General features: G+C 40.4%; 1 protein-coding gene across 1 annotated transcript; it reads left to right on the top strand.

Moving 5' to 3' along the window:
* Window positions 1-31781: 31781 nt before the first annotated feature.
* ITM2B (integral membrane protein 2B) lies at window positions 31782-56745 on the top strand. The gene is made up of 6 exons (XM_005908142.3): window positions 31782-32089; window positions 51748-51876; window positions 53372-53578; window positions 54411-54521; window positions 55230-55380; window positions 56489-56745. Exons 1-6 carry the CDS (start codon window positions 31973-31975, stop codon window positions 56572-56574), a joined length of 801 nt encoding a protein of 266 aa, XP_005908204.1. The 5' UTR covers window positions 31782-31972; the 3' UTR covers window positions 56575-56745.
* The last annotated feature ends 4203 nt before the right edge of the window (window positions 56746-60948 follow it).

Consider the following 60948-nt stretch of genomic DNA (forward strand, 5'->3'; position numbering starts at 1 on the left):
TGTGCCTATTTCTTGGGCTTCCCTGGTGGCTCAGATGGTAAAAATGTCTGCCTACAATGAGGGAGATCCGGGTTCGGTCCCTGGGTCAGGAAGATCCCCTGAAGAAGGAAATGGCAACCCCTTCCAGTACTCTTGCCTATTTCTTGGCTGCATTTATTAAATTTGGGACACAGAGGAAATTAAAAATACATACATTCTTCAACTGCTTCATTCGAAAATTCACATCCATGGTAAAACATAATCTTGCGCCTTGAAGAAATCTTAGAGGTCTTCTCATCAAATACCTTTCATCAAGGAAAACTTCAACAAAGAAGGTTTTAAGGTGGTGATTAGTGATAGAGTTGGGTTTTAGAGAGAGTAATAGACTAGAACAGTTGGAATTTGGAGGGATATTGGTAATACCAAACAGACTAGGGGAAGCCCCATTGAGCGGAGTGAAATAAATACCATGCAGGGACCTTCCTGGTGGTCCAGTGGCTAAGACTTCATGCTCCCAATACAGGGGCCTGGGTTCGATCCCTGGTCCGGGAACTAGATCCTGCATGATGTAACTAAACAGCTCGAATGCCGCAATGAAGATAGAAGATCCCAGGTGCTGCAACTGAAGACCTGGTGCAGCCCAAAAAAATAGATCAATATTTTTTAAAAACTGGGTTATTTAAAAAACAAAACCATGACCGTGCAACTTGGAATCCTTCACTCTGCTTCTCTTCCAAGTCCTCACTGGCTAATCCTTGCCCATCCTTGCCCTCCGTCCCACAGTCACAGCAGGAGAAGTGTCCTATGCTTTCCCCCCGCTGTTCCCCCCTTCATCCTCTCCCTTCACACCTCCGGATGTCACCTGTCTCTTCCCCTCTGTGTTGTCATCCTTCCCTGTCCATCTGTTCCTTAAACTAAAAATATATTCAACTTTCTTTTTCCTAAAAAAAAAGAAAAGTTTCATTCTAAGCTTTGTTAGCTAACATTACCTGGTGTGTCCCCTGTCCAAAGCCCCTGGAAATGTTCCCTGTGTTTCTCTTTTCCTGCAACTTTCTTCCCCCACACACATATATTAAGGTAGTTGCTGCTCAGACACTACCCCCACTTCCAATTAGGTGTGCATGTTCTTGAACTTCGTATAAATGGACTCATACAGCGTGTACTCTTTTGTGTCTGGCTTCTTTTATGCCTTTATTCTTTTTTGTGTGGTAAAATATATGTAACATTAAATGTACTATTCTGTTTTGAGTATACAGCTCAGTGGCACTAAGTCCATTCACATTGTCGTGCAGTCATCACTACCATCCATACACAGACCTTTTTCATCTTTCCCAACTGAAACTGTATACCCAGTAAACAATAACTCCTCAGTCTCCCCTCCCCTCTAGCCCCAGGTAACTTCTATTCTACTTTCTGTCTCTATGAATTTGCCTATTGTAAGTACCTTATATAAGTGGAATCGAGCACTATTTACCCTTTTGTGTCTGGTTTATTTCACTTAGTGCAATGTACAAAAGGCTTTCCTGGTGGCTCAGTTGGTAAAGAGTTTGCCCACAATGCAGGAGACCTGGGTTTGATCCCTGGGTCAGGAAGAGCCCCTGGAGAAGGAAATAGCAACCCACTCCAGTTTTCTTGCTGGAGAATTCCATGGACAGAGGAGCCTGGTGGGCTACAGTCCATGGGGTCACAAAGAGTCGGACACTAAGTTTCACTTTCACTTTCAATGTATTCAAGATTCATCCACACTGTAACAGAACTTCATTCCCTTTTATAATGATAATAGTCCATTGTGTGCGTATACCAAATTTTGATTACTGACTTTGTTTATCCAAAAGTGGACATTTAGCTTGTTTCCATTTTTTGGCTATTGTGAACAGTGGTGTACAAATAGCCATTTGAGTCCCTGCTTTCAATCCTTTTGAGTAGTGGCATTCGTGGTCATGTTGTTATGGAGTACACCCTCATACCACTTGCCCCACAACAGGCCAATAAATTGAGAGATGAGTTGGGGTAAGGAATAACGATCTTATTTGGAAAACTGGTAGGCCAAGAAGATGGTAGACTTGTGTCCCAAAGAACCATCTTCCCTGAGTTAGGATTCAGGTTTCTTTTATATCAAAAGAGAACAGAGAAAAGTCCTGGTTCCAGCCAGACAAGAGAAGATGTGTTAATTTCTTCCTCCCTGGAGTCATTCATATGTGGGCCTGGTCAGGGTGTTTCCTGGGAGCTAAACAAAGTATTTTAGCTTAATGCTTATTACCTGGGATACAGGGTTCCCAGAGATGGGCCATTATGTATAATTTAAGCTTATAGGGCAACATCCCTTTAGTGATCAACTTGTAATAGAATGCAAAGGTCTTTGCTTTTACAATATGGTAATTCTATGTTTAACTTCCTGAAGAATTTCCAAACTGTTTTCCACACAGCTGCAACATTTTGCATCCCTACCAGCAGTGAATTTTCTCCACATTCTCACCAAGACTTATTTTTCTTTCTGTCTTTTTAAAAATAATAGCCATCCTATTGAGTGTGAACTGGTATCTCACTGTGGTTTTAATGTATGCATTTGTTCTTAAAATGCTCTCTGTCTTTGGTTCCTGCTTTCACATTGGTTCTTTGTTTACTTTTCATGCTTCCTGGCTGACTTCTCCATCTTTCTCTGCCTCTTTAATTTGGTTTTCCTGGGTTCCTCCTCAGCCTCTCCTACCTGCTTTGCACACAGTCCCTGGAGATTTCCTTCAGTCCATGATAGAAGGATCACACCCATGCTGGTAACTAACAAATCTATACTTCTGTAGTCAGGACCTCTCTCTGAGCATAAGATTGCTTTTAAATCATTATCTTAGAAAATAAAAGAGTGTGAAGTTTAAAACTTGTTTAAAAATATGGACACTTTAATGGTCTTTGTTGCTGCTGAGAGGAGGGAGTGAGGAGGAAAAGACTCTCACTTTCTGAAAAAGTGTGATTAAAAAACACAGAACATAAATGTACTATTATAACCAATTTTTTAAAATAGGCTTTATTGGACTTCTCTGGTAGACCAGTAGTTAAGAATCCGCCTGCCAACGCAGGGGACACAGATTCAATCCCTGGCCCAGGATGATTCCACATGCTGCGGAGCAACTAAGCCCGCGAGCCACAGCTACTGAGCCTGTGCTCTAGAGCCCACGAGCCACAGCCACTGAGGCCCACGCGCCTGGGGCCCGTGCTCCACAACAGGAGAAGCCACGGCAGTGAGAAGCCCGCGTACCACCACGAAGAGGAGCCCGGCTCGCTGCAGCTAGAGAAACCCCGCAGGCATCAGTGAAGACCCATCGCAGCCAAAACTAAATAAATAAAACTATAGAAAATGGACTCTATTTTTTAGAGCAGTACTAGGTTCACGGCAAAACTGAAGTGAAGGTATAGAGATTTCCCAAATACCTCTTTCTCCCATGTACACATAGCCTCTCCCATATCAAAATCGCCCACCAGACTGCTGCATGTGTTACAGCTGATGACTCTACACTGACGCAACATCATCACCCAGAATCCATAGTTTACATTCGGAATCACTCTTGGTGTTGCTCATCCCATGAGTTTGGACAAATGTATAATGATCTGACCATGACATCATAATGATCATGTCAAGTAGTTTTACTGCACTAAAAATCCGCTGTGTTCCACCTATTCATCCCCCTCTTCCCCCCAACCTCTGACAACCACTGATCTTTTGACTGTCTTCATGTTTTGCTTTTCCCAGAATATCATATAGCTGGAATCCTATAGTAGGTAGTCCTTTCAGGATAGTTTCTTTCACTTAGTAATATGCATTTAAGTTCCTCCATGTGTGTTCATAGCTTGATCGCTCATTTCTTTTTAGCACTAATATTATGAATACATTGTCTGGATATACCACAGTTTATTTATCCATTCATCTGCTGAAGAACATCTTGGCTGCTTCCAAGTTTTGGCAATTATGAATAAAGCTGCTATAATCATCTGTGTGCAGATTTTTGTGTGAATGTGAGTCTTCAACTCATTTGGGTAAAATGAAGGATCATGACTGCTAAATCATATGGTAAGAGAATGTTTCATTTTGCAAGAAACTGTCAGACTGTCTTCCAAAGTGGCTATATCATTTTGTATCTGACTAGCAACGAATAAGAATTGCTATTGCTCTACATCTTCACTACTATTTGGTATTGTTAGTGAAAGACGAATGGATATGGTGCACCTTATTAAAATTTAAAACTTCTGCTCTGCAAAAGACACTTGCAAGAGAATGAGAAGACAAGCCACAGACTGAGAACATGTTCGTGAAAGATATATGTGATAAGACTGTTGTCCAAAGTATACAAACAACCGTTAAAACTCAACAATAACAGAACAAACAATCCAACTAAAAATAGGCAAGGAACTTGAACAGACACTTTACTAAAGAAGATGTAAAAAGATGGCAGATGTGCACATGAAAAAATGTTCAGCTTCATGTTATGAGTTGAAAATTAAAACGATGAGATACCCTGCATGCTTATTAAAATGGCCACCATCCATCATAACCATTTTAAGTGCACACCTTCAGCAGTACTTATTCACACTGTTGTGTGACAAATCTGCAGACGTCTTTTGATCTTGCAGAACTGAAACTATATACCCACTGGGCAATGACGCTGCATTTTCCCATCCCCCAGCCTCTGGCAAGCAGCAGTCTACTTTCTGTTTCTATGTACCTGACTACTTTCGTTAACTCACACAGGAGAATCAGAATCGTGTGTGTCCTTTGGGGACTGATCTATTACACTTAGCATAATGTCCTCAAGGGTCATCCACATTGTAGGGTCATCCATGCACATCCTTGCACAGGCAGGATTTCCCATGGTTTTTTTAATCATAAAAAATGACTGATGTTTTCAGTTAGGTAATGTATGTTGTGCTAGCTGTTTGTTCCACCTGCCCCCAATCAGACATTCTCTAGCCTCCTTGCCCTGCTGAGTCCCAGGAGGCTGACTTCTACAGACTGCCTTCCCCCTCACCCTCTGGTTTCTGGTTGCAGTTGGGTTGGCACATGGGAAGCACCATCAGGAGCCTGAAGGGCATGAGGGCATTCGTTTATCCCCTGCACAAACACTCTCTTCCTGCTCAGCACAGTTCAGGGAGTGGCTGCTCTTCATCCCACTTCCTCAGCACCAGCTCATTCCAGGCTCCCTTAACACCATTCCCCACTCTGACTGCACCCCTGCCCATAGGCCTGGGGTTAAGAACAACTTCCTGCTGTTGCTAGTCCCTGCACGCTTTCCCATCCCTTGTATTCTTCCTTTAACCTCACCCATACATGTGTAAATCATCTCTTTATTAAAGTCTCTTCATCAACCCCTTTTGAATATGTCATCTGTTCATAGGATTCCTGCTCTGATCCTGAGTCAGACACATGTAGCTATGTTTAAAAAAAAAAAAAAATTAATGGTGTAGAAGGCTAAGAAGTGAAAAAAGAAATCTGTTTCTTCCCCATAGCCTTTAATTCCATTCCATTCTATGCCTAGTTGCCATTTGCTTGGGGATTTGTGGGGGAAGGGTGGGAGATGGAGGTAGGATGACCTTGACCTCACCTCTTGGGTGAACTCTAATTGGTCTCAGATAAGCATGCTAAACCCTCCCTTGTGTGCTGTTTTTGCTTAGTCGCTCAGTCGTGTCTGACTCTTTGCAACCCCATGGACTAGAGCGCGCCACGCACCTCTGTCCACAGGGATTCTCCAGGCAAGAATAGTGAAGTGGGTGGCCAACCCTTCCTCCAGGGGATCTTCTAAACGCAGAGATCAAACCTAGGTCTCCCACATTGCAGGCAGATCCTTTACTGTCTGAGCCACCAGGGAAGTCCAAGAATTCTGGAGTGGGTAGCCTATCCCTTCTCCAGGGATCTTTCTGACTCAGGAATTGAACCGGGGTCTCCTGCATTGCAGGTGGATTCTTTACCAGCTGAGCTATGAGGGAAGCCCAAATCATCCCTTACTGGTACCTGGTTCAGAATGCTAGGCCCAAGCTATCCTTGTAGGGATTTTCCTGTCCCAGGGATTCAGCTGAGAATGGGCTCATGAGTCACGGCCATGATTCAGTTCAGGCCAATAAGACCCAAGAAGAAATTTGCTGGGGGCGGGAGGGGCGGGGTTCCTCTCATGAGAACTATAATTGGAGAAGTCCCAGAACTGCTAGAACTAGTCTGAGAAGTCAACAGAGGAGGTTGGGCCAGGAGAATCAGAGAAACAGAGTTGGGCCAGCAGATTAAGCCATTGAAGCTAAACCCTATATCCAGCAAGCCCCTACACTACAAACCATGAGATCTGATCAGTTTCATGATTATCTGTTTACTTACAACAAAAGCATCCTAACCAATACATGCTTATACTGTAAAACACACATACCCAAATGGGATCATATCATAGATTTTGTACGGCAAATTGCTTTTTTCACTAAGTCATACATTCTAAACATCTTTCCAAGTGAAAACATTTAGCCCTGCTTCACTATTTTAAATGCTGGACGGTCTTTTCTCAAAGGGAAAAGTCAGAGTTTTTCCTTTCTTCAGTGGAAGAACAGTTAGGTTGTTTGCAGATTTTCCTTATTACAGACGGTGGCACAATGACACATATTTTGGAGTGTCTATATTAATATGTACATAAGATAAATTCCTCATAGAATTGTTTGGTCAATAAGTCTGAGAATTTTAAATGTTCATAAATACTGCTAAGTTGTCTTCATTAGTTTACTTCATTAATAAAAAGGTTCTATTAGTTTACACTCTTATTATGGATATGTGAGTGTACTTATTTCTTCACACCTCTGCCGATACTGGGTATTATAAAAAGTCTAAACCATTGGTAATCAGATGAACATTACATCTCATTAGTGAGTTAATATTTTATTCATGGGTTAGGTCAAAGGAGAAAAGGAAAGATATACCCATCTGAATGCAGAGTTCCAAAGAATAGCAAGGAGAGATTAGAAAGCCTTCCTCAGTGATCAATGCAAAGAAATAGAGGAAAACAATAGAATGGGAAGACTAGAGATCTCCTCAAGAAAATTAGAGATACCAAGGGAACATTTCATGCAAAGATGGGCTCGATAAAGGACTGAAATGGCATGGGCCTAATAGAAGCAGAAAATATTAAGAAGAGATGGCAAGAATACACAAAAGAACTATACAAAAAAGATCTTAATGACCCAGATAACCACGACGGTGTGATCACTCAACTAGAGCCAGACATCCTGGAGTCCGAAGTCAAGTGGGCCTTAGGAAGCATCACTGTGAACAAAGCTAGTGGAAGTGATGGAATTCCAGTTGTGCCATTTCAAATCCTCAAAGATGATGCTGTGGAAGTGCTGCACTTGATATGCCAGCAAATTTGGAAAACTCAGCAGTGGCCACAGGACTGGAAAAGGTCAGTTTTCGTTCCAATCCCAAAGAAAGGCAATGCCAAACTACCACACAATTGCACATATCTCACACACTAGCAAAGTAATGCTTAAAATTCTCCAAGCCAGGCTTCAATAGTACATGAACTGTGAACTTTCAGATGTTCAAGCTGGATTTAGAAAGGCAGAGGAACCAGAAATCAAATTGCCAACATCTGCTGGATCATCAAAAAGCAAGAGAGTTCCAGAAAAACATCTACTTTATTGACTATGCCAAAGCCTTTGACTGTGTGGATCACAACAAACTGTGGAAAATTCTGAAAGAGATGGGCATACCAGACCACCTGACCTGCCTCTTGAGAAACCTGTATGCAGGTCAGGAAGCAACAGTTAGAACTGGACATGGAACAACATACTGGTTCCAAATCAGGAAAGGAGTATGTCAAGGCTGTATATTGTCACCCTGCTTATTTAACTTATATGCAGAGTTCATCATGAAAACTCCCGGGCTGGATGAAGCATAAGCTGGAATCAAGATTGCTGGGAGAAATATCAATAACCTCAGATATGCAGATGACACCACTCATGGCAGAAAGCGAAGAGGAACTAAAGAGCCTCTTGATGAAAGTGAAAGAGGAGAGTGAAAAAGCTGGCTTAAAACTCAACATTCAGAAAACTAAGATCATGGCAACTGGTCCCATCACTTCATGGCAAATAATTGGGGAAGCAGTGGAAACAGTGACAGACTTTATTTTGGGGGCTCCAAAATCATTGCAGATGGTGACTGCAGCCATAAAGTTAAAAGATACTTGCTCCTTGGAAGAAAAGCTATGACCAGCCTAGACAGCATATTAAAAAGCAGAGACATTACTTTGCCAACAAAGATCCGTTTTGTCAAAGCTATGGTTTTTCCAGTAGTCACATGTGGATGTGAGAGTTGGACCATAAAGAAAGCTGAGCGCCGAAGAATTGATGCTTTTGAATTGTGGTGTTGGAGAAGACTCTTGAGAGTCTCTTGGACAGCAAGGAGATCCCACCAATCCATCCTAAAGGAAATCAGTCCTGAATATTCATTGGAAGGACTGTTGCTGAAACTCCATTACTTTGGCCACCTGATGCAAAGACCTGACTCATTTGAAAAGACCCTGATGCTGAGAAAGATTGAAGGTGGCAGGAGAAGGGGATGACAGAGATGAGATGGTTGGATGGCATCACCGACTCAATGGACATGAGTCTGAGCAAGTTCTGGGAGTTGTTGATGGACAGGGAAGCCTGGAGTGCTGCAGTCCATGGGGTTGCAAAGAGTCGGACAAGACTGAGTGATTACACTGAACTAGGTCAAAATATTTTTATGGTTGCTGTGTTTTGTAAACTGTTGATATGTTTTGCCTATTTTTCTATTTAATTGTATTTTTCTTATTGATTTGAGATATCTCTTTGCATATATTTTTCAAATAGCTATTTTTGATAGGTGTTAAATTTTGTCTTCCTGCTTTTTGTTAATCATTTTTATTTGTTTGTGATACATTTTTTCACAAGAAAGCTTCATTCAATGTAATGTGTCGATGTTTTCCTTCATCATTTCAGGGTATTGTTTACACTTAGAGTTCCTCCTTCACTTCAATATTATTATTTAAATTCACCAAATTTTTTTCCACTTATTTTATGGGCTCATTTTTACATTTGAGTCTCTGATCCAAGTTAAAAGTTTTTGTTCTACACAAATCTGAACTCTTTGATTTTTTTTTTTTTACGATGAGTATATATAAGTATCACAGTTTTTAAAAATATAGTCACCAGTTAGTACAGTACAGCTATATCTTTCTATGAAAATCTTGACAAAAACAAAACCAATAACAGATGTAATTTTAAAAACAATATGGCAAATGAATGAAGCTAGGCTTCCCATATTTTGCTTTGAAAGATCACCATATGTGAGCCTCCCTCTGCTTCCCCGTGTGTACACACTGTTCTGCACATGAGGACGGCTGGCTTCGTATCAGTGGCCACCCCTCCTGAAGCTTGATACGAATCCACAGGAGAAAAGGAAGAAAAGATGTCAAGGGAAAGAGTAATCGAGTAAGATAAAAGCCTGTTGGAAGCAGAATCAGCATTTACTGCCAGGCATCAATAGCTCTGCTGAATAGTACGCTTCATTTCTCAACTCCCACCTCATTAAAACTCTTCAAAGCCCTCCACCCTTTCGGTCCACAGCCCCAAAGCGTCTCCCCAAAGCATAAAGTCAAGAGCGTGGGCTCTGGAGCCAAACTGCCCAGTTCACACTGGACTCTACTACCTAACTAGCTGTGAGTCCTTAGCAAGTTGCTCAAACATCTTTGGATGTCAGTTTTCTCTCTTAAAAAGTGGGAGTAATTGTAGTAATACTTACCTCATATAGATGTCCAGTGGATGGATTTGGTGAGGTAATACACAACAAACACTTATCATAGTATCTGGAATATAATAGTTCTCAGTAGGTATTAGCTCTTTTCATTATCTAAGTCTAATTAAGTCTATCTGAGCCTCAAGTCCCTTGTAGAAGTCTAAGGGAATATCAGAAAGTTAGGAATTATGAGATATTCCAATTGTATTGCTGTTTCACAGGTTTTGGAAAGTCATGCAAGTTCTGCCTTTCTACTTTGCTAAGCTGTAATATGTAGGCAATTAGTTTCTTACTACAATTAACTGCTCATTGTAAATTACTGTAAATATGCAGTTTGAAGGCTACTATTATTAAAGTGGTTCTTATTCACCTGACTTAAAATATGCTGTTTTTTTTTTCCCAACTGACTCAGGGTTCTACTCACTACCATTGTCCAATAAAATTAGAGAAAGTTGTTGAATCATTTCAAACCTGCTTATTGATGCTAAGATCCCATTGTGAAATGGGGCAAAAAAAACTTAGTCATGGTTAGGCAATAGCACCATATCAGAAGGGAAAGGAAAGGAAACGTGTGGTAATTGATAAACTGTGCAACTGAGGTCTATTTTGTAATACTAATTCTCCCACCAATCTTATGAAGTTAGCACTTTATAATGTTGGCCTATCAAGTTCCCTTCTTATAGAAAAGTAGATTAAAACTTTACAAGATCACATTACTGGCAGGGATCATTAAGATTCATTTTAGAAAACTGCTTACCACATTTATATGTAGATACAAGTTGCTTTCTTTTTTTCCCCCAGAAAAATACAGTAACGTGATTAAAATGCACTAATTTATTTTCTTTAAATTCCCTTTTATGTGTATTACACTTCATCTTTGGTACACTCTATTGTGGCTGAATTTTTTGGTTCATTTCTTAAAATTCACTAGTTTATATACTTTGATGTGTTTATGTTGCTATTTGGTTTATCTATTGTTGTTGTTTAGTCACTGAGTTGTGTCTGACTCTTTTAGGACCCCATGGACTGTAGCCTGCCAGGCTCCTCTGTCCATGGGATACTCACTCCAGGCAAGAATCCTGGAGCGGGTTGCCATTTCCTTCTCCAGGGCATCTTCCAACCCAGGGATCAAACCTGCATTGACAGGTGGATTCTTTACCACTGATCTACCTGGGAAGCCCTTATTTGGTTTACTTACTAGGACTTTTATTTCAATGATCATATTTTTGTTTGTTTGTTTGTTTTCAAGAGCAACAGGTGATTCTTTAATTAAAACTGCCTGCTCTTACAGGTGTAGTATCCTGTCATATCTCTGCAGTTATTGATCACAGTTAACTTGAAATATTGTTTGTTCTAGAAACTGTTTCCTTGGGCATTCATGCTTATACTTATTGCCTTTGGTGCCTGTCTTCCACGGTGTTGGTTTTCCTTAAAAGCCTGCTGATTCTTGGTGTACTGCTTGTCTTCGTGTTTGAGCAGCCCTGTCTGTAGGAGCTGCTTCTGCTCCTGGGAGCTGTCACAGTCACTGTGGATCTCTCCAGCCCTCTTCTTCTCCTTCCTCCTCCTAGACACTCCCCCCAAATTCACTACCCTCTGGAACATGTTTCTCAACCCCTTTTTCATTGTTGTTCTTCTAAGAAGCTGTTTTAGGACACTTCCCCCCAGTCACTGCCTAAGCTCAATGAATTTTAGTACCGCAGATGTGCTGTACATCTGTTTATTTATTGTTGTCCTTTGCTGTCGTTCAGTCTCTAAGCTGTGTCCAACTCTTGGCAGCCTCATGGACTGCAGCACACCAGGCTTCCTGTCCTTCACCATCTCCCAGAATTTGCTCAAACTCATGGCAACTGAGTCAGTGATGCCATCCAACTATCTCATCCTCTGTCGTCCCCTCCTCCTCCTGCCCTCAATCTTCCCCAGCATCAGGGTCTTTTCCAATGAGTTGGCTCCTCACATCAGGTGTTCTTTGGAGGGCTGCAAACTATTGCAATATTTAAGGTGTTTTTTGTTTTTCTTCTCTCCCCACCCCCAAATCGATTTTTGCCACACCAGGAGCAATAGTGTACACACCCCCAGCTGATGCCGTGTGCTCTGAAGAACATTCCTGCCTTTCTGCACCAAGTGTCCTGGAGGTAAATGCTCTTACTGCCTTCTGCTTAGAAAGTGAACGTGAAACTGTTAGTTGCTCAGTCGTGTCCGACTCTTTGCGACCCCATGGACTGGGGCTTCCCAGGCCCCTATGTCATGGGATTCTCCAGGCAAGAATACTGGAGTGGGTTGCCATGCCCTTCTCCAAGAGATCTTCCCGACCCAGGGATCAAACCTGGGTCTCTCACATTGCAGGCAGATACTTTACCATCTGAGCCACCAGGGAAGCCTCTCTGCTTGGAAAATTGTAGCCCAAAAAACTCTCCATTCATTCAGTGCCTCTGAGCTTAGAACATCCCAACATTCCCCGAGTCATTCCTACCTCTAGAGTCTCTGATGCACTAGGATGTCTAGTTGCTGTTGTTCTTTTAAAAAACTTTATTCTTTAGAGCAGTTTTAGGTTCACAGCAAAATCAAGCAGGAAGTACAGGCTGTTCTCATACACTCCCTCCCCACCCCACACACAGCCTCCCCCACCATCAACATCCGCCTCAGTGTGGTGCATTGGTTACAACTGGCATTTGGTTTTCAGCTGATGTTTGCTCTGCTAATCCAATGATACAAGCTTTCAATATTTCTAGAATTCTTCAAACACAAGGACCTAATCATAGCATATTTTGTTATTTTCAAGCAATAGTATGAATTCTGCTTTGTCTTTATAATTTTTGTAATTTTGAGGGACTAGAACAGGTGGGTAGGGAGAGCTTTCCTTATAGTCCTCCATCTGAAATCAATCTTCTAGACGGACAGTTCTACCATAATTTTTAAAAAAGGAGGTTGAGGTGATAATTAACTTCCATAGACTGTTATTTTAACTTGTATCAGCAATCCTCCAATTTACCAAGAATCTTCTAAATTCTAAAAGACTAAGTTATTCTTCACTAAATATTCTACATTCGTAACAAATCTTATGTGTTAGCTTACATATGATGAAGTAGCAGGGCTCTATTTTCATGGGTTCTTTCTTTAATGTTCTGTACTTATCATTGTTGGAGTTTATGATATATTTAATTTATATAGTATATTAAAATGATATATCAATGCTATATGTTTAAGTAGATTTACAGAAGACCACAAAAGCCATTAAATTCTATTTCTATTGCTCCAGTTCACTTTTAATCTGTCAGTATATATGTACACATATTTCATGCTGCTGCTGCTGAGTCACTTCAGTCGTGTCCGACTCTGTGTGACCCCACAGACGGCAGCCCACCAGGCTCCCCCGTCCCTGGGATTCTCCAGGCAAGAACACTGGAGTGGGTTGCCATTTCCTTCTCCAATGCATGAAAGTGAAAAGTGAAAGTGAAGTCGCTCAGTCCTGTCCAACCCCCAGCGACCCCATGGACTGCAGCCCACCAGGCTCCTCCATCCATGGGATTCCTCAGGCAAGGGTATAGTCCAAGGCAATGGCACCCCACTCCAGTACTCTTGCCTGAAAAATCCCATGGACAGAAGAGCCTGGTGGGCTGCAGTCCATGGGGTCTCGAAGAGTTGGACACGACTGAGTGACTTCACTTTCACTTTTCACTTTCATGCACTGGAGAAGGAAATGGCAACCCACTCCAGTGTCCTTGCCTGGAGAATTCCAGGGACGCGGGAGCCTGGTGGGCTGTCGTCTATGGGGTCGCACAGAGTCGGACACGACTGAAGCAACTTAGCAGCAGCAGCAGCAATACTTTATACATACTATTTTTGTGCTGTTATGTTAGTGTATGTGTTTACTTATACTTAGAGTTCTACAAAGTTGCCATTTTTACTACCCACCTAATTACTTTTAAAATAACTGTATCTATTTAGGGCTGTGCTGGATCTTCATTGAGGTGCTCAGGCTTTCTCCAGTTGCAGGGAGCTGGGGTTGTTCTCTAGCTGCAGTGCATGGGCTGCTCATTGCAGCGGCTTCTCCTTTTGTGGAGCACAGGCTCTAGGGCGCGTGGGCTCAGCAGTTGTGGTGCACAGGCTTAGCTGTCTCTCAGCATGTAAATTCTTAACCTCTGCACCACTAGAGAAGCCTTACTTATACAATTATCATACAGAATGTATGATGTACTGAGAAGATGTCCGTAAATATGGGCGATTTACATTCTGTATGATAATTGTATAAAGTAAGGGGACACGAGTTCAATCCAATATTTTTATATTGTGTCAAAGAGTATGAATACTGTCAGGTGGCTTTCCAAAAAACATGCCCCCATTTACAATTCACCTTCAGCCTTGCCAAACACAAAATCTTTTATTCTTTGGGAAGTTTTTAAATTGGCTTTTTTTTTTTTTTTTTACATTTGTGACTATGTTTTCCCACTCAGTGACTTCCTATCTCTATTGTCCCAGGCATAAACGTGTTTGTGGCAGATTATGTTTCCCTAATCTGTCTATATCAACCTAATCATCCAATACATTTTTCTTCGACACTCTTCCCACTGAGAGATAAGCTCTATGCTCTTCCCCTTGATTTTGGGTGGGCTTGTGACTCTGGCAGAAGTGATACTATGTGACCTCCAAGGCTAAGTTAAAAAAAAAAAAAATGCAATACAGTGTCTGCTTCAGTTCAAAATAAGTGCATCGCATTCTACGCTTGCTCTTAGGACTCAGCCACTCTGCTGTGAGAAAGCCCAAGTCACTGTGAGGAGGTCCAGGTGGAGCAGCAGTGCAGAGGGCTGCAACACGTGGCCCTGGCTGAGCTCAGGACAAAGCCAGCACCCACTTGCTAACCGCAGGCATGAGTCATCTTGACTCACTAGTGCTCAAACTAGTCGCTCCTGCTGATGCTGTGGGGTGAGGACAGAGGTAAGGGATCCTGCTGAGTTCTGCTTGAATTAAAGATTTAGGAGCAAAATACATAACTGTTTTTGTTTTAAAGCACAGAATTTGGGGCTCATTTGTAACCCAACAGTTGATAACGGATACAGTGTGCATATCTCCTTTAACCACTTTTCAAGTGCAGTTAGGAATATTGATACATGGTTGTTTAACTCTTTATTTGGAAGAGCCACTTTAAAAGAGAGAGAGAAATATAGAGATATGAGAGGTAATACAGAATAACATATGAGTATTCTAGAATTTGACTGCCTGGGATCAAATTCTGGCTCTGCCAAGCACTTACAAATTGTCAAAGATAGCTTGTTATCTGTTAAGTGGGATGATAATGGTAATCACCTCATTAGAAGTATTATGAGGATAAAATGAGTTAACGTATATAAAGCACCTAGCCCAGTGCCCAGCCAACAGCAAACCTTATTTAAATGCTGGCCATTCCCAGCAGTTACATATTTTCACATATTCTCTATTGTGTTTTCTTTCTTTCTTTTTCAAAAAAGTTGCACTGATACACATTTACTTTACTTTTATACTTGGTATCAGTCAGGATTCTTTCCAGTACAGCTACAGAAAACACGGTAAAAACAAAGCAAAATAAAAACTGACTTAAGAAGGAAATAGCTTAATGAACCTAATCAGAGGTAAGGTGAGATCTGCAGTGGGTCAGTATACTATCTTGATCTTGACATCCGAGGACTTCCGTGGTGGTCCAGTGGTTGAGAATCAGCCTTCCATTGCAGGGGACATGGGTTCGATCCCTGGTTGGGGAGCTAAGATCTCACATGCCTCCAGGCAACTAAATCTGAGCACAGCAACTAGAGAAAACCCAAATGCTGCAATACAGACCCACTGCAGCCAAACTAAAAAAAAATAAGAATAAACTAGTTCACTACCATATTTTTTTGTAATGCCATCAAAGACCCAGGTTCTATTTAGCTCTTAGATTTTCTATTCGTAACATAGTGGGGGGAATTCTGTGGTGGTTCAGTGGCTAGGACTCTGTTTTTACTGCAAGGGTCTAGGTTCAGTCTCTGGTCAGGAAATGAAGATCCCACAAGCTGTGTAGCAAGGCCAAAAAGGAAAAAAAAAAAAGTAACATAGTGTGTAAATAATTCTAAGTCATGTCCAGATACAGCAAAATATAGAGGAACAAGAAAACTCATCTCTCTCTTGGTGCTCTCATAAAAGGAAAAAAGCTTTTCTTTGAAGACTTACATCCATTGGTAAAAATTGGGTATGTCCTCAATCTATAGCCAAATCTCTTAAATGTGATTAGAATGGAATAGGTGTTGGACTGTCAACTACAATGTTCATTGAACACTTTGAAGAGTATACAACTTGATTCTGATAATATACACTGTTTCATCAATGTGTGTGTGCTAAGTTGCTTTAGTCATGGCCATCCTGTGCAACCCCATGGACTGTAGCCCACCAGGCTCCTCTGTCCATGGGATTCTCCAGGCAAGAATACTGGGTGGGTTGCCATGCCCTCCTTCAGGGGATCTTTCTGACCTGGGGATCAAATATGTATCTCTTACATCTGCCTTGGCAAGTGGGTTCTTTGCCACTAGCACCCCCTGGAAAGCCCCTGTTTAATCAATCAGCTCAGTTCAGTTCATTTGCTCAGTCATGGCCGACTCTTTGCCACCCCATGGACTGCAACACACCAGGCCTCCCTGTCCATCATCCACTTCTGGTGTTAACTCAAACTCATGTCCATTGAGTCAGTGATGCCATCCAACCACCCCATCCTCTGTCATCCCCTTCTCCTCCCACCTTCAATATTTCCCAGCACCAGGGTCTTTTCAAATGAGTCAGGTCTTCACATCAGGTGGCCAAGGTATTGGAGTTTCAGCTTCAGCATCAGTCCTTCCAATGAACACCCAGGACTGATCTCCTTTAGGATGGACTGGTTGGATCTCCTTGCAGTCCAAGGGACTCTCAAGAGTCTTCTCCAACACCACAGTTCAAAAGCATCAATTCTTCAGTGCTCAGCTTTATGGCCCAACTCTCACATCCATATGTGACCATAGCTTTGACAAGACAGACCTTTGTTGGCAAAGTAATGTCTCTGCTTTTCAATATGCTGTCCATGTTGGTCATAACTTTTCTTCCAAGGAGCAAGAGTCTTTTAATTTCATGGCTGCAGTCACCATCTGCAGTGATTTTGGAGCCCAAGAAAATAAAGTCGGACACTGTTTCCACTGTTTCCCCATCTATTTCCCATGAAGTGATGGGACCAGATGCCATGATCTTCGTTTTCTGAATACTGAGCTTTAAGCCAACTTTTTCACTCTCCTCTTTCACTTTCATCAAGAGACTCTTTGATTCCTCTTTGCTTTCTGCAATAAGAGTGGTGTCATCTGCACATCTGAGGTTATTGATATTTCTCCCTGCAATCCTGATTCCAGCTTGTGCTGGATGTACTCTGCATATAAGTTAAATAAGTGGGGTGACAATATGCAGCCTTGACGTACTCCTTTCCCGATTTGGAACCAGTTTGTGGTTCCATGTCCAGTTCTAACTGTTACTTCCTTACCTGCATACAGATTTCTCTGGAGGCAAGTCAGATGGTCTGGTATTCCCGTCTCTTTCAGAATTTTCCACAGTTTATTGTGATCCACACAGTCAAAGGCTTTGGCATAGTCAATAAAGCAGAAGTAGATGTTTCTCTGGAACTCTCTTGGTTTTTTTGATGATTCAGCAGATGTTGGCAAGTTGATCTCTGGTTCCTCTGCCTTTTCTAAATCCAGCTTGAACATCTGAAAGTTCACGGTTCATGTACTGGCTTGGAGAATTTTGAGCATTACTTTCCTAGCATGTGAGATACGTGCAATTGTCCAGGTGGCTCATTACTTTTAAATTCTAGCTTTGTAGAGGATGGGCTTCCCAGGATGACTCAGTGGTTAAGAATCTGACTGCCAATGCAGGAGATGAAGGAGTCCCGGGTTCGATTCCTGGGTTGGGAAGATCCCTTGGAGAAGGAAATGGTTACCCACTCCAGTATTCTTGCCTGGGAAATCCCAGAGGTGCCAGAGCCTGGTGGACTACAGTCCATGGGGTCACAAAAGAACCCAGACAAAACTTAGTGACTAAACAAAGAGGAGAAAGCAGAGACGGATTTAAAGATGCTGTACTTGAAGATTTGATGATGAAGCCACAGGCCAAGGAATGTCAAGAACCAGCAAAAGCAAGAAGAGTCAATGGATGGATTCTCCCTTTGGAGGACATGTGGCTCCATCAACACCTTGATTTCAGTCTGGTGATACGAGTTCAGGACTTCTGACCTCCAGATCTGTGAGGGAATAAATTTCTATTGTTTGAAGCCATCACTTGTGAGATAATTTGTTAGAGCCGCCATAAGAAGTGAATATGATTCCCATCCAATAATACTTTTTCAGTTACGGGGAGATTTAAGAATCATACATCTGCGGGATCCTGAAACCCTTTTTATCTTCCAGTTCTGACCTAATGGCACCATGCAAGTCAATCACACTGTAGACTGTGCGAAAGAAGCCGCTTTATAGCACCCTTCCACGCTTACGTTATCAGCCAGCTTGAGTCATTTTTCAAGGCAGCTCAATAGTATGTAGATCAGCACTGCCTCTACCCACGGCCCCCACCAGTTCTGTGCAGGTTGATCTCCAAGGATCTGTCGCCTTTCAAATTCTCCCATCTCTCGGGAGACTCTAGCCTTTAGGACAGTGTTTGTAATGACAGCAGGATTCCTGGATTTAGAAGTAAGAACTACCTTTGATGTCTAATATGAAAACAAAAGATTGTATGGAACTGACACACTGGTAAAGCAGGTTCCTTCACATCTAGAAAAAAATTCTGCCAGTTTCCTGAATACAGTTGGCTATAATTATCTGGCTGAGAAGAATATGGAAACATTCTAGCTTCCATTAGACCAGAGTTGAGCAAAATGTCCCGCCTTATAAAATGCCAGTTGAATGAAACCTGAAAATGGAATGCAGCCGTTCAGGTACAGCGTGCCATTTCTCCGCTCACAGAAATTCCCACTTGACAGAGTGTCTTTGTGTTTAGGCTCCTTGAGAACCAGCCTGGGGCCCCATGGGCACTGGAGATAGATACAAGGTCTTCACTCTTTTTCAGCCACTTTATGTTTTGGGGTTTTTTTTGTTTGTTTGTTTTTTAAAGGTTTCTTTGTTTTATTTTGTTTTTAAAACCAGGAAAGCAGCTTGCATTTCCAAGGTCACCAGCTCCCTCTCAAATCTCTTCTTTTCACGACCATATTGTTTTGTTTTTCTTGACCCTAGGGAAAAATTCAACCACAAATGTAATGTTTATCCTTCAAAATAGCAGCTGAAAAAAGCACAGGATGTGTGAGACTAAAAACACTCTTTTCGCTTCCTTTTCTGTGTGTGTGTGTGTGAGTGTGTGTGTGTGAGTGTGTGTGTGTGTGGATGTGTGTGTTCTATCTTCCTCAAGTTTCTTCCAAAGGGAGCCTGCTCCAAGTAAGAATTCTCAGTTTGGCTGGGAAGGAGAAGCTCCCCAAATGAGAGTAGCATTGCCTTGGGAACAGAGCTTCGTGTGCTCTGCACCTTCGGGTTCGGGGTTAACTTCAGTTTAGCAATGATTCTCCTCCCTTGTCTTCTTTGTTAAGTCATGACTTCAAGCATGTTAGTCCTGCCTCCCTCCTCAGTTGTTTGAAAATACCGTTTAGATCACGGGTGCTAGAGATTCCAAAAGACTGGCTTTTCTTGGGAACTCTGTAAGAAAGTCTTCTGGAAACCTGACGGAAGCAGCCACTCAGCCATTTACTTTCCTTTTGGATGCACTGCATTTGACAATAAGATACTTTAGCTTAAATTCTTGCCTCGCAGAACCTGCTTGTCCTTAATGATACGTGTCCTCTCTTCCACTTCTCATACACCGCACCCTCTTTACTCACGTCTTCCTTTATCTTTGTGTCGTTGCACACTGTTCTGCAACCAACTTGCTATTAACAAGGAATCTACTTGTTTTTTAGCAAGGGCCTTTCCTCACCCTCATTATTTCAGTTATGCTTTTTTATAAAGTGTCTATAGGTCAAGGCTATGGTTTTTCCAGTGGTCATGTATGGATGTGAGAGTTGGACTGTGAAGAAGGCTGAGCGCCAAAGAATTGATGCTTTTGAACTGTGGTGTTGGAGTAGACTCTTCAGAGTCCCTTGGACTGCAAGGAAATCCAAGCAGTCCATTCTCAAGGAGATCAGCCCTGGGTGTTCTTTGGAAGGAATGATGCTAAAGCTGAAACTCCAGTACTTTGGCCACCTCATGAGAAGAGTTGACTCATTGGAAAAGACTCTGATGCTGGGAGGGATTGGGGGCAGGAGGAGAAGGGGACGACAGAGGATGAGATGGCTGGATGGCATCACCGACTCAATGGACATGAGTTTTGAGTGAACTCCAGGAGTTGGTGATGGACAGGGAGGCCTGGTGTGCTGCGATTCATGGGGTTGCAAAGAGTCGGACACGACTGAGCGACTGAACTGAACTGAACTGATAGGTACTGTGGCAAATGGTTTCTTAAAAAATTGAATTGAATTGCTTTGGTTAAATGCCATTAAGATTCCTCATCTGCAGCATACACATGTTTGTGTCTGTTATAAGCACTCTCATTTTCATTCAGTTAACTCTGGTGTCTTAGAATGATGGCCGTGCTATTTCTTGGGATTGTCTATAATGCAATATACTTTATTATGCCTCCAAAGTATCATCTTTCTTTTTGCAAAAAGGTAACTAGTTCACTTTCATAAAGAAATGAATTTTTTGAAAACTGAATAACCCAAAGGAAAGAAAAATTTGGTATGGTGTATCTAGAGCAGCAAGCTCCATAGGTGATGTTTTGACCCACAGCGCTGAGAGGCACTGAAAGAGTTAAGAACAAAAGGTCCTCGGACTTCCCTGGAGACCCAGTGGTTAAGACTTGGCCTCCTAGTGCAGAGGGTGCAGGTTCAGGGAGCCTCATGGCCAGAAAAACCAAAACATAAAACAGAATCAATACTGTAACAAATTCAATGAAGACTTTAAAAATGGTCCACATCAAAAAAAAAAAAAATCTTAAAAAAAAGAACAAATAGTCCTCTTCTGAATAGTGCAAGCCACAGTGAAGTATTGCCCCCATGTCTCCCTTCTTTTAGTAACTTAAAGGATGATCATTGAGACTAGGCTACTTTAAATATGTGCCTAAGTGTATGGACATTTCTGAAACTACAAGGAATTTTTTTTTGTATGACTGGAAGTTTATTTGCAGTTCTGCACGATTTTGTTCTTTCAGGGAATGTCTTACTGTGTTTATTCCTTCAATTCTTCTACATCTAAAAAAAAAAAAAAAATGGCCCAGAGTAAGCACTTTGAAAGAGGAAGAAGATACTATTCTTTATTCCTTTGCTGTTGTCTCTGATGAAACCAAAGGTGGGTCACTTCCTCAGACTATCTTTTAGCATCTTATCTGATCTTCTTTTATAATATTTCTTTTCCTTTCATGTAATCTCTTAAAGCAAATGGCAGCTAAATGAGCAGTTTCTGGCTTAGGTCAGGTGATTTCTCAAGATGGATTTTTTAGGCCTATTATGTAGTGTAATCAACCAGCTCCAAGAACATCCTAAGGAGAAACGTGTGTGTTTAGTATACTTAACATGCCTGAATTTCCCTTGGCCTTCAAAATGTATATTCCAGCTCTGCTCCTATTTTATCTGCCTGAAACATCTTTTAAAGGAAATTATAAACATAAAAAGAAGTTTCTAAATAAATACTTGGGTCTTGATTCTCTAGAGTTTTCATAAATCAAACACCCCCACCCCCTGCCTTTTCTTAAATTTAGCCAGAGGAAAACTAAATGAAAGATTATACAGAAATGATCCCTTTAGATGCTTTCTGACTCAAAGTATAATTTTTCTCTTGGGTATATGCCTTCCCTCTTATGCAATGATTCAAAGTAGAAGGAAGTTGATGATACCACATTCAAAGTAAAAATCCAAGTACATTTCTCCTGCTCTGGTGGACTTATTTGCATTTCTCATGTTCTTTTGCAGTTGGTTAAAGTGATTTGGGACCCATATTCCTTAGGTGGGGAATAAAATAATTCCTTTTGTATCCAAGTGTTTTTTAAGGTGCAATCTGTGATGGGGACGCTCTTAAACATACTTCCCAAGACCTTTTTTTGTCCCTGGCATGGGTCACACAGCACAGTTCATTGTTATAAATCTTATCTTGAGCTCCTTTAGTTGTAGTCTGCTAATTTGTTTTACAGATAAGATATATATTTTTAATAGTCTCCTCTTGGGCATGGAACAACCTTAAAGTATTTTTAGAGAGTACTGGGGCAGAACTGAAGAGAAGAAAACAATTCAGTCACCATCCCAAAGATCTTACAATTATTACCAAGTTTAAGAAACACAGCTCTGAATATATGCCCCACCTCTGTTTGCCCTGGGAGTGTAGTAGCAAGGAGTCAGACCCGGGCAACACAGATTAACTGTGCCAGTAGGTGCTAAGGGTTTGTTAGTAACTCATTGTAAGGTCTTTCCCAGGTCTTTGTGTCTACTAAGGGTTAGAAATACAGGGAAAGTTTTAGTTAGGCATAGAGTGTCATGGTGATCTAAGAAATGATCTCTGAATAAATAGGAAATAGCCTCCTCATTGGGCTTCCCGGGTGGCTCAGCGGTAGTGGATTCTTTCTACCACTGGAAAAAGCAGATGCAGGAAACGTGGGTTTGATCCGTGGGTCAGGAAGATTCCCTGAAGAATGGCATGGGAACCCACTCTAGTATTCTTGCCTGGAGAATCCCATGGACAGAGAAGCCCGGCAGGCTACAGTCCATAGGGTTGCACAGAGTCAGACACGACCGAAGCAACTTAGCAGGAACACACACATAGCCTCCTTACCAGTATCTATGGCTGGGTTTGGGTTGTACTACCACCTAGAAGTCATGAAGATTCAATGTGGAATAAAGCCCTTACTCTTATTACCCCATTAATTATGCTGCTTTATGAATGTTTTCCTTGCTTAATAACCATTGCTGGATGCAATGTATCTTGAGGTCCCAAGTTGGAAATGTCATTTTAGTGATCATAGCTCAGTTGACAACAGTTGTGCAGGAGACCAAACGAATTCAAGTTTTTTGTTGATTTTTGAATTTTTTTTTTTTTTTTAAACGATTGGAAGGAAAGTTATTTTGCGTTGTGTCTGAGGAAGCATGGCCTTCCCATTAGATTATATTGCAGTCTGTTCTTGGACAAAGCAGTAAAAGAACTATCAGAAGACTTCTTGAAGGCTTTTCTAGGACTATGATTGTAGTAGATAGAACACTGAACACAAGGCAAAATCTTCCGGCTATTTAGTTTGAGAACATGAGATTTTACATTTACGGTTTTCAGAAATTTGACTACTCCCAAACAGCCAAGTTAACTCTTAAATTCCCTGCCCAACCTTAATTTTTCTATTTTTGACCTAGATTTAAAATTTTATATATACCTTAGATGTAATTAATGAGTATATATTAAATACAAGATATAATATACAAAAATATTTAGAGATGTGGTATCTCAAACCATGATTAGACTATCTTAGCCATTCTCATAAAGCTTCTAGGCAAATTAATTTTACAAGTTATTTGGCAATTAAATTTATGAAAATATTTCCAGGAGAGAATATATGTTGCCATATGTTCCAATAATGAATGCACCTACACTTCAAATAATATTTTTGGAGTTAGGTTTAAGTGATAGTTTTTCCTTCATGTCACTAAAGTGTCGGAATGGTAAATAACTCAGCAGAATTCATGTAGTGGGCATTGTTTTTGTTTCAGCTGTAAAGAAAAAGTCAAAAAGTAAGGAAGAAAAAAGTATTTAGGAATCACATGGGGACTGTTAATCCTAGGGTAATGAATACATCAAAAAAAAAAAAAAATCAGTGTTAGATGAAGTCTGCCTTCAGGAGTTTGTATGGGCTTCCCTGGTGGCTCAGAGGTTAAAGCGTCTGCCCGCAATGCAGGAGACCTGGGTTTGATCCCTGGGTTGGGAAGATCCCCTGGAGAAGGAAATGGCAACCCACTCCAGTATTCTTGCCTGGAGAATCCCATGGACGGAGGAGTCTGGTGGGCTACAGTCCACTGGGTCCCAAAAAGTTGGACACGACTGAGTGACTTCACTTTCACTTTACTCTATCATTGACCAAGCCTGTTAATAATTCTTGGGAAACCGAAATAGAAAATAAAATCCAACCTTTTTTCTTCTTCTGTGCTTGGTCTAGTTTCACGTGCTCATAAGAGGGCCACGTGCAGAGGGCTTGAACTTGGCACTTCACACCAGAGTTCCTGATTCAAAATGGCTCCCTCCACACCTCAGCTGGGAGGGCCATCTGCAGATCTCAAGACGCAAGACGCAAGACACGCTGCGCCTGCAAGACACACACACACACACACACACACACACACACACACACACACACGGGATACCTCAATTCAAAATGGCAGCGGCGGGCTGTGTGCGGACAGGCCGTTTTGCTCAGGGGCAGCTTCCTGGGAGAACCCTGCCCCCTCCCTGCGGAACAGGGAGCTCCCTGTAAAGCAGCTTCGCCCACAGCCTGTGGAGTTAAGTGCTCGGGAGCCCAAGCTCACAGCTGGCTCTCCATTCTTTGATGAAAGAAATGTTTCCAGGACTTCCCTGGTGGTCCAGTGGCTAAGACTTCACCCTCCCACTGCAGGAGGCCTAGTTTCAAGCCCTGCTTAGGGAGCTAGATCCCATATCCTCTAACTAGAGATCCTGCATGCTGCAACTAAAACCTGGTGAAGCCAAATAAAACTGTAAATAAAAAAAATTTTTTAATTTCCTTTGCTTCTGAACTGAACTTGGTCTTGTTCTATTGGTTCAAGCAACATCAGGCATGAGAACCTTTGTTGGGGCTCAAAAGTGTCAGCAACACTACATACAGTGTCTAATTTTTTAAAAAGTGAACAAAAAAAAATGGAACTATCTGGAAATTTCATCAAACATCTAAGAAACTCATGAAAATAAATGTATGAGTACTGATTTCATATTCATTCCTCTTTTGTTGTAACAAAATGGCAAACTACCTGCTTTCTCTGTATTAATGAGAAAAAAGATTCTGATAAAGGTACAAGTCAGACAAACTCCTGCACTGAAGACTGCCCAGAATAGACTGAAGAGAGTTCACTGGGGACATTAGATTGATTCGATGATAGAGGACCTTACAAAGTTTAGGCTACACACATGCACATGCACTCTCACAAACACACGCTGCCTGTGTGTGGGGGCTCTGTACGCATGCACTCACAATAGAGAAATATTAGCGCCTTCCCCCACAACCTGTGTTGCCAAAATCATAGTTATGACAACAGCAGCACCTCTGCACCATTTGCCTGAAAGGTCTTAGGCTTCCTGGATGAAGGAAGGCCTATGATGCTTGGTAAAATTTAACTAGAGCAGGGCAGAGTTTCTATAGTCTTCGGCTAGTCTTTGCGCGCCTGACTTTTATAATAACTTATTTGACCTAGAAACACACACACTCTCTCTCTATCATATGTTATTATTAGCTATGCTGGTTTATATGGTATCCTTTATTCTAACATAAATAAAAGCATTAAGGAACACATTTATCCTCATGTTTTTTTTTAAAGAGGGAAGTTGATTCAATGGTCTGGAAAGCTGTTTTAATGGTTTCTGGTGTTTCCTTCTTTCTTATTTGCTCAGAATGCCAGATTAATCTTTATAGAGAAAACTTTTTTTTTTTTTTCAAACAGGTTATTTGCAGAAATGTTCAGCAATCCCCTCAGGAAAAATTCCACACTAGTTATTCTAAAAGGACATGCAGATTTGCAGCTCCATCCACCTTCTGCAGCTGTTGATGCCCGCCTTGCTGAGCATACACCCTCTCCCAGAGGCTGCTCTTTGCCTGGTTCAGTCCTTTCTACTGGTCTTGGTGTTTTTCTCACTGTTTCCTCCACTCAGGTGCTCTTCCCTTTGGTTTCCCTGTATCCGAATCCTTCCCATTCCTCCAACTAAAATCTTGTCTTTGTGAAAACTTACCAGGCCCCTCCAGGCATTGCAGCTTCCAACCTCTTACTCTGAACAGATGGTTTATTTGTTGAGTATTGCTGATAAGATCTGAGGCAAGATGAACTTTAAGCCAGAGTAGGGTTCAGGTCTGAGTGGATTCTGTCCGTTGGACTATCTTTGTGCCTTCTTGCCATATCTCTCAGTTCCTCTCTGTCATTTATTTTTTTTAACTTGATTTCTTATGGTTTCTCCCCCAGCCCTCTCTTTTAAATGTGAAGACTCGTAGCGTATCCTTAGCAAGAATGGACTTGATAGCCAGGCTTTGGAGGAGGACAACAGACAGATGGCAACTAGAAAACTAAAGCACTCAGAGTGGAACATACCTACTCTTCTCACAATCAAACTGAAATACTGTAAAAATGTCAATGCCACAGTCAATCGAATCAAAAGAGAACTGCATTTATAAATAAGACAATTCCCAAAGGGTTGGCATATTACAGGTTGACTTCCCTAGTGGCTCAGATGGTAAAGAATCCGCCTGCAATGCAGGAGACCAAGGTTCCATCCCTGGGTGGGGAAGATCCCCTGGAGAAGGAAACGGCAACCCACTCCAGTATTCTTTCCTGGAGAATTCCTTGGGCAGAGGAGCCTGACAGGCTACAGTTCATGGGGTTGCAAAGAGTCAGATATGACTGAGTGACTAATACTGGCATATTACAACACCCTTAAAAACTAATTTAGTTCATCAGGGAAAGCAGTTACATGGTATAAAATAAAATAATTGGAAAACATATATAGGATTGAGGACAGGAGGAGAAGGAGGCAACAGAGAATGAGATGGTTGGATGGCATTGGACATGAGTTTGAGCCAACTCTGGGAGACAGTGAAAGACAGGGAAGCCTGGCATGCTGCAGTCCATGGGGTCACCGGGTCAGATACAACTTAGTGCGTCTGAACAACAAACAACAATTGAGGTGGGGAGGCAATAAAATATATTAACTTGGGAGGTAAGAAATTTAGAAACAATAAAGGCTATCTGAAGTACTGCTGGGGGAAATAGCAATAACCTCAGATATGCAGATGACACCACCCTTATGGCAGAAAGCAAACAGGAACTAAACAGCCTCTTGATGAAAGTGAAAGAGGAGAGTGAAAAAGCAGGCTTAAAACTCAACATTCAAAAAAACTAAGATCATGATGTCCGGTCCCATCACTTCATGGCAAACAGATGGTAAAACAATGGAAACAGTGACAGACTTTATTTTCTTGGGCTCCAAAATCACTGCAGATGGTGACTGCAGCCATGAAATTAAAGGATGATTGCTCCTTGGAATAAAAGCTATGACCAACCTAGACAGCATATTAAAAAGCAGAGACATTACCAACAAAGGTCCATTTAGTCAAAGCTATAGTTTTTCCAGTAGCTGTACAGACGTGTCAGTTGGACCATAAAGATGGCTGAGCAACAAAAACTGATGCTTTTGAACTATGGTGTTGGAAAAGACTCTTGAGAATCCCTTGGACTGCAAGGAGATCCAACCAGTCCATCCTAAAGGAAATCAACCCTGAATATTCATTGGAAGGACTGATGCTGAAGCTGAAACTCCAATACTTTGGCCACCTGATGCAAAGAGCCAACTCATTAGAAAAGACCCTGATGCTGGGACAGATTGAAGGCAGGAGAGGAAGGGGACCACAGAGAATGAGATGTTGCATGGCATCACTCACTCAATGGACATGAGTTTGAGCAAGGTCCAGGAGATGGTGAAGGACAAGAAAGCCTGGTATGCTGCAGTCCATGGGGTCACAAAGAATTGGACATGACTGAGCAACTGAACAACAACAACAATTTTGAAATTAGGAAGGAGTGAGGAAAACAGTGCTTGCTTAAGTCTCAGTTCATTTCAGTTCAGTTGCTCAGTTTGCAACCCCATGAACCACAGCACGTCAGGCCTCCCTGTCCATCACCAACTCCCCGAATCCACCCAAACCCATGTCCATCGAGTTGGTGATGCCATCCAGCCATCTCATCCTCTGTTGTCCCCTTCTCCTCCTGCCCTCAATCTTTCCCAGCATCAGGGTCTTTTCCAATGAGTCAGGTCTTCGCATGAGGTTGCCAAAGTATTGGAGTTTCAGCTTCAACATCAGTCCTTCCAATGAACACCCAGGACTGATCTCCTTTAGGATGGACTGGTTGGATCTCCTTGCAGTCCAAGGGACTCTCAAGAGTCTTCTTCAACACTACAGTTCAAAAGCATCAATTCTTCGGCACTCAGCTTTCTTCACAGTCCAACTCTCACATCCATACATGACCACTGGAAAAACCATAGCCTTGACTAGACAGACCTTTGTTGACAAAGTAATGTCTCTGCTTTTGAATATGCTATCTAGGTTGGTCATAACTTTCCTTCCAAGGAGTAAGCGTCTTTTAATTTCATGGCTGCAATCACCATCTGCAGTGATTTTGGAGCCCCCCAAAATAAAGTCTGACACTGTTTCTACTGGTTCCCCATCTATTTGCCATGAAATGATGGGACCAGATGCCATGGTCTTTGTTTTCTGAATGTTGAGCTTTAAGCCAACTTTTTCACTCTCCTCTTTCACTTTCATCAAGAGGCTCTTTAGTTCCTCTTCGCTTTCTGCCATAAGGGTGGTGTCATCTGCATATCTGAGGTTATTGATATTTCTCCCAGCAATCTTGATTCCAGCTTGTGCTTCTTCCAGCCCAGCGTTTCTCATGATGTACTCTGCATATAAATTAAATAAGCAGGGTAACCATATAATGCCTTGACATACTCCTTTCCCAGTTTGGAACCAGTCTGTTGTTCTATGTCCAGTTCTAACTGTTGCTTCCTGACCTGCAGACAGATTTCTTAAGAGGCAGGTCAGGTGGTCTGGTATGCCCATCTCATTCAGAATTTTCCACAGTTTATTGTGATCCACACAGTCAAAGGCTTTGGCATAGTCAATAAAGCAGAAGTAGATGTTTTTCTGGAACTCTCTTGCTTTTTCGATGATCCATTGGATCTTGGCAATTTGATCTCTGGTTCCTCTGCCTTTTCTAAAACCAGCTTGAACATTTGGAAGTTCATGGTTCATGTATTGCTGAAACCTTGCTTGGAGAATTTTAAGCATTACTTTACTAACGTGTGAGATGAGTGCAATTGTGCGGTAGTTTGAACATTCTTTGGCATTGCCTTTCTTTGGGATTGGAATGAAAACTGACCTTTTCCAGTCCTGGTGGCCACTGCTGAGTTTTCCAAATTTGCCTGCATATTGAGTGCAGCACTTTCACAGAGTCATCTTTCAGGATTTGAAATAGCTCAGCTGGAATTCCATCATCTCCACTAGCTTTGTTTGTAGTGATGCTTCCTAAGTCTAGAGAGAAGCAAGTAGATGCCTTCACCTTTTGCCTAGAAGAAACACCTTTAAATAAATAAATAAATAAATAAAAGCTAAGACAAAGCCACAAGTTGTTCAGCTATAGTCACACATTGGGTTAAGAGGGACATTGTCAAGAAGACATTTTAAAGGACATATTCAGGGATGTTATTTCACTAAGGGTCCTATATTTGCAAAAATGTTTTCCTAATCAAACTGCTAAATCTGAAGGAGAGTGCACAGAAAGTATGAAGATGTAAAAGAACCCTGGGGCAGGCAGGGACAGGGGGTGGGGCAGGGAGGGTGTTGGCCCCTCAGATTCCCTTTCCAGCACATCACACAAATCTAAATGATCTAAGATCCTTGAATTTATTTTGCTGACTCGTTTGTCCTCCCATCACTCTCTCAAAATCAACATGAAAAGGGAAAACAGAGGTCTTCCAAGACTCTCTTTACATTCAGTAGTTAGTGGTAACTTATGACTATGTTTTCAACTTTCTTCTGTGGAGTCATTGACTCCTCCTCCCCTCTCAGTTTCCAGGGTCATTGGGCAACCCTTTATAAATCACGGGACTGGATTTGCTTTGTTTGGTCTTGTTCCAGCTTCTTCATTATCTCTTCTGTTGTGTACAACACAGTTTTATAGACACACCAGATAAAGTGGAGAAACAAAACCAGATTATTCCCAGACTGCTTGCCAGCTGATTTTAAATTAGTGCTTGCTGCTGGTACACAAAACAAGGAACAGTGTTTTATTCCTGAGTTTTTAGACTAGAAATGGGAGGGGCTAGTTAATTTTCGGTTCCGTCAAACATCTTTGTTCTTTCTTTGCCTCAGTTTCTTAATTTGTTTAACAGTGCTGTTTATAATTTTGTTTTCTTCCCCAATTCTCTATAGTGCAAAATGCCTTGGGTATTTTCCCACCATTCTAGTATCATTAAAAGGGAAGCAGGAAGGATGTATGTACAACCATTTATAATTATCTAGATCTTGCTTCCAGAATTTATTGGTCTTCAATTGTAGAGTTTCAAGAAATCTCTGAAACTATGTCAGTTCACAGAGTCAACCCCACAGACTTGATCCCTGGGCCAGGGAAACCCAGTGAGTTTAAATAAGTCACTGCAAGTCATATGGCTAGCTAGGTCATATGTGCCAGGACTTGAACCTATCTCTTAGTATTTTCAACTGAACACATAACTCATTTGTACTCGAATTTCAGAATGCTTAAGCAGACTCAAGTTTTGAGCTGGATTTCTACCTCAGTCCAGGATGACTCTTGGAAATATATGATCTGGAAGATTCTGAGATCTTGGTATGATTGCAGGGAATTATGGTCTGATTATGGGCTTCCCAGGTGGCCCTAGTGGTAAAGAACCCACCTGCCAATGCAGAGATGTAAGAGACCACAACTCCCATCCCTGGATGGGGAAGATCCCCTGGAGGAGAACATGGCAACCCACTCCAGTATTCTTGCCTGAAGAATCTCATGGACAGAGGAGCCTGGTGGGCTACAGTCCATAGCGTTGCAAAGAGATACGTCTGAAGGGACTTAGCACTCAGGCATGGTCTGATTCTGTGGAGAGTCTAAGAGACCTAACCCCCTCCTTGAACAGAACCAAATTCCCCAGAACCTCACACTCAACCCACTTTCTTCACGGTTGACTCAGAGCAGAGCTGACACAGCTGAAACATTCTAGAGTACACCCACATCTCTGGCTTAATGTGGACAGAGTGGAGTGGAACAAGGATTCAAGATCAACCATTAGTCCAAAGGGTCATCTGTTGACCGTCATTAACTCGGTTATCACTGCAGGCCCGTATCCTCTCTTGAATTAGTTGTAAGTGAAATCTCTTCAAAACAAAATTTGCTTTATCCATATTTTTTTTTTTTACTTTTGCAGAAAGCCGCTAAAGACTCATCAGCGAATATGAATCACAAATCAGCCCCGTGTGCATGTGGGTTCTGTCCAAGTCTACACAAGAGGGGAACATTTTGTTTTAGAAATGTGATACGTATGAAATGCAAATCTGCCAAGAACCTTCCTCCGTATTGCTCTGGGACTAGGCAGGGCAGCCTGGGACCTTGCGAGGGCGGCGCGGGGTGGGGGGGCGGGGGGAGAAAACAAGGCAAGTGTGAGCCAGGTAACGCCCTTGGGTGGGCCCGGGAAAGATAAGTGAGATCACAAGGGTAGAGAGCACTGAACATTTGTGTTCCACTGAGTCGGATCCATAATAAAGTTAGACAGTGGAGGTATGGAGGCCCCCAGAGTCCACAGCCTTTAGGTTCTCGGTGGGGGGCAGCAGGCAGGGAAGGGTCGACCTGGTTCTGCCAGAGGTTAACGCACGGTCCGGGCGGATCCAGGAAAGTTCACCTGATTTTGCTAAAAAGCTGCAAATCCTGTGCGCAGAGGTAAACAGGGTTGGAAAGCGAAATCGGAACTGCAAAATCCAGGCCCTCGCGCAGGAGCACCCCTCTTTCCTTCCCTGCCCGATCCCCTCCTCCGACCCGGGATGAGAGCAGGGCTCGCCGCCCCCAGCAATCGGTTGGTCACTTGGGGGTCAGACTGCGGGACCCCGCCCATATGGCCTCCGGCCCCGCCCCTGACCCCGCCCACATCGATCGGCCCGCCCCCGGCGGGGAGCGAGCCGTCTCCGCCCTCGCCCCCGAGCTGCGAGGCTGTAGGACTGGTGCCGCAGTCGCCGCCTCGGCCACCGCGCAGCTGCCGGTCCACCTCCGCCACCGCTTAGCCGCGCTCGGAGCCCTGCCGAGGAGGCTGCCGCCGCCGCCAGGAGCCCGCAGCCCGTGCCCCGAGCCCGCCGCCACCGCCCTCCGAGGGCGCCCCAGGCCGCGCCATGGTGAAGGTGACGTTCAACTCGGCTCTGGCCCAGAAGGAGGCCAAGAAGGACGAGTCCAAGAGCGGCGAGGAGGCGCTCATCATTCCTCCGGACGCCGTTGCCGTGGACTGCAAGGTCCGAGGGCCGGGGCTCTGGGAAGTGGGCCCGCTGGGGCCCCGGGAGAGCTGCGCGGGGCCAGGGCGGCTGTGCGCCCCGGGACAGCGCGGGGCGCGCGCGGGACGGGGGTCCCCGAGAGGGCCGAGCGCTCCCTTTTCTCGGGTTGCTCTCCGTTCTTGTCCGGCGCAGCTTCTTTGTAAGAAAGTGCGTGTGCAGAAAGCGGTGCCCGGCGCGCGATCGAGGGCTTGGGGGCCTCCAGGGCGGGAGGATTGGAGAACCGGACCGAGTGCACGGTGCTTGGTGCAGTCGAGGAATGTGCGTGGGTCCGGGCCGGGGTTCGTTCTGCCTGGAGACCAGCGGCGACATGCAAAACGACAAAACAACAGCAAGAGTTTGGCACGTCCTCCCAGTATAAATAATGTCCCTAAGATGGCTGACATCATTACAAGCCTAAACCGCAGTTGCTTCCTTACTTTCGTTTCCAGGCTGAACTGCACTGGGACTAAGTCCGGCTCCTGTAAGCCTCTTAATTTTAAAAGCGTTTTTTTTTTTTTTTTCAACCTTCTCTTTTTCCACGGCCTTTTGGTAGCGGCAGGTGAACTTCGCCTTGGGGTCTGGAGAGGGAGGAAGCGGGCGAGGGGAGAAGGCAAGGTGATGGTCTGCTCAGAATAGGTTCTGGCTGTTCACTTTGTAACTGAAATATTCCCAGTAAAGGTTACTGATAGCTATCTGAATGTTAGTGTAAAACCGACAGTTCACTTTTAAATTATATCAGCAACTTTACGAGAACCCCTTAAGCTAAGTGAAACTAAACGAACTTGTTCTACGTCTCTTTCAAAATTGTCCTTCATCCCTTTTAAAATTGTCCTCCGTCCCTTCAACAACTTTTCTTTATTTTACAAAATCCCCCCTTTAGCCCTAAGCAAAAATCCGGAGAGGAACTGTTATCGTGCTACAGTAATACTCATTTAGGATGTGATTGTAATTGTCTCAGAAGTTGAATAAACAGGAAAGGTTCACAACCTTTCTACCAGATCTTCTTCAGGCTGCAAAAATTTAATCCTATACAAATTAGTTGTAGAATTATTTATGATCGTAACTTTTTATTTTTTTGTTAGCATTTTTCAAGACCTGCTATAAGTAGGGTAAACTTAGTTTTAACTTTAAAAAACCCAGTAACTTGGGCAGATATAAGGACTGTTTTTTAATATATTACTACTACTGGGAAACGCAGTGTGAAAAATGTTTGAAAATACAGTGTTAATCTGCACGTGCCTGTACTGGGTTTTTGAAAATGTTCTAGTTAAAAACACAAATGTCAGGAGTTGATTTTTAAATGACTGTTTTGCCTTGAAATAGGAAGTGAACAGATTCCCTAAAAGGATTAAGCGTTTTGGTATTGGTATTGTTTGCCTGAATCCATTGCAAAGAGTCTACGTTTTAGAGAAAATGTTTGGAATCCACAGAGGATAATTCCAGCAGCAAATTATTATCAGAGCTCTGTATTTGTCTAACATTCATTGTACCTAAATTAGATTGATATTCAAGAACCCCATCATAACAGACTGAAATACATATATAGAGATTAGGTAGATTTTAATCCTATTACATATCTTTTTAAAAATCCTATGAACAAATACAATTCCTCTCATTAAAAAAGAGAGGAAGAAAGGATCCAATGATGTCACTTCAGATAGCTTTTCCGTGTTCCTGTTGTGAAGGAGATTTGAAAAAATCAGAAATAATTTGCTGGGTAGCTGTAAATCTGATTTTGGCCATTTATTGTCATTTCTGAAACGGTGACTGTGTTTTCAGATTCTCACAATTTCACCATATTCAAATATTGTGGTCATAGCAGCAGTTAAAAAAAAAAAAAGTAACCATTCCTAGCTCTGTTTTCTCAGATCCCCATATCCAAAGAAAAATACTGGAACTAAGCTGTGAGGGCCTGTCTTCCTTTATAACCACACAGCAGTCATGGATGAACTGGAAGATATAAAATGACCAATACTTTTTCGAGCTGTGAACTCAAAGACCTCTTAAGTGAGTGACAGAATATTGCTGTACATTAGAAGGAGAATCATTATAACTCGTCAGTCACTTAACAGTAAAAGCAAACCTTACTTAGTAACAGGCATTTGCAGACGGTCTCTTAGAGCTGGGACAGTGATTACATAATGTTCTCTGACTCCTTCGGGTGACGGTATCATGACCACTGAGTTTGACTCTCCGAATTTTGCACAGAATCAGCCTTCCTGTGTTTGCCTGGGGCATTTCCTTGCCTGGTTGGTCTAGAGGATCCGGTTTAGCTAGTTATGAGCAAGAACTCCTAAACAAGAATTTTGAGTATCTTTAACTCTCCCAGACCACAGTGTCCTGAAGACCATTGTTTCTCCAGATGTCCCCTTAAGGATCACCTGGTATCACCTGGGATTCTGGTTTAAAAATGCAGATTCTTCAGACCTTCTGCAGTAAAGAATTCTGATCCCTCCAGTCGGCTGGCTTATGTAACTCACATTCCAGTACTTTTACACTGCTCCTGTCTTTGGCCATTTCTTTAGCTCTTTTCTCTGGAAGCTGTTGCATTGTCCTATCTTTTAGATTTGTCTTTTCAGTAGCTATTAATCCCAGCAGCCACATCTGTGGGTTATATTGTCTCAACTAGCTTGCTGTTTATTATTCTTTCTCTACATTTCCCCCTAGGTTTTATGTAATAGAGGTGAATTTGAAATTATGAATGTTTTATGTGAGAGGCAGCAATTCATTCATGAACTTTTGTGTTTTTACTTTGAACTTTGACACATTGTTATATACGTGTAAATATCAAAGAAAATACTTAATGTCCTGAGTCAGAAGTCCCAGTTTTGTCAGTGCACAACTGCTTGATCTTGGGTTTAAGGTTTTTTTTTTTGAAGAGTTCTTTATGTATAAGATGACAGGGTGGGACCAGATGGTCTGTAGAGGACTCTTCCAGTTTTAAAATTCTATGAAAATGGCAAGAATTACATAATTATATTTGGCAGGAGTCGGATTGTTTTAACTGTGAAAAATAATAGTTCCCCTCTCACCCTAACTTGACTGTTCCTTTTTTTCCTCCCCTTGTTCAGCTTGTTACATGCCTTCCTCTTATTAAGTAGCTGTGGGTCACGGAGAAAGGAGATGGCTAGAGGTATTATGTAATAAGCTAAATTTTCATTTTGGGTTACCTCACTGTAGAACAGTAGCTGTCAATAACTCGTGTTGTCATGCCTGATTATGAAATGCCTTTTCCAGTATCAGGCCTCGAAGAAGCTCAAGTTTTCTTCCTAGGTATCCCTGTAAATTGTTTTGCTGATAATGTTGCCCCTTCTCTGCAGTGCATGGTAGTTGTAGACATCCTTAAAAGGAAAAGTGAAATGCTTGTGGAGGGGAAAGAAAGGGCAGGATGGGAAGCCTAAGTGAAGGACTACTAACCCAGTAAGTTCTGAGTCACCCATCACAAAACGGCTATCTCCCTCCTAATTCTTTTCACTTTCTGGCATTTCTCTCTGCATAAAACAGGACTGGTCATTTAGCTTTTTGGTGATGTTGGTGTTCATTTTATTTTTTGTTTGGGGGGGAGGTAGAGGGGAGGAGGAACATAAAATCTGACGCCATATACTGAAATGTTTTGGTCTTTAGAGAAGGGATGGGGAGCTTGCTTCCATATCATTACCCCGTTGTATAATTTAGTGTCGGTAAACCATTGACCAGCAAAAACTTTACAGTAGCTGCATTTTAGTTCTTTATGAGGGTATTGATATCTGAAGTGAGGATTTAGTGCTGGGAGATAAATTAATTGCCCCTGTGCATACCAAGTGACCTTGGCAGGATCTCTTGTGTCCACATGCCTCATGGGCAGCTGCTGCTCCAGAGGGTGGAAAAATTGTGTGTTGTGCAGCTGAAAACTGCCCCAAGACCCTGCTTGGGGTCTTCCCAGTGTCACCTTAAACATAATCTTCTTCGGACTAGATAGAACCGAATATATTATCCTTGGCAAAATCATCAACCTGTAAGACATTTTGGAATTCATCTCAGCCATATTAGAGATTTAGGTGCATAGAAGTATTACTTTAACCAGAAATATCTCTCGGAACACATGGTACAGGCCTATTTAAATTCACTTAGAATTTAACTTAAAAATTTTCAATGTGTTTTGCTAGAGCTTGATGTAAGGTGGGACATTTTATTTCTTATTTGTTCTTTCATACTCTAACCTAAATACCTGGAATGTCTGTTTAAAAGGCATTTTCCGCTCCCCCTCCACCCCCAAAGGAAAATGCTTTCTGAATTCATGGCACAACTAGAACTTCAGGAACTCTTTCGTTTATCACAGTGTCAGCAGAGGAAGAGCCAGAAAAAAATTTGTCTTTTCAAAATGACATCAGTGAATCCATCCTCTTAAACTTTTTGGTAAACTTGTCACTTTTTATTAGAGCTTCAACTAAAGGAGTTAAGGACTTTGCCATCAAAGGACTTTTTCAGGCCATAGCTGCTGCCTGTTAAAAATAAAGGATTTGACAGTGCTGAATTTCTGAATGTGGTGGTTTTTGTCAAAATGCTGTAGAAAGCAATAACACTGGAGTTATGTTTTCAAGAAGCTTATGTGTAGTTATTTCCTGTCTTTCCTATTTACTTTGCACAGCTTAATAATGAAAATTTTACAGGGTAGACAACTGAAAGTTGAAAATTAGAAATTTTTTTACAGATACACCCTAAGAATATCATTAAAAATCATTCAGTTGTGATTTTCCCTTTTAATCAGTGTTTATGATACATATACTTAATAGCTTTAAATAATCCTATTTTATGTTACCAACAATTGAGCAAAATTGTAAACAATTGAAGTTTTTTTGAATTCTTGAATTGATCAAAGGGAAAAAAAGAACTTAATAACTTAATGAAGTATTTCTATAATTCTGTCATTTGGGGGAAAATCAAGTAAAATGAACATAAACTTACACAGAAGAATTCTTTAAAAGTGACAAAATTACTCTTGTATTTATGATAGATATTCTAATCTTTCATTTAATTATCAATATTTATTGATAAATGATAATATTAACATTGATAAGTTTCTAGCAGTAATTATATGAGCTAGAGCTAAGATATATTTGTCAAAAGATAAATTAATGTTGAAATTAAATTTGCACAGTTTATAAATCCTAAACATTTTCAATTTAAAAATGTAGGGAGTTTATTTGCAAAATTCATGCTAAGTGGGTGTGAGGTGTTTAGTACTTTCATATTCTGAAATACTTGCATAAACCTTTTTTGGCATAGTTGAATTTCATATTTTAAAAAAGAAGGTTTAACGAAGTTTTGTATGCTTGGATGTTTTTAACTTTTAATGCCAAAATTAATCTTGGATTGTTTTCTCTGCTTTAACTATGATTATGATGTTTAAAATTTTGTAATATAAAAACCTAAAAGGTAAGTTGCATTATTCAGTCACGTACTGCAACATCCAGAAGAAGAATCATCTTTATGCTTGGAAAAATGACTTTTCAAGGTCAGTCCATCTAGGTCTGCAGTTTTTTGGGGGGGTGGGAGGACACTGTGTGGGTTTTGTGGGATCTTGCTTTCCCAACCAGGATTTGAACCCTGGCCACGCAAGAAAGCCTGGAATCCTCACCACTAGGCCACTCGGGAACCTAGGTCTGCATTTCTTAAAATTCATTTTTTTTTCCAGCCAGCCTCTCTAGTATCTCATTTCTGCTGTATATACCATGGCAGTTTTTTCATTTTTCATTTTCTAGCTTTCTCTTCAATTTATTTTACCTTGCTTTCATTTTAATGCTAGGAAGAGTTTCCCAATTCCATCAGTTTTAGCTCGAGCAAAAACTAGGCATGTTAAGCAGAGTTGGCAAATTCAATACTCTTGGGCCCAAGTAGATGTTTTAGTGAAGCCAAGCTTTTTTCTTTTTTCATTTTTTTGCATATTAAGCAACTTAGACTATTCTTCATTTTCATTTAAAAAGTGAAGGATCCAATGTTGCTTGATCCTCCAGGTTTTAAAGGCAAGCTGGAATCAGTTTCATTTAAAACTTGATTTTTAAATATTAACAACTAATTCATACAAGAATTTCATGCAGAGACACAGATGACGGACACAGGCCACTGTTTTACAGTCTGCTTTACAGTGGAGAGCAGAACTGGCAGATTATGGCCTACTGCCTGTTTTTGTATAACCCATGAGCTAAGAATGATTTTTTAAAATACATTTTTAGATGTTTGGGGAGAAATAATCAATTTCTTCCATTTGCCCCAGTTCCCTCACAGTCGTAAAAGGGGTATCGCTTGGGAAGCCACACCGTCTGCTTATTGAGAACTCAGACTATGCAGTTTATACTTGAAGGGTTTAGATTCTGTCTCTACCATCTCCTGCAATACTTTGGGGAAGTTACTACAACTCTCTGTGTCTTCCTCCATCAGCTAACTGGGGAATAAGATAACTTGTAAAAAGTGTATCACAATACCTGAAACAGTGTATGACTCAGTAGATGCTGTTATTACTACTACAGTTTGGTTTTTTTTTTAATGATTCAAACTTTTATTTGGCACCACTGCAAGATTTCTGGAAGTAGACTTCAGGGTGGATGTCCCTGAGTGCTCAGTCATGTCCAGCTCTTTGCGACCCCATGTACTGTAGCCCGCCAGGCTCCTCTGTCTATGGCGTTTTCCAGGCAAGGGTACTGGAGTGGGTTGCCCTTTCCTCCTTCCTCCAGGGGATCGAACCTGAGGTTCCTGTGTCTCCTGCATTGCAGGCGGACTCTTTACCCTCTCAGCCATAGGGGAAGCCAGGTAGAAGAAAATTAATGAAGCAGGGCAGTTACTCATTTTATACTGTTTTTTATAGACTAATACCTCAAATTCAACACTGTTTTCAGATAGTGTTAGAGCCTACTGGCAAAGATTAATATTACTACCTGGATCTGATAACTTGGGCAAGTCCCAGAACCTCCCAAGCCCCAGTTCCCTCACTGGTAAAATAATATAATGGCACTGACCTTAAACAGTGTTCTTGTGGTAGAATTAACAGTCCCTGGTACATAGAAACTCATTAAATGTTAGCACTTTCCCCCAAATCCCCATCTGTTAAAAGTCCCATTTTTACCCCCCTCCTCATTCTTCTGTTGGAATGTTACTTCTTGTGTTACTGTTATTGCTCATCCCTACTTCACATGTCAGTTAAATTGCAGTATTGTTACATAACACCCTGCTCCCCTGAGATACTCTACCAGAGAGTCATTCCTGCAACATAAAAATCCTTAGCGTTCAGTAGCTATGTCCATTTTTGTATAGAAGTATTTCTTATTACAGAATAGAACGTTATATAATTTTATAAATTTAATTTGGGGTTTAACCAAAGTAATACTTAGTTTTAAAATGCAAATAACTGTCCTGCCCTATCTCTGAAGAACGCACATTTTTTGGGGAACCCACTTTGTACATTAATGGTTCTCAAACTTTTTGGTCTCAGGACCCCTTTGTATTCTTAAGAATTGTTGAGGGTCCCAAGGAGCTTTTGATTTATGTTGGTTATATTTATTAACGGTATTCAAAATTAAAACAATATAGATTTAAAATAATACAAAACCTATAACATGTTAGCAAAAATAACATTTATAAATAAAAATTTCCATATAACCAACAGACTTTAAGAACAGTAAGAGCAATGTCGTTTTAAATTTTTACCCTTTATGGAGTGGCTTAATAGAAGACAGCTGAATTCTCCAGTTAGCTTCTGTGCTGTGTCACACATTCAGCTTCTGGGAAACTCCACTGTACACTGTCCAGAGAATGAGAATTGGGGGGGAGTCTTATTTTTATTACGAAATTAGTTTTGACATTGTGGACCCCCCTCACATTGTGGTGTCTGTCCCTAGAGCGCATTTGGAGAACTTCTAAATACTTGCTATTTCATGGTTTTTGTTTTCATTTTTGTTTTTTGCAATTTTTGTATTACCTACTGGTAATACCTTTCTAAAGGTAGGTATTTACCTTCCTAAATACGAAGTGACTATTTAGCCTTTTTTATTTGTTTATATAGTATATACATAGTCTCTTCTCCTGGTATAGTTATAGTAATGTCTGGTTAAATTGCTGATCCATGCTTTTATTGTAATTGACGTGAAACTTAGATCGGAGTAATGTAGTATAACTTTTTCTACTTCCTTTCTTGTACAAAGCCATTATTTTCCCTGAATTTGATAATTGGCTTCTTGAGTCGAAAGAGGGTTACTTAATTTTCTGTGTATTGTTAGTTCATCCTCAATGTCTCTGACAAACTTTCAGATAACAAACTTTCATATCTACAAACTTATCAGATAATTTACTGAGTTTTCTATTTTTCTTGGTGATATTTCACTTGTCATTCTTCAATCTTTCCACCCAGATGGTTGTACTCTAGGTATGTGGCTGCACAGATGTCCTGAGAGTAATTATTATCCTCGAATTATTCTGCCTTTGCCTCCATCCTCTGTTGGATCTTCAGTTTTATAAATCCAAGAAACAGCATTTAGATGAATTTTTTTTTAAGCCTGTCTGAGAATCTTTATTCTGTCTTTACATTCAATTGATAATTTATCTGGGCATAAAATTCTAGGTTAGCTGTAATTTTCTTTCAGCTTTTAATGGTGTTGCTCCATCTTCTAGTCTGATGCCATTCTGGTTCCTGGTTCTTTGAATATGACCACTTTGGTTTTACTTTTCCTCAGGAAGCTTGAGGTTTTTTTCCCTTATGTTTTCAGCTTTTAAAATTTCTATTGACATACTTTATCTTCTGTCATTTCCATTTTCTGGCTTATGGTTTATTTGTTTATCCCTTTACTATCACTCTGTTGAGCTTTCAGGAGGAAGTAAAGATGACTGTTTAACTGGAAATCAATAACAGGACTTTCAACTCAGCTGTCTTCGTAGCTTTAAGACTTACTAGATCGTTTTATTTAACATTGAAAATGGAATTTTAATGATAATAGAAAACAATAGGAATAGTAGATAATAATGGGAAACCATGTTCATTTTTATTAGCATCAATTTAAGGTCTGACAGGATAACCTATAGAGAGGCATCTGTTTGTCTCCTTTTTTAATATTCCAAAATTGTCTTTTCATGAGTAATTTTAGACACAACTCCCTCACTGCCAACTTCATGATTTTTGCTTTGTGGCTTTATTTCTGTAACTTTACTGGCTTCATTTTTGTAATAACATCTTGCCTTTTTCATCTCTGAAATGTTTATATCCTAGTGAGCCTGAGTTATTTTCCTTCATTGTTCTTCCTTCATGTGCATATGCTTTAAATACTTTTTCTTACTATCCTTTGTGAATTTGATGAGTAATAGAGAAAAATTCTGTTAACTTCGTCAGCACGTTAATGACAACAACACTACTGTTGTAACGGTTAACACGTGGTGCTTCCTGTGAGTGTGACTCAATTGAGTAAACCTCTTATGATAGGGGAAAGCTGGAGAAACTCCGGTCATTTCTGGTTGGATATTTATCTGTAAAATGACGTATTGGACTAAAGGACCTCTCATGGCTCTTGTAGAGAGGATCGTTTCTTTCTAAGAAGTATACTGATCACACAGTCAGAGGCCACTGTTGCATGACCAGACCTTATACTAAGAAGTTAAAATTTACTGAACGCCCAACCTTCAAAAAACCCCTAGTGTAACTCAGAGAGACCGACCAACTATGTAAACCAAATTAATCACAACCTACTTAAATATCTGTATCTGTTTTCACGAGAAAACAACCCTCCTGGATCCAAGAGTGAGGCGAGTAGGGGGATAAGGGAGCGAAATCACATGACTGCTGGCTGATTACTGTACGTGTATTTGGTGCTAGGCGTAGGTGAAAAGCACGTTTTACAGTGTATTCACTATATAGATACAAATATCTGTGACCTCAGGACTGGAATTATTTTTTTCTAATAGTCATTTTGTATAACTTCTGAATTTCTGAACTTGGATGGAAGATATAGCTTTCCACCTTTGAATTATTTTATGCTTTTAAAAGACTATACGTGGAATTTTCTTGTCAAAAATTCTGCATTTTAGATGGAATGACTCATATTTGAATACAAATGTATAATTATCTTGTTGAATGACATTAAAATCAGAGATGTATACAAAAATGAGTCCAGAACAGGTTTCCTTTCCCCCTCCTCTAATCTTGACACGTAATTCTATGATGAATTATAGAGTAGAGCATTCCTATCATATTTGAAAATCTTTGGAAGATGGTTGATACTCTCATTAAGAACAGTATGAACTCATGATTCAACCAGTAGCAGAAGAAATCTGTCTTGACCAATTTGTCTATCCCTAGTAAAGACTGTTACTAACAGTAAATGTCATTTGTATATAATAGTGTTGTTTACAAACATCTTCCTGTTACTGCTAGTCTAGGTTTTTCTTTTGACTACCCACTACCTTTATATCTCACTAATATGAATTTGAAAACCTGATGAAATATTACACTTCTCTTCAGTGTAAATGGAATAAATGCTGTATAGAAATGGTCATCTTTTAAAATAAGTAGAAAAAAGAATAGAAGATTTTAAGGTATTCCTATATTAATATTCTGCTATGTACCAGGTACTCTGCTTGCTCCTAATCATGTAAAAAGTGATCAAGTGACAATCCATCACTAAAAGCATTTACAGCCTGATCTTTTTCTTTTTTATAGCTCTGGCCTATTTTTTTGTTTAACCTCGGCCTGTGCTAATTTTACATATGCCAATAATTTGGTTCAGATTTTCGTATTTCTCACGTAAATTGTTATGCAGTGGATTTAAATTATTAATTTTTTAATTCCTGTTTTGCTCTTTGTGTCATAGGATTTGTTAACAAATAAAGGACATTAAAGAGAAATCGGTTTTGTAGACATTATAATTTTAGATTAGTTTCTGTTTTGAAAAATCTCTCCCTACTCAAGTGTAAAATAATGCAATAACCTTATTATCCATATAATGCCAATTACTTGGAAAGCTGCTCCCTTTTTGCATCTCGTACATAAGATTTCTCATGTGGACTTTCTCACATGGTTGAGATAGTAGCAGTCTTACTTACTTGAAAAATCAAATGAGGAGATAAAATTCAGTTTTACTTATTTAAATAAGCAACAGAAACTGCAAACAGATGTTTGGTGGCTTTATAGATTTTTTAGCTTCTTAGCCGTAGATTTTTGTGTTTTACATATAGTGGAATATAGTTGGTAACCAGTTAATGCTGTTAATGGTGAACAGGTTGCTGGATCATGTCTTTTTGATGCTTCCATGATGGGAAAGAAAGCTAATGTAGAAGCCAGGTGACTTTAGAACAAGTGCTAGTGGCAAATGAATGACACTCCTATTCCACATGATAGGAATCAGATGGAGCAATTGCCTATATTACTTCAGTGGTTTGAAGGGTCTAGTTAGGAAATTATTTTGGAAATATTTAAAAATAGGTCTTCAGTGATGACCAAGGTTTTTATTTTTAATTCTTATTGGAATAGGAAGTCACTTTCTTTTCCTCTCTAGTAATGTCTTTTTCAGTTGGCTTTTTCAGTACTTTGCTGTTCAGTTCTGTCGCTCAGTTGTGTCCAACTCTTGGCGACCCTATGGACTGCAGCACGCCAGGCTTCTCTGTCCATCACCAACTCCTGGAGCTTGTTCAAACTCATGTCCATCGAGTCAGTGATGCCATCCAACCATCTCATCCTCTGCCATCCCCTTCTCCTGCTGCCTTCAATCTTTCATTTATGGGGTCTTAGGAAAAAATCCTCTCCTTGCTCCTCATAAGCTGGGAAAGGAGAGGAATTCAGATTTATTGGAGTATTAGTTACATACTGAAAATTTCAGCCCGTCGAGCTTTATACAGTTCTGTTAATTTTGACCATATGCAGTTGTGTGATCATATCACTTTGTAGTCTGTTCCAGTTTTCTGTTTCTATAATTTACCTTTTCCAGAACCTCATACTGATGGTATTATACCGGGAGTGGCTGTCCTTCATTCTCATTGTTCCTGTCCTGAGAACTGGGCGTCATCTTGAACATCTTTGATGCCCACAGTTCTTGGACCATAGCTTTCTCTGAGCTTATCCAATACCCGGCTCGTCTCTGTCACCATTTTTGCTTATGCCATTCATGCTTGGATTTATTCTTTGCCAAAGAATACCTGTTCTGTCATTTAAAGGATTAAGATGCTTTATTCACCATATTAATCTAGTCTCCACAACCCAGAACTCTAAATCCTTTTATGTGGAGAAGTGGTTTAAAATTAGATACTCAGAAGGAATCATACATACCTAGTCATAGGTATGGAAGTGAAGATTGAAGTTCAAAACTAAGTGACTGTGGAAAAGAACTTAGTATGTTTGGTCTTGACTATGCCAAAGCCTTTGACTGTGTGGATCACAATAAACTGTGGAAAATTCTGAACGAGATGGGAATACCAGACCACCCGACCTGCCTCTTGAGAAATCTGTCTGCAGGTCAGGAAGCAACAGTTAGAACTGGACATCGAACAACAGACTGGTTCCAAATAGGAAAAGGAGTACGTCAAGGCTGTATATTGTCACCCTGTTTATTTAACTTCTGTGCAGAGTACATCATGAGAAACGCTGGGCTGGAAGAAGCAGAAGCTGGAATCAGGATTGCCGGGAGAAATATCAATAACCTCAGATATGCAGATGACACCACCCTTATGCAGAAAGCGAAGAGGAACTAAAGAGCCTCTTGATGAAAGTGAAAGAGGAGAGTGAAAAAGTTGGCTTAAAGCTCAACATTCAGAAAGCTAAGATCATGGCATCCGGTCCCATCACTTCATGGGAAATAGATGGGGAAACAGTGGAAACAGTGTCAGACTTTTCTGGTCTCCAAAATCATTGCAGATGGTGACTGCAGCCATAAAATTAAAAGACGCTTACTCCTTGGAAGGAAAGTTATGACCAACCTAGATAGCATATTCAAAAGTAGAGACATTACTTTGCCAACAAAGGTCCGTCTAGTCAAGGCTGTGGTTTTTCCAGTGGTCATGTATGGATGTTAGAGTTGGACTGTGAAGAAAGCTGAGCACCAAAGAATTGATGCTTTTGAACTGTGGTGTTGGAGAAGACTCTTGAGAGTCCCTTGGACTGCAATGAGATCCAACCAGTCCATTCTGAAGGAGATCAGCCCTGGAATATCTTTGGAATGAATGATGCTAAAGCTGAAACTCCAGTACTTTGGCCACCTCATGCGAAGAGTTGACTCATTGGAAAAGACTCTGATGCTGGGAGGGATTGGGGGCAGGAGGAGAAGGGGACGACAGAGGATGAGATGGCTGGATGGCATCACTGACTCGATGGACATGAGTCTGAGTGAACTCCGGGAGTTGGTGATGGACAGGGAGGCCTGGCGTGCTGCGATTCATGGGGTCACAAAGAGTCGGACACGACTGAGCGACTGAACTGAGGAAGAAAAATGATGAAGGAGGAGTTGAGAAAAGTAGAACATAGATGAGAAGTTTATTTATGAAAATTTGAATTATTAGATTTTTTAAAATGTTGGCAGCTAATTCTATATTTTGTAAAAAAAGTGTACAGGCTAAACAGCACACCCCCGGGCAGCCAGACTGTGCATCCCCATGTTTATCCATATTATTGAATGTGTTTTAAAAAGTACATATTTTGAAATAAACTAAATCTACTTCTGATGCTATTCTGAGTTGAATAAATTGTATTTTTTTCCCCTGAATGTCAGTATTTATATTAAAGTGTTTTTACACCATCACGTTCTTTTTCTTTTTTGTAATATGATTTTTTAACTCTGAGAGATAGTTTCCTCTTTGGTAATTCTGGTTCTTACAGCATTGTTGTTGCATTTGCTCTAATAATGCAAAGTAATATTTCTGGGAGCTTTGAAAAAATGTCTCCTCATTCATTCTGCAAAGAAGGCTCATGAAGTGAGTTGTTAGTGTGGAACAGAATAAAAAGTATATGAAAACCCTTGCATCTTGTCTGAGATCAGTTTATAATTGAAGCACATTTACTAAAGCCTCTTAGGGAACTCATTGAGGTGACCTAATTCTTAACTAATTGAAGTACCAGAACTGAATTTATCCTTCATTTTGCTTAAGATATAACTGGTTAAATAATTTGACTTTATAATACGGTGATAAGATTCATTTGAACCAGATTAGTAGTGTCAGAGTGCTAATGCGTTTGAAGCAGTTTGTTTCTGTTCCTACTGTGGAGGGTGACGAGGGTGATTCTGGGCCAGCGTGTGCTTCAGCATCTTCATTTATAAACTGGGATAAAACTTGAGGTTTTAGGAAGATTAATGAGATGATAATTGTATAGCACCTGTGGGAGTTCTTTTACCTTATCAGCATAATTTAAGGTGCACCAGTTTTATTGCAGTACCAGGGGAGGAAATGTCTGTTACTTATTTAAATTAGGCCAAGTGAAGTTACAGATCTCAGTGAAGATGTTCTTGTTCATGAGTGGTTTTCCTTTTTCTTACTGTTGTGGTTAATTATGAAATAATCCAAACATACCAGAAAAAAAAGAAGAGTTTAGAGTACCATTTATGTTTTTTTAAATGTTTTTTAAGTGTTGAATATGTGGTATCATTTTTTAATCCAACTTGACTTTTTTGGGTTCAGAATTCTGTTTCTAAGATTAATCTCAAAGTCAGCAGTGCTAGTTGGCTTCATTTAGACTTTAATTGTATGAACCTGTAATACTTTATTTTTTACTTGATGGACATTTATTTCCAGTTTTTTTCTTAATGACCATTCTGCAGTTATCATTATTGAGCCTCTTTCTGTGGACAAAAGTGTTTAGGGTTATAGTGCTAGGAATGGAATTACTGGCTTGTAAGATATATACATACCTTTAATTGTAGTAGATCCTGCCAGACTGTCATTCAAAACATTTGTACCAGCTCCTGTCTTTGTGCGAAAGTTCTCAATTCGCATTGTTCCACACTTCTACCAGCACTGGTGTTGTTAGACTTTCTTTTATTGCTGACAGTATGGGAACTCAGTTGATATTTTTATCTCTCACTCCCCATATTGAAATAAACTTTACAGGCAGTAGGACTTCCTTGGTGAACTAGTGAGTCTACCGGCCAGTGTGGTGGACACAGATTCAATCCCTGGTCTGGGAAGATTGCTTATGCCAAGGGGCAGCTAAGGCCGTGCACCTCAACTGCTAAGCCTGTGCACCCTAGAGCCCATGCTCTGCAACAGGAGAAGCCACTGCAGTGAGAAGCCCGTCCCCCAAAAGTAGAGAAAACCCACGCACAGCAACGAAGACCCAGAGCAGCCAAAAAGAAAAAGAAACAACTTTCCAGACAGTAAAATGCACTTGTTTTATGTATATAACTTGATTGAAATTATGGTCATTGTGTAAAGTCATATATCCACCACCACTCATGATATGAAACATTTCCATCACTCTAAAAAATTTCCCCAGGGCTCTTCTATCTTCCTTTCACCCTGACAGCCACTAAGCTGCTTTCTGTCATTGTAGTTTTTCCTTTTCATAGCTAGTCTTTTGTGTTGGAATTTTTTCACACTAATGTTTTTGAGATTCAGTGTGATTAAACCACACTTTATTTATCCATGCGTCAGTTAGTGGATAGTTCTGTTGTTTCTGCTTTGGGGCTATTACGAATAGTGATGCTCTGACTATTTATGTATAAATCTTTGACCTGTTGATTTTTAATTACTGATCTTCAGCAATTTTGCTGAACTCTAATTAGTTTGAATAATGTGGCTGTCTCAGGTTTTCTGCAGAGACAGTTATATCACTTAACGTAATGACAGCTTTGTATTCTTTCTCCTAATCTTCTTTTCTGTCCACGTTCTGTCATTTTTGAGCTACGAAGGATCTCTAGTACAGCGTTGGGACAAAAAGAATCATTTCTAGTGAGCGTCCTCATATTCCTGACTTGAAAGGTTATGGTTTAACTCTGAAGCTTAACTGTTACATATGAGGTTTGGGACAGATTTTTGATCATTAACCTTTTTCATGTTAATGAATTTCAACTGTTCTAGTTTGAAAAGATTTTATTATGAATGGGAGTCAGAGTTTATCAAATGCATTTCCTACGTATTTTGAGATGGTCATGGGGCTTTTCTTTAATCTTATATGTGGCTTTTTTTTCCCTCTGAGCTTACTCTTTCAAGTTTTAAAATTTAGTTATTTAAAATACAATTTTAAGTCACTTAGGTTAAAAACTCTTCTATCTTGAGTATATTTTCATCTCTTCTCCATGACTAAGACTGTAATAAAGGAACATCATTTAACTGTCATGCATACTGTTAATTTTAACTGTAAATTGCTTAAGGTCTCAGCCATGTCTTAATCACATTTGAATTTCCCACAGGACGTAGCACAGCACGTTGCGAATAACAGGCCCTTAATGTTGAGCTGGGCTAAGTACTTAGGGCTACTGCTGCTGCTACTGCTAAGTCGCTTCAGTCATGTCCGACTCTGTGCGACCCCATAGACGGCAGCCCATCAGGCTCCGCCGTCCCTGGGATTCTCCAGGCAAGAACACTGGAGTGGGTTGCCATTGCCTTCTCCCACTTAGGGCTACTATTCTTCGCTAAAGAGCCACAGTCTCTTGTGGGTTAGTAAATTCTTATGTTGCCCCCACCTTTCATTACCATTCTGGCTGTTGATGTAACTTTGGGGGTCATTAAAAAATAACCAAGTTTTAAAGCTTTTAAATTTTATCCACTCATCAATTACTTACTGAGTGCCAACTAAATGCCAAGGTTGGGTTGGTGCTACCATACTAACCTTACAGGAATTTAGAGAAAACAAGAGATTAGTTAGACTTTGAAGACCTGGTACCTCTTTTAAGAAATAAATGATTGTAGAAGTTAGATTCTTTGGGGAAATTTAAATTTTTATTGCCGTAGTCCTGAAATGTGATTTTTGAATGAACAAGAGATAGCATGTTGCATAAAGTACCTTTGTGAGCTGCCCCAGTAACTTGTCCATTCTCATCTCTGCATCAGTTGCCACCACGTTGGGCACTCTAGCCATACCCCAGGTGGCTCTGGAGAAGTAGCGCGTTCTGGTTATTCATTCTTTGCCCTACATATGATGCCCTTTAACTCCACCTTCTGCGTTAATGAGTATTTGTCCTTCATTCCACTCCAGTATTTTCTCCCCTGAGAAGTCTTTCCCAAATCAGTCCTCCTGTGTTCTCTACCTTCACCTAGTAGAGCTTGTATCATATTTATGTTCTTTTTTGTAGATTGATTTTCCAGGCTGACCTGAATGCTCTCTTTCTTGGCCGTGGCTATATACCCATAGCACTTGGCCCATAGTGGACATTTATAATTTAGTCTTGAAAATATTGCTTGTTGACTCGTTAGAAATGATAGAGCAAAAGGCCTGGAAACTTGTCATCAGATTAACAGTTGGGACTGCGTATTCCTGTACGAGGGTCTGCGCATGCTCTCTGGCTGCTCCTTGAAGTGCTGCTACTGAAGAGGGCCTGCCAAAACAGGGGGCTGTTACACACACATCTGACGGTCTCAGCAGCTGATACCAAATATGTAGAATTCACTGTTGTCCATCTGTCATTTGCATCTCCCCACCCTGCCTCCACCCTAAAATTAATTATCCTTGGAACTGTTCCCTGTCTTCTTAGATATTGGTGTCAGACAAGGGCTCAAGCAAAACACTGTATGTTCTTTGGTATTCGGGTTTCATAATGCCTGATGACTCCATGGAATTCTGTTCACAGATGGGATGTCTTACCTAACCTGATATATTCCTTAGGTGTATTCTCTGGTACACACTACTTCTTGCAATGCACTTGTCATCCTCTCTAAGTATACATACAGTCTGTTGACAGGTACACCTACCACAGCAAAGTGTGATGATCTCACAGCATCTGAGTTAATCCCTAGAATTAGAGACATTTTTTCTACAGTGTTTAAACTTCAACCAACCCAGGTGCCTTAAAATTGTCCTTGGTTGGCTGGGTTACATGGGCTTGGGCTTTTCCCGAGTGATAGCAAGTTAAGATTCCTCATCTTAGAATTGAAAACGTAGCTTTAGCTTTCATTCTTTCCTCTCTGAGCTCTTGCTTCAACTATATCCAGTGTTGTTTTTTTTGTTGTGTTGTTTTGGCTGTGCCACGTGACTTGCAGGATCCCTGTTCCCCAACCAGGGATTGATCCCGGACCAAGGCATTGAAAGTTCGGAGTCACAATCACTGGACCACCAGAGAATTCCCTCCAGCATCGTTCATACAGTTTTCATTCCTAACTTATAAGTTATATCCTATTTATCTGTGTAATTGTGGGGTCAAGTCTACTTTGTCCTTTAACCCATCCAATAGTGAGTTTTCCAAGTAAAGGTCAGAGTTATGTACAGTACTTGAGAGGCTGCACACACATCCTACTTACTAGGTCATCTTTTATTATGTTGGTTCCAAGTCCATTGGAGCCTCTCTTTTGCTGTCTGTACTGTTTTTTGAGCCACTTGTTATATAACACCAGCAGCTAATCTCATTTTTTTGTTAGCTCTTTGCACATAAACCTGGGTACAGATAAGTTAGCTGCAACTTTGACGTGGCAGGGTGGAAGGACTGAGTTAGAAGGCAAGTGTATCTAAGGACTGTTCATATCCTGATCCTTGGTGATGTGATGTTTCAGGGCTAAATTACCTCCTTGAATGGGTCGGAATCAGAATTCTAACAATTGCATACTAGTTGTATGTCTCTTAATCATTAAGTTTTTCCTACTGAGTCTTTCCTCAATTTTCTACTGCTTCTATCTTTAAAGTGAAAAACTTTCTTAAACTGGGATTCTTTAGGGTAGAGCAATGCATTAATGGAATTATTTCTGAATATATTTGTCCTACTTCTTTGAGATTCGGATTATTTAAAGAATCTGTTTAATATTATTTGGTCTGTCCCAGTTTTCCTGTTAATTTTTCTTGTGTTTGGTTAGGAATGGCTTTGTACCTAGTGTGAAATATTAACTACCTGCAGCAGGCTGACATATAATTTTATGAATAACCTCACATACCCGGAAGTTGTAATACACAAGATGTGCATGCGTGCTTGGTCACGTATGACTTTTTGTGGCCCCATGGACTATAGCCTGCCAGGCTCCTCTGTCCATGACATTTTCCAAGCAAGGATACTGGAGTGGGTTGCCATCTCCTTCTCCAGGGGACCTTCTCGACCCAAGGACTAACCTGAATCTCCTGCATTGGCAGGCAGATTCTTTACCACTGAGCCATAGGAGAAGCCCGATACACATGACTCAGCACCATAATTTTGCATGACAAAGTTGTAGCCTTTTCTGAATTTTTAAATATTAGAAGATATTTTAACCACAAAAATTATGCACAGAAAGTAGAAATTGTTGAGTATGTTACTGATTGCTCTAGAGGTATGGGTGGCAGGTGGGATGCTAAACGTCAGAAGAAAACTCTCCCAAGGGCCTGGTGTCTCAGCTCAGGAGGCATCGTGCTGGGGCCCAGTGTCACCACTGAATCATTCCTGGTGAATTGTGAGTAGCGATCTGACTTCTTTGGTCTTTTGTATTTTTGTTTACAAAGTGTTAATTCTTAAGGTTTCTTTCAGGCCTGACATTTCTGTGGTTCTGACTGGAGATAAGATACTGACCCTCAGTCTTTCACGTTTCAGGACCCAGATGAAGTGGTTCCGGTTGGCCAAAGAAGAGCTTGGTGTTGGTGCATGTGCTTTGGACTGGCGTTTATGCTCGCAGGTGTCATTCTGGGGGGAGCGTACCTGTACAAATACTTTGCATTTCAAGTAAGTGGGAGAATGCTAAGGACACTTCTGCCTTTCTGTCACCTGTACTAGAAGATTGGCCCAAACTTACTCTAAGCCTGTGCTTTTTGTCCGTGGCCTTTTAGCCAGAGTGGTGGTTCTGTTTTTGGTTATGTTCAAAAATTCCCTGAGCATAAGTTCGCTGAACCTAGTAGACAGTCATTAAAAGCAGAATAACATTGTTTTGAAATGCTGCTGACTGAAAGATATAGATTGCTGGATGATTTTTCAAAACTGACTAACCCTCAGTTTTCCTACCATAATTAATAGCTAAGTTATAGGATTTTTCAGTTGCCAATTGAATAAATATACCAGCCTCAGATGTCATGTTGATAAACTATAGTTTATTGCATCGACATTTTGGGCTTCCCCACAGTAGCTTTTTGCTTCTGGGCCCAGAGTACACTTGTTGCATTTCTCTCTGCCTCTTTCTTAGCCATTGGGTTATCGTAAGAATTGGGACTTTGGCAATAATGCTGATGTAATTTAGGATGAAAGTTGTTTGTAATTTATTATAGAATAGGAATCCCAGTGGATTGAGACATAGTTTTTTTTCTTCTGATTACAATTATTAAGATTTATGATTTCTCTTTTGTGACTTATTTCTCTGGATTTAATCCAGTAGGTTTATTTCATTTAATATACCAGAATTTGGAGAAACTGTTGACAAATAGATTTTATTAAAATAATGAAACATTCTATAGTGCATGTATAAGTTTTGTGCTCATTTTCTGTATGTTTGAGATAATAGCATGGTGATAGACATTAGTGAAATACAAGTCATCTTTCTTAATGTAGTTTTTTATAAGAAATGTATTTTTGACATAAAAAGTCATTGCACTTCCACTGTCAAGAGATATTTGTTGATCTATCTTTTTGTTATATACTCATAATCTTTATTATATATGCCTAATTAAAAAAAATCTTTATAATGATTTGCTGTAATCTGATATTTTCCATTTAATTGTGGTATATTTTAAGGAAAAATGAGAGCTACCTGTATGCCTGTAGAAGTGACAGAAAAACCATCCCTTTTTTGGCTAATAAGAGAAAAATCATGTAATCAGTGAATCACAGCAAAATTAAAAGTATATTCTTTAAGAAAAATATTCCTGGTTTCTGAATATATTCCTTTTATAAAATTAAGGTCTGCAGGTAGAAAGAGGTGTGTGTTTCTTCAAATTTACTTGTCACCAGATGGATAATTGCTTTTATAGTCTATTTTTAATCAAATACAAAAAGTAAAGGAGAAATCAACTGCTTTTTTCCTTCTGAAACTGGTTTTTTTTTACAATACTTCAACACCTGATCTTAAAGAATGTGTTCACTTTGTAATTAAACTGTCTGACTTGTCATCTAAAAGTAGGAGTTTGCAAGCAAAATGCTATTTAGATAAAGGTGGCAGCTTAAGTAATACTTAACATTTAAAAACCTGTCTCCCACTGCATTGCTGAAATAGTGTTTAAACTCTCTATAGCCAGATGACGTCTACTACTGTGGAATAAAGTACATCAAAGATGATGTCGTCTTAAATGAGCCTTCTGCAGACGCCCCAGCCTCTCGCTACCAGACCATTGAGGAAAATATCAAGATCTTTGAGGAAGACGAGGTTGAATTCATCAGCGTGCCTGTCCCAGAGTTTGCAGATAGTGACCCTGCCAATATCGTTCATGACTTCAACAAGGTGAGCCAGGTGCCCTGAACTGTAAAAAGAATGCAGGTCCCTTGATGGATGCTTTTGTAGTTTTAATTTTAATATTGGCTAATTTATTCTATTTACGGTTTACTGTTTGAAAAGAAAGTTTTTAAAAAGGCCTTGGGTTTTTTCTGCCCTACAAGAAAAACTCCAACATTTGATGGGCTCTTTGTCTGAGGCCAACCCTCAGGGAACCTACTTTTTCTTCCCCTTTCCTTGTCTGTCTTAATGCACACCAGATGCTGTTCCTTCTCTGCTGTTAAATTGCTTTTAGAAATCTAAATATTTACATGTTTTGGTTTAACTCATTTTAATCCTTAGAACCATCCTGTTGAGTTAGTCTTTCTCAATCATGGTTTCTCATTTGAACCACAAGAACAGAGTTATTTAATTGACTTATTTCAGTCAGTTTCATCCAGTTCTCTGGTGGATGGTAGTAACTAGCCAATAGTTTCTAGATGCATCAGAGAGAAGTTAATTTTTATATACAATAGATGGATGCCTTGGAGGGCATGATGGTTTATAAGTGCAGGGACTAAGTCTCTTAATCAGATGATAGGGTATTGGAGTTAGTTTTAATAGTTTGTTATTACATGATCAGTATGTAAATACTGACTAGTAGCAGAATTTCCTCTCCCCTTACTACTTCCATTCCTATCCTACCAAATTCTTGATTTGTTGAAATGCAAGTGATTGACACATTGTAAAGCCAGCCCATTTTAATGGTACAAATTGTTCTTAAAAATCCAGTTGCTGCCTGTTTGTATATTTGTAATATTTATACATCAATCTAACAAAAATATCATCTTTTTCTTCCCAGAAACTTACCGCCTATTTGGATCTTAACCTGGATAAGTGCTATGTGATTCCTCTGAACACCTCCATTGTCATGCCACCCAAGAACCTATTGGAGCTACTTATTAACATAAAGGTATAAAACTTTCAGATACTTCTTCTTATTGATGCTGTTATAGGATCTTGGAATTCCTTATTGAGAAATTAGCCCTATAGGAGCCTACCTTAATGATAGTATAGCTAATAACCATCTTATGACAAGTAACTGAGACTGGTGGTTTGGGGTTTTTTTCCCTTGTCTCTTTTAATATTTTATTTATTGAAATTAAAATGTGATTTCTTAAATTACATCATAGGGCCAGAGAATAAATAGTAGGCTTTAAAGAAATAAGGTCAGTGTTGCAGCTATCCAATTTTGATACCATAGACAATATGTAAACAGATGGCACAACTATACGCCAATAAAACTTTTAAAAATAATTGATTTATGTATTTTTGGCTGCACTTGGGTCTTTGTTGCAGTGTGCAGGCTCTCTCTTGTTGCAGAGCATGGGCTCTAGGGTGCATGGGCTTCAGTAGTTATGGCTCTTGGGCCTCGTTTTCCTATGGCATATGGAATCTTCCCAGAGCAGGGATTGAACTGTGTCCCCTGCATTGGCAGGCAGATTCTTAACCACTGGCTCATCGGAGAAGTCCCCAGTTAAACTGTATAGAAACAGATGGTGGATAATAGTTTGCCAATCTCTGTTTTGTATTACAATCTCTAAAAATTTTGTTTGTTTTCCTTGTCTGTTCAATGTATATTTTGAGATATCCATGTAATGTAATTCTTTTCCAAATGTAGGCTGGGACCTACTTGCCTCAGTCATATCTGATTCATGAACACATGGTCATCACTGATCGCATTGAAAACATTGATCACCTGGGTTTCTATATTTATCGACTGTGCCATGATAAGGAAACTTATAAACTGCAACGCAGAGAAACCATTAAAGGTAATACTTTTGAATGTTAGAGTGTTGGCAGAAAAGTTTGTTTCACTTCATTGTGTTAAGTTAGATTTAGTTGTAAGCTTGTCATTGTTACCAATACATTGGCCATGAGTAAGAAATAAAACTATATTGTACACTGTATATTTCTAGATTGCTGAAGAATCATCTTAATTCTAAATCTCGTCTTTTCAGATGTAGAGCATAGGTGAATGTGAAATTCATTTCCTAGATGTGCTATTAGTTCACTTTCCATATGGTCCCCCTGTCTGCCTTTCCACCCTCCCACTTTGGTTCAGCCACACTATGCAAGCTCTGCTTACCCAAAGAGTCTCTAAAGTAGCTCTCAGGTGTGCACTCAGGTTCTAAGCAGAGTGTGCCTTTTGGATCACATTGAAGATAATCAGTCAGGTGGTTTAGAAAGGAACTGGACTGAAGAATTAAAAGCATTGACACAACTACGGTAGCTTTGCCAAATCGCTTAACCTTTGTTTTCTCATGTGATGATGTTATCTCCTCATTTCTTTTCAAGATCATTCAAAAAATACAATGAAAGTACAGGTGACGGAGCTTTAGAAAGTAAGACATGCCACGCAGATACACTATGATGTGATTTCTTTGAAATTGTGGCACCTAGTTAAATGCATTCCTGGCTTTTTGTTGGCACTTTTGATGATTCTGATCTGCTGTTTGATGATACTTTGATGATGAGTTACCTGAAACCTGAGGCTTGACGTCTTACATTGTGAAATGAACTTCATGGTTCATAATTTTTTTAAAGCCATAATTTTACGTATAATAAAATTCACCCTTTTTTAGTGTGTAGTTCTGAATTTCAACAGGTCACCACCATATCAAGATACAGAATGTTTCTGTTACCTTCAAGGTCACAAATTTGTATGTATGGCATTGTTACTGTTATCAACCTCTGTAAAGATACTTAGTTTAGAAAAGAGCAGAAATTATTTTCTGCCATATTAAATCAAACTACAGAAGTTAATGGACTACAGATAGAGTAAAATATTTGTATATGTCTGAATAATAGTTGTGAAGATTAATACGAATATTTATTACCAAAGAACCAGAAATTTTAAAAACTTTTCTTTTCAAACAGGTATTCAGAAACGTTCAGCTGATGTCTGTGTTACGATTCGGCATTTTGAGAACAGATTTGCCGTGGAAACTTTAATTTGCCCTTGAACAGTCAAGAAAAACATAATGGAGAGAAATTTAATACCACAGCATAACCCCACCCTTTGTATTTTGTGCAGTGATTATTTTTTAAAAAATCTTCTTTCATGTAAGTAGCACATAGGGCTTCACGATTTTTTCATCTCATTAACTCAATTAAAACCATTATCTTTAAAAATCTTTTTTTCTTTCCAAGTGTGGTGTCTTTTCTCTTGAATTAGTTATATGAAGTCATAGGTAATAGTACACTTCATCATAGAGCTTAGGTATTAGGAAATGTTTAAATTTCATTAATCCATGTATCCAGATTTTTTTGTTTTAATTATGCATTTTCAAGAAGAGAGGTTCTCTAATAATCACATATATGCATACGTAAAAATGGACCACGGGGACTTACTTGTAGCTGTTGCCCTGCTACTTAGTTTGTTAGAGCATTTTAGCACACATTTTAATTTTCTCCTCTAATTAAAATGTGTAATATTTTCAGTGTCATATTTAACTACTTAGAATATGATTTCCACCTCGATGTTTTAATATTCTAGGCATCTGGTGTAATGATATTTTAGAAACTGTTTGGAATTTAAGGAAATAACTTGTATTACTAATTTGTATAATCTCTACCTGTGCAATGGAATATAAATATCACAAAGTTGTTTGACTAAAGGACTGTGTGTTGTTTTTCCCATGTAATAAAACCAAAGAGTAATTTGGTTCTTCATATCTTGAGGTAATCCATATTAAAGAAGAAACTATTTCTTAAAAATTCAGTTCTCTATATACAGTGGGTAAAGTCATAGGTTTTATAACTATATTCTTCATGGATACTGTTCAAGTAACATCTAAGACTCAAGATGTTGTTTAAACATTTTGAAGGAATGTTTTTGTATTTAATGAAAGGGCTGTCATTAAACCTAAACTTTCCAAGGAGCATAAACTAAAGTGCTTTCCTGGGAATATCTCCTCACAAACGGAGCATTTTGAGTTACAGTGGTGATTCTTATATTTCTAAGTTTGTTTCCTATCTGAAATAATTTAGAATCCACCTCTATTTAAAATATCTAAGAGTAATTTCACTGTAAATTCTTCAGACAAATTCCAATTCTGAATTTAAGAAGTCAGACTTTTTAAAGCTTTACAAACCCATAAAGGATTTAGTCTAGGAACCAGTACTAGGCTAACAAGGATATTATTTTGAGTCCTGGCTCTTGGTTTCCTTTCAGTAATACTGTAAAAGCTTTAGGCTGGTAGACAGATACTTGGGGATTGAAATTTGTTTTAGAAGAGAGTATATTCTGATGAAATGAGAATTGCTTTTCCCTGCCTCCAAGACACTAAAATTTCATGGTTTTTAGGGGCTATGAACACTTAGGAACACATTATTAATCCATTGAGCAGATACGTCGCATCCTTTATATGCCCAGCACATGGCATTAAGTGTTAAAGTTATACCTGTGAAAAACAAAGACAACTGCGCCTTAGTAGAGACTGTCAGTCTCATGAAAGGAACTAGTTGATTAATAACCAACTAATTGTAACACAGTTGTGATTGGTGCTGGAATAGGGGAAGATTGGGTCCAGACGTTTTAGAAGCCTTGGCACCCCACTCCAGTACTTTTGCCTGGAAAATCCCATGGATGGAGGAGCCTGGTGGGCTGCAGTCCATGGGGTCGCTAAGAGTCGGACATGACTGAGCGACTTCACTTTCACTTCTCACTTTCATGCATTGGAGAAGGAAATGGCAACCCACTCCAGTGTTCTTGCTTGGAGAATCCCATGGACTGGAGAATCCCAGGGACGGGGGAGCCTGGTGGGCTGCCGTCTGTGGGGTCAACACAGAGTCGGACACGACTGAAGTGACTTAGCATAGAAGGGTCAGTGAGATTTTTGGGATGTGAAGTGCATGAGACCAGGTTATGGTGGCCGTTTCTGCCATCCTGAGGACTTCTTTCTAACAGATCATGGACTGATAGTGAAGGTTTGTGTTCTGGATGGAGCATCTTAGTTTTTAGGATAATAGGATAGATGAACTGCTGTAACAATTCCAGCATCTCAGTGATTTCGGACAGCAGGACTTTGGTCTGTTTTCATCATTACTTGAATGTGGCAAAAAGGTTCCCAGGGACCCAGACTTGCCCATCTTGTGACAGTGCCAGCTTTGAATCCTCAGACTTGCCCTGGAAGAAGAGGAGCTGGGGAGTGGTAGATCCTGCAGGGGTTTATGGGCGGGCCTGCTAGGGTACGCATCACTTTTCCCCATTTCCATTGGCCAGAACCCAGCCCTATGACCTCAGGCCAGTGGTAAGGGAGGTGGGGAATGTAGTCATCAGGTGTGGCCAGGAAGAGGACCAAAATGATGTGCTGAACACAAAGCGTTGTCTTTTTTTTTTTTTTTTTTACCACGAGTGGACAGTTCAAATGAATGAAAGAAAAAAAAAAAACTCATAAGAAAATAAAGATCCTCTGTAATTCCATTACCCAGCAATAATCAATAAGGAATCGAGTGTATATTGAAAACTGTATCATCTTACTGTAATAGCAGCATGCTCTTTGTAGATTTGGAAAATACATAGAAACACAAGGAAAAGGGGAAATTATTCCCTACCAAGAACTGACTGTGTTTTTTGTTGTTATTTTGGTGTATGCACTTCTGTGTCTTCACTGTTTGATAGTCTTTTCCTCCACTTAACGTAAGCACTTTGCCAGGTCATTGAACATTGTGCATCTTAAAGGGTGCATTATATTTATTGTGGGTGTAGTGTAACTTTCTAGTAAGTGCTCTCTTGTTGGACATTTCGGTAATGGATGACATTTTTGCCATTAAAAATGCTGAGTTGTGTATCCCTTATTTAGAGTCAGTTGACCAGAGGTGTCCCTCTCGCCCAAGCTTGGTCAGTCAGATGTGGCCCAGGAATTTTGGAGCTCCAGCTGAGATTCAGGGTTGTACCCTTTGAATGCCATACATGCCATACGCCATACATGGCATATGTACCCTCATATGCCATGCCTGAGACTACAGTCGTGCTGTGGTCATGAGCTTGGGGAAAGCAGAAGGCAGAGGAAGTGAGTGAGAAGATGACCGAACCAGCCAGGCAGAGAGGACTGCCCAGTTTCCTGGGGGGGGGGCGGGGGAGACTCATACATGCTTCCCTCCCCTTGACTTCCCTGAGGCTCTCCGTCTTGTATATGTGCCTGTTTATCTACGATTGCTCTAATCCAGCTCCCTTCCAGAAACATCCTATTGCATGGCTGAATAAAGAGCACACGTCAGAAGATTAAAATCTCTGCACGTCGTTAGGTCTCTGGTCCGATCACTGTGGCAGAAGATGGAACAAAATAATAAATGTGAAAGCTTTGTACAGGGCCGTCTAGTTGTTGGCAACCCCTATCTAGGTTTTTGGGAACCCCCGTCACTGGTACGTGTTAGCAAGTAAACACTGATCCTGTTTTTCAGTGCATGTTTTTAAATTTTCTGCTTTTGCTGTGTCCATTTTAGATTCTCCACATCCATGTTAAAATAAGTAGGATGCAAAAACAAAGCAAAACAGTGTTCTCAAGGGTATTCATCTCAAACAGCGGAAGTGGGGTGTAGACTATAAAGAAACTCAAAGGCAGTTTAATAATAAAACAAGAAGCAAATGGATTATTGGAAGGAAAAAGTCCAGATTCCACATTTGAATGCGGTTATGAGTTAATGCTGGCTGAATGGCTAACATCCTGCTAAGTGCACATTTAATAGTTCATTGGACACCTCCTTTCCACCTAGAGAGGAGTTTGTTGGCTGGAATTATATGAATCCTGCTCTGAATGATGGGCACCAGTCCTTGCATGTTTAACTCTTTGGGGTTCAGCTTCCCAGGTGAGGACTTCATGTGTATGTGTGTATAAAAAGGACATCGTTTCAGCTCCACAAAACTACAGAGCTGTCAGTTGGTTAAATGTCTTGTCCAAAGTCAGGGGTAGCTGTCTTCTCTCTGGGTCTTTCTCATTCAAATATTACGTGAGGGAAAAGTCTAGTCTTTTCCCTAGTCATAGTCTAGTCTGCTCTCTCACTATTGATCATTGTTAGGCTTTTATCTTACTGACAAAATATTAATCACAATTTAAGATTTAAAAAATACGTATGTGTACTCAGTCGTGTCTGACTCTGCGACCCCATGGACTATAGCCCGCCAGGCTCCTCTGTCCATGGGATTCTCCAGGCATGAATACAGGAGTGGGTTGCCATTTCCTTCTCCAGGGGATGTTCCTGACCCAGCGATTGAACTTGCGTACCTTGCATCTCCTGCGTATACTGTAGGCTTTATTTGGTGTGGACTCAATCCCTCCAGTCTTCTATTGCAGATGAGTCCCAAGAAGCAGATGGGTGGGAGTGGGCTTTTGAGA

This window comes from Bos mutus, chromosome 12 (assembly GCF_027580195.1).
Source record: "Bos mutus isolate GX-2022 chromosome 12, NWIPB_WYAK_1.1, whole genome shotgun sequence".
Classification (NCBI taxonomy): Eukaryota; Metazoa; Chordata; class Mammalia; order Artiodactyla; family Bovidae; genus Bos; species Bos mutus.

Excerpts from the sequence above, each read along its gene's own strand:
- ITM2B (XM_005908142.3), top strand. The coding sequence starts at position 31,973 with ATGGTGAAGGTGACGTTCAACTCGGCTCTGGCCCAGAAGGAGGCCAAG. Across the intron at positions 53,579-54,410 it reads TCGTTCATGACTTCAACAAG|AAACTTACCGCCTATTTGGA; the intron begins GTGAGCCAGGTG and ends TTTTCTTCCCAG. Across the intron at positions 55,381-56,488 it reads ACGCAGAGAAACCATTAAAG|GTATTCAGAAACGTTCAGCT; the intron begins GTAATACTTTTG and ends CTTTTCAAACAG.